Source organism: Scyliorhinus canicula, chromosome 27 (assembly GCF_902713615.1).
Source record: "Scyliorhinus canicula chromosome 27, sScyCan1.1, whole genome shotgun sequence".
Lineage (NCBI taxonomy): Eukaryota > Metazoa > Chordata > Chondrichthyes > Carcharhiniformes > Scyliorhinidae > Scyliorhinus > Scyliorhinus canicula.
The window spans coordinates 8,511,572-8,583,368 of NC_052172.1; the positions used below are offsets into that span (position 1 = coordinate 8,511,572).

Below are 71,797 nucleotides of genomic sequence, written 5' to 3' on the forward strand. Positions count from 1 at the left end.
CCAGTGTCCCAGGTTCAATTCCCGGCTCGGGTCACTGTCTGTGCGGCGCCTGCACGTTCTCCCCGTGTCTGCGTGGGTTTCCTCCGGGTGTTCCGGTTTCCTCCCACAAGTCCCGAAAGACATGCTTGTCAGGTGAATTGGGCATTCTGAAATCCCCCTCTTTTCCGTGACGTTTCGCACGAGAGTGAAGTCTTTGAATTTGAGAAGGAGAAACGAAGAGAAACCACCGCCTTGTCCTGGAGGTCGGTGAATAAAGGACACGGATTTAAGGTACGTCACATGACAAACATGATAATGCAACTTTATTCAGCGGGTTCCTGTGATCTGGAAGGCATTGTCTGAAAGGGGAATGGGAGAAGGTTCAATAGGTAATTTCAAAAAGGAATTGGGTCAATGTCTGGATGGGGAAATCACAGGGTTAGGGGCAAATGAGTGACACTAATGAAAAGGGGCTTAATGGCATGATAGTCCCAGTCTGTGCCGCCCGCTTTTATTGTTCCATAACATTCCTGATAAGTCAGAGACACTGAAAACACCGGCTCATTTTCCCATTACGTGGGGGTAGAATCCTGGCCAAGCATAAATCTGAAAGGAATATTGTAAAGTGTATTTGCTTGAGAACTGTCTCTATTGGTGTGGTAAACAACAGCAGCAGCGCCAAACGAGCAGCCAATTTGTTACCTGTAGTTTTAGGGGTGAAGGGTGAAGCGGACTGGAGGAGGGATATCAGCACTGGCGTAAGGGGCTGAATGGTCTCCTGCGGTGTAACCAATGGGAAGCGATGTTACCAGCTGCAGACAGGAATGGCGCAGTGTTATCAGCTCAGGGGAGGGGTGAAGGAGTGTTCCCAGTTAGGGGGTGGGGTGATGGAGGGTTACCAGTTTGGAGGGGGGGTGGGGGGGGGGCATGGTGAAGGAGGGTAACCAGTTAGGGGGGGGGTGTGTGAAGGAGGGTTGCCAGTTTGCGGGGGGTGGGGGTGGTGTGAAGGAGGGTAACCAGTTAGGGGGGGTGTGAAGGAGGGTTGCCAGTTTGCGGGGGGGGGGGGGGGGCATGGTGAGGGAGGGTAACCAGTTGGGGGGGGGGGTGTGAAGGAGGGTTGCCAGTTTGCGGGGGGGGGGGGTGGTGTGAAGGAGGGTAACCAGTTAGGGGGGGTGTGAAGGAGGGTTGCCAGTTTGCGGGGGGGGGGGGGGGGGGCATGGTGAAGGAGGGTAACCAGTTAGGGGGGGGGGGGTGTGAAGGAGGGTTGCCAGTTTGCGGGGGGGTGGGGGTGGTGTGAAGGAGGGTAACCAGTTAGGGGGAGGGGTGAAGAAGGGTTCCCCGTTTCAGGGAGGGATGAAGGAAAGTTACAATTTCAGGGATGGGTGAAGGGGGGTGGGGGGGGGGGGGGGGGGGTTGGGGGGTGTTTACCAGTTTGGGGGAGAGGGGAAGATGAGTTCCCAGTTCAGAGGAGGGGGGGCTGGGGTTTATGAGTTTGGGGGAGGGGGTGAAGATATCGACCAGCTCACGCCAGCGTTGAATTTGTGCTAATTTTGATTTCTATGTCCACAGAACGGTAACCGTGTCAATGGGTCAATTGACAGCGATGGAGTCTGTGTTTGCTCCGTGAATTGGCCTGATAATGTGTTCCCGGTGGAAAAGGTGGAATATTTGCAAACAATATACCAAACGCTCAGTATCAATGTCCAACGTGAAATCAGCAAGGTACATTTATTACTGACACACACCATCCTCTTTCAGACTCTGCACTCATTAATTAACCACGGTTACTGTCTGAGAAACAGAGTGAGGGCAATAGTGAGGCATTCATTGTAGGATAGCACTGGTCCTACTTATGGTGTGGTGCACAGGATCATTCACAGTAACTCCAGGAGTAGTTTATGTGCAGCTGGCATTTTCCTTCTACCCTTTTGTAATCTAGTCCGCCAGAGAGAAATGTCATCATTCCATTGGATTGTTCGATTACTCTCTGTTCCTGTTAATGACCGAGAGGGAAAGAGTTCCATGATTTTGGCCCAGCCTCTGTGAAGGAAAGGCAATGTTGTTCCAATTGGACGGCACGTTAGCACACAGTGGTTAGCACTGTTGCTTCGCAGCGCCAGGGCCACGGGTTCGATTCCCGGCTTGGGTCACTGCCTGTGCGGCGTTCTCCCTGTGTTTGCGTGGGGTTCCTTCGGGGGCTCCGGTTTCCTCCCACAAGTCCCGAAAGACGTGCTTGTTAAGTGAATTGGACATTCTGAATTCCCCCTCAGTGTACCCAAACAGGCGCCGGAATGTGGCGACTAGGGGCTTTTCACAGTAATTTCATTGCAGTGTTAATGTAAGCCTACCTGTGTCAATAATAAGATTACTATAAAAATTCACGATGCGGTTTGGATGGGAACTTGTCGGTGGAAGTTACAAATTAAAGTGGATTTTAATTGTTAGTATTGGAAAATTTTCATTTGACATTTTCAAAGAATATTTTCAGTGCACTTTTGGACTGTGGAGGTGGCTGTAACTGTGTGGGTTCCCTGTGATGCCCCGTTTAGGTGCAGGAATATACGAGGACTCTCTCTGTGCAAACGTACAAGCTGCAGAACCTGACACGACGCGTGCAGAGGATGGAGACTGGAGGCTCCTACACTGAACTGGACTTTGAGCTGCTGAAACTGGAGATCCGAGAGCTGTTGTCACTCACCGGTCAGCTGAAGATCTCCCTCAACGGCAGCAACAGCATGATCGACCAGCTTTACAGTGAGGTCAGACAGAGATAAATCATCCCGTTTGTCGCTTCGTGTTTTTCTGTCCTGTGTTGGTTGATTATTTTACAGCTTTTGGTCAGCAGTGATTCACCAGAGGAACCGGCTGGAGAGCATTCCTCTCCTGAGGGAGGGGACTTCGTTGCCACAAGAATGACTTGCATTGATAAAGCCCCGTTTAAGGAGTGGACCATCCCAAAGGGGCTCTCATAGGAGAGTTGTCCGCGGTTCAAGGCGACTCACCACTACCTTCTGAAGGGCAATTAGGGATGGGCAATAAATGCTGGCCCGGCCAGCGACACACACACCTGTAAGTCAGTCAAAAAGTATGTGATAGTGAGCGGAGAAATTTGGGAGGGGTGAGAGGTAGGATTTGAGGAGACGCTTACAGGTGAGATGGCGAGATTTGGGGAGGTACTTTGAAAGCTGCGGGTTGTCGATGGTGCAGCAATGTTAATTGGACATACCTAAGAGGCCAGGCTTAAAGGGACAAAGTAACAATAACCGTTAGCGACTCAGTCGGGTGGGGTGGGGGGGTGTTCTGCCAGCACTCGCCATGGGCAAAAATGGCGAAACCGGTGGAAAATATCACGAGACTACGGCAACGAGAATCTCAGTAGCGGGATCTCATTCCATGATTATCTCCACCCCGCGCCCGTGATGTGGGCAGCACGGTAGCATTGTGGATAGCACAATTGCTTCACAGCTCCAGGGTCCCAGGTTCGATTCCCGGCTTGGGTCACTGTCTGTGCGGAGTCTGCACATCCTCCCCCGTGTGTGCGTGGGTTTCCTCCGGGTGCTCCGGTTTCCTCCCACAGTCCAAAGATGTGCAGGTTAGGTGGATTGGCCATGATAAATTGCCCTTAGTGTCCAAAATTGCCCTTAGTGTTGGGTGGGGTTACTGGGTTATGGGGATAGGGTGGAGGTGTTGACCTTGGCTAGGGTGCTCTTTCCAAGAGCTGGCGCAGACTCGATGGGCCGAATGGCCTCCTTCTGCACTGTAAATTCGATGATCCTACGCAACGAGGGTGGGAACCGCATTTAAATGCATTTTAACACATTTACAGGCCCTTAAGGCCTTCCCTGCCACACCTCCACCCTCCCCCACATCAAGAATCCCTCCCTTAGTGACGTGACGTTTTCAACAGTTATTTGAAAACGTGAAGCAAGCGAGGAGAAGCTGCTTGAGTCACAAAGGTAATCCCTGGGGGGAGGGGGGGTGGGTGACATGCTCTGCCAATGTCCTGGCACTGCTGCCTGGCAAGGGTTGTGATGCCAGGGCGGCACTTCCCCCTGCCAAGGATGACACTTCCAGGGGGTGGGGCCTCTCGATAATCTCATCCCCGCAGTGCCGCTTTCAGCCACCAGGGTGCCAATCTCTGGAATTTCCAAACTCCCCTCCCCCTCCCTTGATTCGAGCTCCACCTTGAGCTGAGACTTTTCCATCAAATGGCACGGGATTATCTGATATGTTTAAGATGATCAATAGAATTGAGAAGTTAGACAGGGCACAAACTGTAAGTGTGGCAGGGGGGGGAGTCCGGAATAAGGGGGAACAACCTCAAATGACACCTGTTCTGTTCAGGAATAATGCCAGGCAGCATTTCACCGAGATGGGAATGCAAATCTCGGAACGTCTCATTGAACAAGCTGGCAAGGCGGAGGATCAATGAAAACTTCAGAACCGACGGCGATAGGTTTTTATTATTTAACGGTATTATGGGTTGTGGAAACAAGGCGGGGAAGAAGGGAGTTAGTTTACTGATCGACACTGATCTCATTGAATGGCAGAACATGCTTGAGGGGCTGAATGGCCTCCCCCCCCCCCCCCCCCCCCCCCCCCCCCCCCGTCCCTGTGAACCCAAACACGATTCTCTTTAAACGCCGCGTGTATTTCAGATTCTGAACATGTCCCAAGCTGTCAGCCAGCTGGAGTCGCACGATAAGCACAACGTGCTGGCAATCCGCCGAGAGATTGCGACGCTGAAGAAACGCCTACAGGACTGTGAGGAACATCGGCATTCACAAACCCCTACCTCCATTGACTACGGTGAGTTAATCACAGTTAATGGTGACTGAGGAACACAAGTCTGCTCGGTAAAGAGGGAGGGATGTCACTCACTTGGGATCATTAATCCGCTAATAAACACACGCATTCTAATGACATCACTCTGAATGTGCAGATGCGAATTCATTAATCTATAACCAGGGGCTGGTTTAGCACAGTGGGCCAAATAGCTGGGTTGTAATGGAGAACACTACCAGCAGTACGGGTTCAATTCCCATACCAGCCTCCCTGAACAGGCACCGGAATGTGGCGACTAGGGGCTTTTCACAGTAGCTACATTGAATCCTACTTGTGACAATAAACAATTATTATGGCCGGCACGGTAGCATTGTGGATAGCACAATTGCTTCACAGCTCCAGGGTCCCAGGTTCAATTCCGGCTTGGGTCACTGTCTGTGCAGAGCCTGCACATCCTCCCCGTGTGTGCGTGGGTTTCCTCCGGGTGCTCCGGTTTCCTCCCACATTCCAAGGATGTGCAGGTTAGATGGATTGGCCATGATAAATTGCCCTTAGTGTCCAAAATTGCCCTTAGTGTTGGGTGGGGTTACTGGGTTATGGGGATTGGGTGGAGGTGTTGACCTTGGGGAGGGTGCTCTTTCCAGGAGCCTGTGCAGACTCGATGGGCCGAATGGCCTCCTTCTGCACTGTAAATTCTGTGACAAAGAATTAAAAAAGTATTAGAAATGTTACACAAACTAAAATAGTTACAATTGACATTTTAAAAAATACTTTACAGACATTGTCGTGGTCCTGAGTTGTACTATAATCACTGTAATGTCACAATAATTACAACAGCTCATTATTGGGAATTGAAACATTGAATTTGAAAAAATGTGTACACCCAACGTTGAACTCGAGTTTACTATTTTTCAAACAGGGAGCTGTGATCATAACGGCCTTCTTAATATATCCAATCCCGTCGTGGTACAGCTGAACTGGAGAGGATTTAGTTATAAATATGGAGGATGGGGCACAGATCCAGCTTCAAACTCCAGTGAAATGGAGTACTGGGTAGCACCGCTCGAGACAAATGCACGGATAATTTACTCCTTCAGACTCTATCATTCACACGATGATTTACTGCTTTACAAAAATCCAACAACAGAATCACTTTCTCCTTATTACGGGCAGGGAAGTGGAATGGTTTTGTACGACAAATACTTCTATTACAACCAGTACAATACTCGGTACATGTGCAGGCTTAACATAGACACAAACACAATACAGAGACAGATTCTTACAGGTGCAGCTTACAACAACAGGTTTTCCTATACGGGTGTCACATACCAAGACATGGACTTCGCTGTCGACGAGTCCGGCCTGTGGGTCATCTACAGCCCTGAAGCCAACGTTGGATATGTGGCTATTGGTAAAATCAATGTGACCTCCTTCACAGTGGAAAGGACTTGGGTGACTAGGCTCTTTAAACCTAGTGCGACCAACGCCTTTATGATCTGTGGGGTGCTGTATGCAATACGGCCAGTGGACCTACGGTCTGAGGAAATTTTCCACATGTTTGACACCAGAACTGGGGAAGAGGGTGCGGTTTCTATAAAGTTGGGTAAAGTCTTGGAGAAACTACAAAATGTTAACTACAATCCATCTGATCACAAACTCTATGTGTACAACGATGGCTACCAGATTACTTACGATGTGATATTTAAACCTAAGTAACAACCAGGTAACATCCCACAGTAAAATCAACAGATCAATTTTAACAATTAGCAAACTGATCAACTGGGTTTACAAATCACTGGGGGAATCTGGGTGCATAGGGGAATTTCTGGCCTTGAATCTCGGGTTAGATTTAGATGCCATGTTATACTTTTGTTACCACCACAGTTTAACCGCTGTGTTATCGCTGGTGGGTGGCGAAGCTGATGTTACAATGTACGGCTTTGGAACATCAACTAAACCCAGAATGGGTGAAATTCGAAACAGCAATAAAGCTGGTAGAACGGTTATAGAAATACAGGAGATTGACATGTGTTTTCTGAGGTGTATTTGGACTGAGCTCTCATGTAATCAATGCTCTCAAGTATTGGACAAGTGATACAGTGACTGTGAATAGGTTTGCGTCCAGAATGCTTGTAACATCCTGTCTGTGAGAATAATTCTGGATGCGACGGTCCGTTTGATATCTGGACAATTATCCAGCTGGATGGACAGAATGTAAAAACCTCACTCGAGGGAGAAAGTGGTTTAATACAAGACTCATTCCTGTCTGTTGCGTTAATTCTTTTTCTGTCTCTGTCATGAATTATTATCCCTGATAATGAACTTCAATAATTGGACCAGATTCTGTTTGATGATTTATATTGGAATTCTTTAAAAATGTAATAATAAAATGCAGCATCTACAAAGTGGTGGGTTGTGTGAATCATTTTATTCTCTTATTCTAAGCATCGCTTTTTTATCCCTTTCTTCCCAACGTAGTGGAGTCCATTGGAATAATCAAGTCCAGAGGTAATGAATAGGTGAGAGTTCAGCTGCAAACGAGAGCAGGTGGATGGGAGTCATGTGGTGCTTTGGAGATGGAAATAGGTGGTCTTGGTGGTGGAGTGGGTCCCCAAGCCCCTCCCTACCCCCCACCTCGCCCAATGCTGGGTCCCTCAATCAAGCACCGAGTTCCTTATGACCCACTGGGTGCGGCAATCAAATATACCGGTGTTCAGTTCTCATGCTCGTATCTGCGTTAATAACAGCTGCACCATGATGAGGACCTTTAAGTGGGCATTAATTCGCCATTTAAGACCCTCAGTTATTGGGCAGGGTGGGCAGGCCATCCACCATAACTTCTCGCCAAGGACTTAACCAAGGTGCAGGCAGGAAGGCATTGGGGGTCCCTGCCCACCAACATCCCCCCCCCCCCCCCCCCCCCCCCACCATCGTCGCCCTCGGGTTGGGCACCAAACTCCACCCAAATGACTTTGTCTTTCCAATATTTATCTGCCACAGTTCACTGCACATCCAGTTGGTGGAAGTTGGACGATAATTTACAGGTAGTGGAGAAGGTGGTCAATTCGAGCTGGGTGCTGTCCATGTGCATGTGAAAAGTGACGCCGTGTTTTTGGATAATGTGACCAAGGTGCATCAGATCGATGTGAAATAGGAACGGGACTGAGTCAGTTAATTGGGGTTAACTTGCACCTCTTAAATAGGTGGTGACTATTCATTGGGTCTATTTTGTGAAACACATTGATACCATGGGTGGGATTCTCTAATCCCGCGACAGAGTGTCCACGCCATCATAAAAGGGGGGGGCCAGCATGGCACTGGAGTGGTTCACGCCGATCCATCTGCTGATCCCGGTGCGAACAGGGTTGCCACGGGATCCGCGCATGCGCAGTGGCTTCCTTCAACGTGCCGGCCCCGATGAAACATGGCACAGTGGGGCCGGTGCATAGGAAAGGAGGCCCCCAGCCAGAGAGGCCAACCCGCCGATCGGTGGGCCCCGTTCGCGGGCCAGGCCATCTCCACCCATCCCACCCGTCCCCCCCTCCACCCCTCCCACAGGCCGCCCCCCCCCCCCCGACCCTTCCACGCCGAGTTCCCGCTGGTTGGGAGCAGGTGTGTACGGCGGCGGTTTCACGACGGCCGCTCGGCCCATCCCGGGCCGAGAATCTTCGGGGGGGGGGGGCGCCGTAGAGTGGCCCCCGACCGACGCCGCACCAACCACGCCAGCGCTAATGGCGCCGATTCTCCGCTCTGCAGAGAATCGCGCGCCAGCATCGGGCGGGGATTCTCCGGCCCGGCCCCGGGCTGAGACAATATCGCCCCATGTTGCTGCAGTGTTGCTGTTGAGATTGTTACAATCCCAACTGCTGTTAATACTGGAGAAGCCAGATCCCAGAGTGAAACCTAACTTGATAGATCCTAACTTGATAGAAATCCTGAAGGAAAGTTACTGAACAAATTCACAGGAGGCCGCTGGGGAACATTTAAGACAAAGAATAAAACATTTATTCAACAAGAAAAATTAACTCTATTGCACCAGATACAGTACATTGCACCAGAAAATGATTCAAATTATCACTTTATATAGTTATTTCTTTACACAAACATACAAAGATAAAACAATTTATGTTATCAATCCTGTACTCTAATATTCATGCGAAATAACAGGTGAACTATGGTCACATATTGCACAATCCAAATTAAATGGCAGATCTGACCAAGCAGATTCTACTCAGGCGGTTTCAACAAGGATCCACCTCCAGGGTTTCATACTCACCTTCTGAGATTCCTTTCATCTGGATCTCCAAGGATCATCACCCTCCAGCCATAATTTGAGTTCTTCGGCCATGTCAAGCAGAATTGTACTGCTCCAAAGGGTGCATTTACCCCGACAGCCCACAGCATCTCACACTTTCAGCTGACCTCGCAGATCTTTCGGGCCTTTTGTGAGACCACTTGACTTCAAGTCTGCCCCCGACATGTCTACCTCTAACCTGGAGCCCCTTTCTCTGCTTCATTCTCCCAGCTTTATCAGATCTGTTTTGGGTCTGCAACCTTGCACCTTACCTGAGACTGTGTCCTGTGACATCTTTCTGCCGCCTGTATTTGCCGCTGCCTGGGAATGCCTTCTCAGATCTCTCTCTGTCCCACTCTTTGTTTTGGACCTTCTTCCTGTCTTCCTTTTCATATCCTGCTTGCTGGGACACCTTCCTGCGAGTGGCACTCTGGTTCAGGTCACCTGACTTGCAGGGTGCGATGTGACAGAAAAGTTGCTAAGTGTCATTTGTAGCGAGGTTTGCTGGGAGCTTCACTCCGGCTCTGCCGGCGGGTTCCCCACCGCTATCTAACCACACTTGGTCACTTTTCTGGGCCTGTTAGATCCTGACCCCCACCTTCCCCCCAAGTGATGCCACCCTGGTATGGGGTGGCTGAGGGCACACCATTTTCAGGCCATCCGACGCACCCTTTCAGAACCCCCTCTTCCAGGACCCCAACCGTTCACCCCCCCCCCCCCCCCCCCCAACCTTCCAGAGGCCTTGTCATACTTGCCGTGAACTCCTCACCCTTCATAGCCCCCCTCAACCCTTCTTTCAACCGCATGGCATCCGCAGGCCCTGACCCTTGGAGGTGCCACCCTGCCTGCCATCCTAGCAGTGCTCCTGCCACCTCTGCAGTGCCTCTAGGACCCCTTGGCAATGTATGAAAATAAAATAAAAACAGGACGGCACGGTGGCAAAATGGTTAGCACTGTTGGCTACGGGACTGAGGTCCGGGTTCGCTCCCGGCTCTGGGTCACTGTCCGTGTGGAATTTGCACATTCTCCCCGTGTCTGCGTGGGTTTCGCCCCCACAACCCAAAGATGTGCAGGGTAGGTGGATTGTCCACAATAAATTGCCCCTTAATCGGAAAGACAACGAACGAAAAATGCAAATTCTTTCCATCAAAGCAAGTGAAACAAAATCTTTTCCTGGCCAATCACAAAATGGCACCAAAACACTACATTCAGGACTGGATTGGATTGGATTTGTTTATTGTCACGTGTAACGAGCTATAGTGAAAAGCATTTTTCTGCGAGCAGCTCAACAGATCATTAAGTACATGGGAAGAAAAGGAAATAAAAGAAAATAGGGCAACACAAGGTATACAATGTAACTACATAAGCACCGGCATCGGATGAAGCTTACAGGGTGTAGTGTTAATGAGGTCAGTCCATAAGAGGGTCATTTAGGACCCTGGTAACAGCGGGGAAGAAACTCATTTTGAGTTTGTTCGTGCGTGTTCTCAGACTTCTGTATCTCCTGCCCGATGGAAGAAGTTGGAAGAGTGAGTAAGCCGGGTGGGAGGGGTCTTTGATTATACTGCCTGCTTTCCCCAGGCAGCGGGAGGTGTAGATGGAGTCCATGGATGGGAGGCAGGTTCGTGTGAACTGGGTGGTGTTCACGACTCTCTGAAATTTCTTGCAGTCCTGGTCCGAGCAGTTGCCATACCAGGCTGTGATGCAGCCAGGTAGGATGTTTTCTGTGGTGATTATCTATGGTGATTATCTATTATTTCTATGGTGATGAGGGATTAGCTTGCATTACAAATTTACAGACTGGGGCTTGACAGACACTGGGCTCCACTGGAACATGAGGAGTCCATTCAGCCCCTCAACCCTGTCAGTGAAATCATGGCATATCTGACCAAGTTCCGTATACATCACTTTGCCTCATGCTCCTTCACATATTCAATAAACAACAATCAATCAAGCTCAGGTTTAAGATTTGTTGGGGTGGCGTTGATTCTGGGTGTTAACAGAAAGCCTTTATTAATCAATTGTAGCTATATGCAAAAAAACAGTAAAAGGTAAACAAACTTTGTATGAACAAACTTTATTAAAACAAAAGAGAGAATTTTTTTTTAAACATTTACTTCACAGTTCTAACACCAACAGATTACATGCAGTTTCTTAACCTTAACATGAGTTATTCCCCATTAAACATAATCTTTCATAAAAATACGGCTATCATTCCACTTATACATTCATGCAAAGGCATCACTTGCATTTAGGAAGTAATCTTTCTTCTGTTAGGGACATTCGTTCAGAACACTTTTTCAAAGCTTTCTCTCTGTGGCTTCTGTTATGACCCCTTAGTCGGCTGTTTCCAGTGTAGAAGATTTCATGACCAGTCTCATGGATGCTCACATCCTCCCGTGTTCCAGATTGATTATCTCTCTCTCTAAGCTCCTCCCAACCCTTCAAACAAAGGACCGCCTTTGGAATGTCCACAATGGAACAGACTTAATTGGGATGCTTGATTGCCCTTCCTGTTTACACTAAAGGCCAGGGCTATTCAACTACCTCTCATTGACAGACAAATGGATGATCCAGTTCTGTAATTGGCTGGCCTTGCAGGAATGTCCAGAAAGATAATGGATGTTGGGTGAATCATCTCATGCATTCTCTAATGAGTTTAAGTCTGAAAGGGACCATGTGACTCAGCCTTGTGTGGGCCTATCCCTTTGAGTCCCGGTTAACAGTATTTTCCTTCAGTCCGTTAAACCCTCAAATTGCCTTCCACATTTTGGACCCCATTTCTGGACCCAATTTCCTAATATCTCCCTACCATGACAATTGCTCCGACAGTATTAGCAAGAATACCATTCTCCCTACACTATATATCCTCATTAAACCTTTGAGGTTAGAGGTTCATCTGGTCTGGAGGTCTTATAACCTTTCATTCACCAATCTTTAAGGAGAGTGGAAGGCTCTGTTGGTTCTCGTTCTTGTCGTCCGTTTATAGGTTGGACGGGCATTTTGGCTTTGCCTTCATTCTTTGTTTCCTTTGCTTTATGTTGAACACATTTGGTTGGTGTGGGTCTTGTTTCGCTGCATGGTTGCTGTTACATTTTTTGCAAGGTTGAAAAAGATGGCATTTGCCTCCTCGGTGTTGCCTTTTTGTCTATGTCCATGTGGGGCATCTGGAATCTCGCTGAGCCTCAGGAACAGCGTTGCTGTGTGGAGAAGAAGGTGGAGTGGTACACTTACCGCCGCTTTTCATCAGAGATAGCGACAGACTTGGTTACTTGGTTGCAGCATCCCATGTGGTCGTGGCATACTGGTTGGAAGTTGCAGAGTCTGTACAGCGGTTGCTGTGTCAATCAGCTATAACACCATCGTCGTTGGAGGTTCAGGCTCCTCAGACTGCTGATCAATCCCTGGCAACACTTCCACTGGAGGCAGCATGATAAGCTCAAGTGCAGGAGGTCGGTCTGATGCCGGGGATTTTCCAGGACCTGGAATGTTAATGGGCAAACCTGCTCCACAATGACAGAAGAGAGATTGTGGTGATCTTTATGTTGCTTATTTCAGGCTGGTTGTCATAGTGTTTACAAAGACCACAAAATAGCTTTAACTTAAACAAAGCTACGATTTTATTTACACTACTAAACTGGGATTCGACACTTAGTCCTTAAGATGATTGATCAATAACATCTAACCACACTCATCTACTGCTAATCTCACTAACTGGTATAAACTATAATCTAACCTTACTCACACTATCTGCTCTGATCACCTTCCCTAGCTGTCTCCTGCACCCATACCACCTCTAAGGTCTAGCATCACTGCCTTATATAGTTGAGGGCAGCACGGTAGCATGGTGGTTAGCACAATTGCTTCACAGCTCCAGGGTCACAGGTCCGATTCCCGGTTTGGGTCACTGTCTGTGCGGAGTCTGCACATCCTCCCCGTGTGTGTGCGTGGGTTTCCTCCGGGTGCTCCGGTTTCCTCCCACAGTCCAAAGATGTGCAGGTTAGGTGGATTGGCCGTGCTAAATTTCCCCTTAGTGTCCAAAATTGCCCTTAGTGTTGGGTGGGGTTACTGGGTTATGGGGATAGGGTGGCAGTGTGGGCTTGGGGAGGGTGCTCTTTCCAAGAGCCGGTGCAGACTCGATGGGCCGAATGGCCTCCTTCTGCACTGTAAATTCTATGATTCTATGTTGTATCTGCAGCTCCCTCTAGTGGCTACTCTCAACACTACATTAATCCTTGCAATGCTGACAGTTCTGATGATACCACAAGATTGAAGGTAGAAAGGTTGGGCTGGATTCGCCGCTGGCGGGATGCTCCGTTTTGCCGGCAGCCCGGAGGTTTCCCGACGGCGCGGGGATGCCCCACAATGGGAAATCCTATTGACCGGCCGGCGGGGTGAAACATAAATGTGGCGCGGCGGGACGTAGAATCCAGCCCGTTGTATTTGCTTCAATGGTCACTATTTCCTTGGCACAGTTAAATTCTCCTGTGCGAGCTTACTTTGGGCACCCCGAACCTTATTAGAAGCATGTTTCCTGTATGCTCCGACAAGAATTTGACTTCTTTGGCATTACTAACCAGCTGCCTAGCCCACTGAGCTAAACCAGCCCACTATCATGTTACCTCCTTTGGGGACCCAATTCAATCCCAATCCTAGTTAGAGGTTTAGACTGATCAATCCCTGGCAACACTTCCGCTGGAGGTAACATGGTAGTGGGCTGGTTTAGCTCTGTGGGCTAGACAGCTGGTTTGTAATGCAGAACAAGGCCAGCAGCGCAGGTTCAATTCCTGGACCAGCTTTCCCGAACAGGAATAGAACATAGAACATAGAACAGTACAGCACAGAACAGGCCCTTCGGCCCTCAATGTTGTGCCGAGCCATGATCACCCTACTCAAACCCACGTATCCACCCCATACCCGTAACCCAACAACCCCCCCCCCCCCTTAACCTTACTTTTATTAGGACACTACGGGCAATTTAGCATGGCCAATCCACCCAACCTGCACATCTTTGGACTGTGGGAGGAAACCGGAGCACCCGGAGGAAACCCACGCAGACACGGGGAGGACGTGCAGACTCCACACAGACGGTGACCCAGCCGGGAATCGAACCTGGGACCCTGGAGCTGTGAAGCATTTATGCTAACCACCATGCTACCCTGCTGCCCTAATGTGCTGGAATGTGACGACTGGGGGATTTTCACAGTAATTTCATTGCAGTGTTAATGTAAACCTACTTGTGGCAATAAAGGTTGTTATTATTATTATTATCTCAAGTGCAGTCTGACCCCCGTGGACCTTCCGGGGCCTGGAAAGTTAATGGAAAAACCTGCTCCGCAATGACAGAAGAGAGATTGAAGGTAAAAAATGTTGTATTCCGTTCAATGATCAGTTTTTAATTGGTAGAGTATAATTCTTCTGTGCGAACCTTTGGGTTCTATCACTGTTAATGACATTTTAATGATCAATGTGCACCAAGTCTCTTCCATTGTTTCTAACTATTCACCATTTCCAAAATGGTCACATTAAAGTCGGAACACTCGGGAACACGCTTTTAATCAGGCTCAGGGAGTCCAAAGTAAGTCAAAGATATTTTAAAGCACTGATATTTATGTGTGCCGATAGAATCTCACCGGGTACTCTCTCCTGTCGATTGGTTCCATGCTGGATGACCCTTTTTATACAAATATGGGGGAGCTGTCCTCCTCCTAGTGGGGGAGCTCGTACTTCTCAAAGAGCACGGGGAAAACAATCATCCTCACACTGTATGTCCCGTGCTGATTATTACAATGCTGTTCTGACTTGTTAACTACACGAGTCATCTTTACATCATCTGCCCTCTAGAGGTGATCCAGAGCTATGCAGGCATCCCTGCTCAGGAGAGAGAATAGCTGGTTGCTGATGACGTACATCAGCTCAAAGCTGTATTCGCTGCTCCATGTTGCATTCTCCCCACTCGTCAGTTTTACACTGGCAGAATATAATCCCCCTGTGCAAACGTTAAGGTTCTGTAATTGTGCTTCTGCCAATTGTTTTTGAAAGTCCATACATCAGTTCATCACTGATTTAAAGTTAAAAGCTAAAACCTGTACTTTTTCTGCGGCGGAATATTCCATGATTCGGGACCAGATTGTGTTTTATTGGCGTGAAAATCAGCTGAGGGAACGGTTGCTGAGGGAATGGGAGCTGTCTTTGGAAGAAACAGTTAAGATTTGTCAGGCTCCCGATCCAGCAGCAGAGCATTCTGAAATGTTTCTCAGTAACGGCGGCGTTTTCTTGGAGGAAAGCGCTCTGGTTGTCGCCCTTTTTCCAAAAAGGCGGGAAACTTCCAAAGAAAGACGGGGAAGTTCCTCGTGCACCAGCAGGTTAAAGATCAGGACAAAGTGTTTCTGTGTTAAAGATGTGGTCCAAGGCACAAATTAAGGCAGTGTCCAGCCTTTGGCAAGTTTTGTTTCAGATGCAAAGGAACGGCACAGTGGTCCGATTGAAGTTAGACACTGGCGCCAAAGCCAATTTAATCAGCATGCGGATTTAAAAACTCTAAAAATTCAGCCGATTAGAAGAAATCGCAAAATATCTCTGAGAGATATGTTTCAAGCATTAAATGTTATGGTGCTTGTCATCTGTGTGCAGTGGTGAAGAACACAGTTTATTCTGTCCCATTCTGTATTTTATCCTAGGGCTTGGATTCATTGCTAGGTGATCATTAGGTCTAGTGCAGTGGGTATATAGTTTCCACAACAGATTGGATCAACGCTCCAACCATTCTGAGAACATTATCAGAAAATTCAGAGATATGTTCACAGGTTTTGGTACGCTACCATTCACCTGCAAGATGCAACTCACAGTGGATGCAAAACCTGCGATACAGGCACCCAGAAGAGTACTGCACCTCTTCAGGATCATAAAGAAGCTAGAGAGAATGACAAAATTAAAAGTGATCAGAAAAATAGTAGAACCTACCGATTGGATAAACTCCATGGTTTGCATAAAGAAAAAGAATGGTGATACTGGAATATGCATGGAACCTAAAGATCTTAACGAGAATATCAAAAGAGAATATTACCAAATACCAAAGCGCGAGGAATTCACATCTGAGATGACTGGCGCACAATTCTTTACGAAACTTGATGCATCTCAGGGTTCCTGGCAACTCACGCTAGAGGAACAAAGTACAAAGTAGCGCACTTTGAATGCACCATTTGGACTGCTTTCTGAGAATGCCGTTTGGCATAATTTCGGCATCGGAAAGTTTTCACTGTGCCATGGAGCACATAATCGAAAGCATCGAAGGTGTACGTGCGTACGTGGATGTACATCATTTGGGGCTCAACCATAGAAGAGCCCAATACGAGCTTGCTTAAAGATCTAACGAGCGTCAGGAGGAATGGGCTGAAGCTCAACAAGCAAATATGCCAATTTGGAGTAACTGAGGTCACATAGCTGAGGTAGAGATGGTGAGCAGCTTCAAATTCCTAGGGGTGCACATCACCAAAAATCTATCCTGGTCCACTCATGTCGACGCTATCACCAAGAAAGCACAACAGCGCCTTTACTTCCTCAGGAAACTAAGGAAATTTGGCATGTCCACATTAACCCTTACCAACTTTTACAGATGCACTATAGAGAGCATCCTCTCGGGCTGCATCACAGCCTGGTATGGCAACTGCTCGGCCCAGGACCGCAAGGAACTTCAGAGAGTCGTGAATACCGCCCAGTCCATCACACGAACCTGCCTCCCATCCATCGATTCCATCTACACCTCCCGCTGCCGGGGGAAAGCAGGCAGCATAATCAAGGATCCCTCCCACCCGGCTTACTCACTTTTCCAACTTCTTCCATCGGGCAGGAGATTCAGAAGTCTGAGAACACGGACGAACAGACTCAAAAACAGCTTCTTCCCCACTGTCACCAGACTCCTAAACGACCCTTTTATGGACTGTCCTCATTAATACTGCACCCTGTCTGCTTCATCCGATGCCAATGCTTATGTAGTTACATTGTATATATTGTGTAGCCCTATTATGTATTCTCATGTACTTTCTTGAATTCTGTTCAATTCCCTTTCTTCCAATGTACTGAATGATCTGTTGAGCTGCTTGCAGAAAAATACTTTTCACTGTACCTCGGTACACGTGACAATAAACAAATCCAATCCAATCTAATTCCGAGGTAACAAGCTCTCATCGCATGGCATTGAACCCGACAAGGACAAACTCCAAGCAATTCTCAACATGCCAAAACACATCTTAAGAATGATGGGTATGATCAGTTTTGTAGGGAAATTCATTCCAAACCTGTCAGCAAAAACACATCTATGTGATACAGGCACCCAGAAGAGTACCTGCACCTCTTCGGGATCATAAAGGAACTAGACTCTTGCACAAGACAATGGATTTCACTTGGACTGAGCAACATGAGCAAGCGTGGAAGACTTCACTAACCACCACGCCAGTTCTCACATTTTTTGACCCATCTAAGCAGTTTAAAGTGTCAACAGAAGCATCCAAAGGTGGTCTGGGAGCAGTTCTTCTGCAACTCCAGCATGACGATTGGAAACGAGTCACGTATGCATCACAATCCATGATGACAACAGAGCCGAGCTACGCTCAAATCGAAAAAGAATGCATGGGTTTACATAGAACATAGAACAGTACAGCACAGAACAGGCCCTTCGGCCCTCAATGTTGTGCCAAGCAATGATCACCCTACTCAAGCCAACGTATCCACCCTATACCAGTAACCCCCCCCCCCCCTATTTTTAGGACACTAAGGGCAATTTAGCATGGCCAATCCACCTAACCCGCACATCTTTGGACTGTGGGAGGAAACCGGAGCACCCGGAGGAAACCCACGCACACACGGGGAGGACATGCAGACTCCGCACAGACAGTGACCCAGCCGGGAATCGAACCTGGGACCCTGGAGCTGTGATGCATTCATGCTAACCACCATGCTACCGTGCTGCCCTTTAGTTGTAGGCTTGGAGACATTCCACGACTGCGTCTATGGGCTTCCAACTTTCACAGTTGAGGCAGATCATCGTCCTTTGGTCAACATCATCAAAACAAATCTCAACAGATGCCTCCGCGCATTCAGAGGTTGATGATGAAGTTACAACGCTATGATTTCAATCTCATCTACACGCCCGGCAAATATTTGTTCTGAGCAGATGCATTATTGAGAGCGCCGATGCAAAGTATTGGTGGTGAGGTTACTGAGGATGTAGATCTGCATGTCAATCTTATTTCCACACTACTGCCAGTATCAGATGCGGAACCATGTGAGATCCAAGAAGAGACCAGGAAGGATCAAACTCTTCAAGAGATGATGAGGAACATCAACTCACAGTGGCCCAGACGTCAATGTATGAAGATCTACAATATAAGATCTGAACTCAGTATCCTTCATGCAATGGTGCTGAGGAAATGCAAAACATTAAAGAGCAACAAAAGGAGTCCTATAATAAAGTGTCTAGAACTTTACTACCTCTGAGTAGTGATGACATTGTGGGAATAGAAGATTCAGGTAATGGGTCTAAAAAGGGCATTGTACTTGAAGAAGTAGCACCTCGTTCTGACAATGTACATTCACCTGAAGAAGGAGCCGTGCTCCGAAAGCTCGTGTTTGAAACAAACCTGTTGGACTTTAACCTGGTGTTGTAAGACTTCTTACTGTGACAATGTACAGACAGAGGATGGGTTGGTTTTAAGAAGAAATCATCACACACTCTTGAAAACCAGAGACGACTTGCACAACAATGTGGTGGATGACGAATCTACCTCAGGACCAACGTCAGCTGCAGTGTCAGATAGTTCAGCAGCTCCTGAGCATGAGAATGTCACGGAGAACATTGAATCTACAGGTTCTGAGCAGCAAGATCAAACTTTGAGAAGATCAACCAGAGTACATATGTATACATAGTTGTTAAAAATGTAAAAAATTAATATTGTCAGACAAACAGGCTAATGATATCACATGATACACTGATGATAAGGTATTAATTTATTCTTTCAAAGGAAAGGGGATGTAGTGATATCATGGTTGTGTTGTAATTCACCGACTGACCACTAGGAGTCTCACTGGTATATAAGTGAATTTTAGTCAGCTGACCCCTCAGACTGACTGGAGGAAGTCAAAGAGAGAGGCATGCATGTGCATGATTTTACTGTTTTTTAAAAAACTGTTCTCTTGTATATCTCTTGTAGTTGTAGTTCTCTTGTATATGGTTTACCCATATCTAGGGGCTGTTTAGCACAGGGCTAAATCGCTGGCTTTGAAAGCAGACCAAGCAGGCCAGCAGCACGGTTCGATTCCCGTAACAGCCTCCCCGAACAGGCGCCGGAATGAGGCGACTAGGGGCTTTTCACAGTAACTTCATTGAAGCCTACTCGTGACAATAAGCGATTTTCATTTCATTTTTCATATCATTTATAACTTCGACAAGAGCATGTCCCAGTGACTGAGAAGCATTACCGAGGCATCAACACCATGGTGCAAACATTGGGGAGTTGCCAGAGCTGGCAGAGCCAGTTGACGCAGGGGCAGCCGGGGCTCAGACCAGCTGTCCCTCCATCCTGAGGTGAACACCAGGGCCAAAGAGCACCAAGCGGGAGGAGGGCATGCTGGTGCCAACCCAGACCGTCCTATGCAGTGGCGATGGTGGCCACCTGCTCCTCCGAGTTCCACCCCACTGACGGCATGGCGTCTCGCGGTCAGCACCCGGGACAGAGCATGTGCCACCGTCAAATGCGCAGGCCCCAGAGGGCACCCGCTAGGGGCATTGAAAGCCACGGGACGAGGTAAGCAGCTGGATGCCTCCACCTCTGATGGCATACCTTCTTTACCGTCTGCTACACCTGCCTGCTCACCTTCAGTTACTGGTGTACGAGGACACCCAGGTCTCGTTGCACATCCCCCCCCCCCTCCTAATTTATAGCCATTCAGATAATGGACTGCCTTCTCGTCTTTGCTACCAAAGTGGACAAGGATATATCGTAAGGACATAAGAAAAAGGAGGAACGGGAGGCCCAATGGTCCCTCGAGCCTGCCCATCATTTGCCCAGTGAGTGCAAGGCGACATGCGTGCAGTCTATCAGCCCCTGGACCTGGGGCCTCCCAGAGATGGTGGAGAGTCCGGTTGCCAGGGCATTGTGTTGGACTTGGTCTGTGTCAATGTTTATCTAATTTTCTTCCCGGTCAAACAGGGAATCCTTGGCCTGCCGGATGTACCTATGGGCTGCCGCCAAAGAGAAGCCACACAAGTTCCCGCTCAAGACCAGGAATGATCCTGAGACGTAAACGTTCAGGGCAGCGACAACCTTGACGGCCACGGGGAGCTGGTGTCCTCCTCCTGCACCTGGTGCCAAGTCCGTGAGGACATGGAGCAGATGGTGCACCGCCTCCTTGTTGAGGCGGTGTAGAGAGTGATCGCGACGCCATTTAATAGGTCATCCTCAAAGCGACGCTCGAATCCTCCAGACTGAATGCAGTATGGGAGGGTCTCCGGCCACTCCCCGTTTGCCCCCCCCCCCCAACACCCATGCAGTGCCAGGATGTCCAAGAGGCACCAGCAGAGCCAGGGCACTCCCCCTGCCCAAAGATTGGGGGCGACCAATACCCTGGGAGACCCCCCATGTGTGCTGTTCTGTCTCCGTTTGTGGAAACCAGTGCTGAACGACGCTCGCCCGAGGTCTCTGGGCGAACGGAATGAATCCCAAAGCCTCAGGTACCTCGGGATTAGTGCGAGACTAGCTGTCTCGCTGTAGCACGTAGATTTGCCAAAAAGTGACGGTCAGGATTTGCATTGGATGGTCTCGCGAGATTGCATTGAGTCTCGCAAGGTATTGAGAGCCCGGTACATCCTGGGAGCGGGGTCTCCCGGCTTTTATCGGCCACGTTGCGCCGCAGCAAGCTGCTTTTCAGGCGCAGCGTGGCCATTGGATCGCGCCCAATGTTTTTCCAAGGTTCCTTCCAAATGTGCAACTGTTTCCTGCAGCACTGCCGTCTCATTCTTGTGCCTTTCGGCTCCCTCCCAGGATAGTGAACATTCCTGTAAACAAATGATCCCGTATCAATTGCTGTTTTTAGAAAACCGTTTGAGCTTTCTGTGGTAGTACGACTAGAGATACTACGGTACCTGGGAGTGTGAGCTGCTATTGGTGGAGAAGGGTCGCTGCCCATTGGCCCAAGTGTTGTCTTCCCATTGGTCGAGAGGAAGGTAGCTCCCCCTATGAGGCGGAGTATAAGAACCCGTGTCTCCCAGCAGCCATCGTTCTTTCTGTACTCCTGCTGCTGGGCACACTTCTTGTAGATTAAAGCCTTCGATTCGGACTACTCCTTCGTTTCTGTGCTTATTGATCGCGCATCACTTTCTGCCACCCGTTGAGTGAACAAAGAACAAAGAACAAAGTAAAGTATAGCACAGGAACAGGCCCTTCGGCCCGTCAAGCCTGCGCTGGTCATGATACCCGTCTAAATTAAAACCTACTGCACTTCCGGGGTCCGTATCTCTCTATTCCCATCCTATTCCTGTATTTGTCAAGATGCCTCTTAAACATGGCTGCCGTACCTGCTTCCATCACGTCCTCTGGTAGTGCGTTCGAGGCACCTCTGAGTAAACAGATTGCCTCGTACAGCTCTTCTAAACCTTCCAACTCGCACCTTAAACCTGTCCCCGAGTCCGTGACTCTTCCACTCTGGGAAAATGTGTCTGACTATCCACTCTGTCCCGTGCCACTGGTAATTTTGTAAACCTTGATCAGGTCACCCTTCAAACCTCCAGCAGATGTGCTATGGCAATCTCAAGGGCGGTAGATTGATCTGCCCACTGGGGATCTTCCAGGACCTGGAATGATAATGGGCAAACCTGCTCCGCAATGACAGAAGAGAGATTGAAGGTGAAATATGTGTCGGAGTACACTTCTGATGTCTGGCACTCTGGACTGTATGGTTCTGGCTACAATCACACTGGTTGCATTTATATCTTCCCAACATTTGGAAAAGATCCAGAGCTACGCATGCATTCCTCCTCAGGAGAGGGAACGGCTGCTTATGGATGACATACATCAGCTCAAAGCTTTGTTTGCAGCTCCCTGTTGTATTCCCCCACTCAGCAGCTTTTCCTTATGTATGATTCCTCTGTGCTAACTTCTGAAAAATAAATTTGGAGCACCCAATTACTTTGTGCCAATTAAAGGGCAATTTATCGTGACCAATCCACCTGCACATCTTTGGGTTGTGGGGGTGAGACCCACGCAAACACGGGGAGGATGTGCAAACTCCACCCGGACACTGACCCCGGGGCCGGGATCAAACCTGGGACCTTGGCGCTGTGAGGCAGCAGTGCTAACCACTGCGCCGCTGTGCCACCCTCTGCGCTAACCTTTAAGGGCGCATTCCACAATCGCGCTTCTGCCAATTGTTTTTGAAAGACCTCACGGCCTTTAGTCAGAAAATTGTACCGTCAATTGCCACTCAATATTCTTGATCTCCATCTCTTCTGTAATTGATAATATGGAAAGATGTTTCATTTGAAACATGGAAGTCTGGCAATATCTGGTCTGAGATAAACATGAGAGGATACAGGGGAAGATCCCACAAAGAGTTACAGCAGCTGCAAAGAGCAGGATTATAAAGTGCAGATTCCTTCTCCCAAACAGGATTTTTGTATGAAGCTAAAAACAATGGTTCAACCTTCATTGAAAGTAACTATCTTAGGAAGCATCTGGAAAAGCATGGATGAAGGTTTCAATTGAATTAAGTGACGAATGTTTAAAACAGGCAGGACTTTCAAGTCATAACCGAGTGGATTTGAGCATATAGCTAAAAGCAATGTTTCACACTTTCATTGAAATTAACTATCTTAGTAAGCAGCTGGAAAGGATGAGGTTCAGTTGAATTTGGTGACAATTCTAGGTGTGAAGTTTTGCTTCACACCAAGGAGGAGGGGGGGAGGAGGGGAGGGGGGGGAGGGGAGGGGAGGGGAGTGGGGGGAGGGGAGGGGAGTGGGGGGAGGGGAGGAGGGGAGGGGGGAGGGGAGAAGGGGAGGGGGGGAGGAGGGGAGGGGGAGGGGGAGGAGGGGAGGGGGGAGGAGGGGAGGGGGAGGGCAGGGGGAGGGGAGGGGGAGGGGAGGGGGGAGGAGGGGAGGAGGGGAGGGGGGGAGGAGGGGAGGGGGGAGGAGGGGAGGGGGGAGGAGGGGAGGGGGGAGGGGGAGGAGGGGAGGGGGAGGAGGGGAGGGGGAGGGGGAGGAGGGGAGGGGGAGGGGGGAGGAGGGGAGGGAGGAGGGGGGGAGGAGGGGAGGGGGGAGGGGGGAGGAGGGGAGGGAGGAGGGGAGGGGAGGGGGGAGGAGGGTAGGGGGGAGGAGGGGAGAGGGAGGAGGGGAGGGAGGAGGGGAGGGGGGAGGAGGGGAGGGGGAGGGGGAGGAGGGGAGGAAAAGAAGGGGGTAGGGGGGGAGGAGGGGAGGGGGGAGGAGGGGGGAGGGGAGGAGGGGGGGAGGGGGTGGAGGAGGGGGGAGGGGGGAGGGGGGAGGAGGGGAGGGTACCTTTCAGTCTTGGGGCTGGGGGGGGGTGATGGCGAATAGGGTGTCATAATCCCCACAAACTCCACAGGTGAACCACAATCAATCTCCCCATGGGGCGCGTGGAATACGAGCTTCCCAGGTAGGGCGTGGAGGCCCACCCAACTGGGGCCTGTGAGAACCGAGCATAAAAGCCGGCCCGAGCAGGGACCAGCGGGTCGATTGTCCCAGTAGGGGCTGTGATTGTAGATTGTTGTGCAGTGGACGGCTTTATGGCAAAGGTATAAGAAATCTTTCCTTCCTCCCTCCTTCGCTTTGACAAAGAGTCATCGGACTCGGAACGTTAGCTCTTTTCTCTCCCTCCAGATGCTGCCAGACCTGCTGAGATTTTCCAGCATTTTCTCTGTCGTTTCCTTCCTCCCGTCGGCTTCCCTGGCCATGGAGGCCAGGTAGCCATAAAGGGGCCTTTTTGTGGTTGGCTGGACATAACGAGTGGTGAGCCACAGGGATCAATCAAGGACTGGCACCTCCAATTTTCACCACATTTTGGATGAAGGGGGCAAAAGAATGTTGGTAAATTTGCTGACGCTTATTGTCTAAACGGTCAGAGATTGCAGATCTCTGAAGTGCAGAGGGAACTGGGTGTCCTAGTGAATGAATCACTAAGGCCTGGTATGCAGATACAGCGAGTGATTAGGAAAGCGAATTTGATTGTTTATCATGAGGAGTATTAATTAAAACAGGAGAGAGGGTTATCCTTCAGTTATACAGGGCATGGGTGAGACCACGTCGGGAGTATCGTGCTCTCCTTATTTAAGAAAACATTCGAGAAGCAGTTGAGAAAGGTTTTACTGGACCAATACCAGGAATAGGTGTGTTGTCTTATGAGGAAAGTTTTGACAGCTTAGGGTTGTATCGCTGGGGTTTAGAAGTGTAAGAGGCAACTTGATCGAAACCTTTAGGGGGCAGCACGGTAGCACGGTGGTTAGCACAGTTGCTTCACAGCTCCAGGGTCCCAGGTTCGAATCCCCGCTTGGGTCACTGTCTGTGCGGAGTCTGCGCGTTCTCCCCGTGTCTGCGTGGGTTTCCTCCGGGTGATCCGGTTTCCTCTCACAGTCCAAAGATGCGCAGCTGAGGTGGATTGGCCATGATAAATTGCCCTGAGTGTCCAAAAAAGGTTCGGTGGGGTTCCGTGGTGGGATTCGAACCCGGGTCCCCAGAGCATGACTCCGGGTCTCTGGATTGCTAGTCCAGTGACAATACAACCTTGCCGCAGCCCACTCGAATACATTCATCAAACCGCCCTCCAAAACCCCCTCAGAACATTTGGCCCAGGTTCCTCGCATCACTATTACCCTTTTGCTAATTGTTTTGAATCTGTTCCTCTTGCGTGGAAATAGTTTCTCACTTTTTATCCTGGGAATCATTCTTGTGGATCTCCTCTATACTCTCTCCAAGGCCTTCACATCCTTCCTCGAGTACGGCATCCAGATGGGGCCGAACTAGTTTCTTACACAAGTTCAACAGGATCTCTATACTCAATGCCCTATTAATAAAACCGAGGGAATTCTCCGTCCCAGCGGCTAAGTGCCGGCTCGAATGGAGAATCCACGGGAGGTTTACGTGAAAATAATCAGTGGGAACCCCTCACCGATTCTGGTACCGGTGAGGGGCTAGCACCGGCGCAGGCCAAAACCTCCACCTCCCGTGCCGAAAATGGCCGGGCCCCGGGCCGCGCATGCGCACGGCTGATTACCTGCAGCGGCCGCGCCGTACAACATGGCGGCAGCCGTCACGGACCCAACACGCCATCCGTGACCCCACAGCCCACCCCCCTGGCCACCCCCCCACCAGTACCCCCAGCCCTCGCAGAAGCCCCCCCCTCTCCCGGCCAGCGGCACGGATCCCGGATGAGTGTGGTGGCGCTGGTCACAGTCCGCAGCCGCCAAGCCGGGGGGGGGGGAGGGGAGTCCCAGCAGAGTCTGCCACTAAATGTTGCTCGTTCTGGGTGAGTGTGCTTTACACTCAATTTGGCTCTGTTTCGTTCCTTAGCTCTAGAGTCGCCAGGTATCGTTAAGATACCGCCACAAGTTTCAAGTTCAAGTTCAGACCAATAACTCCATACACCAGTTAGTAAGTTCAAACAAGACACGTTTATTATAATACAGTTATCTACTAATTATGGATATAAAACTACAGGACTAGGCTAATCCTACCACTAACAGGCCAATACTTATCTGGAATAAGGGAACTGCCGGATCAGGGAACAACGGCCTCTAGCTTTGTCCTGGATCCGCAGGCTTCCAGTCGGTGTGGACTAAAGGGGTCAGGAGTGTCTACTCTCGTAGCGTGCGTTGTATGACACTTACTTGATGGCGGCTGCTGACCAGGCCTCCCCTTCTCAAGGTTTTCTGCTCCAACGGTGGTCAAGGAGAGCGCTGGCTAAGAGGAGCTAGTCCCTTTCCCAATCGATTGATTTGAATTTCCCCAATAACGGGGCAGTCCCTCGATCACTGGGCGGCTCTTGGGGCTTATTGTTTTGGACTTCTCTTGGCGCCGAGAAGTCTGGCCTTCTATTCACTGCAGCGATTAGAGATAACTTGTTTCCATTGTACCTGGGAATGACCGGGTATCGCCTCATTAGTATGCTAACTTGTTTAGTTTCACAGTGCTGTCTGGTTTCTGCAGCAGTCAGAATACACAAGTGTTTTTGCAAGCTGCTTGCTTTTGCAACATGTCCATTTTCCCTGCATTCTTTGTAATCTTCCATTTTGTGTTGGGCAGTGGCCACCCCAGGTGGCTACTACCTGAAACAACCGTCAACACTATCTACAACTCCACCAACCTTTGTGTCATCTGGAAGACTTACTAACCCACCCTTCCACTTCCTCATCCAAGTCATTTATAAAAACTACAAAGATTGGGCAGCACTGTAGCATGGTGGTTAGCATAAATGCTTCACAGCTCCAGGGTCCCAGGTTCAGTTCCCGGCTGGGTCACTGTCTGTGCGGAGTCTGCACGTCCTCCCCGTGTGTGCGTGGGTTTCCTCCGGGTGCTCCGGTTTCCTCCCACAGTCCAAAGATGTGCGAGTTAGGTGGATTGGCCATGCTAAATTGCCCGTAGTGTCCTAAAAAGTAAGGTTAAGGGGGGGGGGGGTTGTTGGGTTACGGGTATAGGGTGGATACGTGGGTTTGAGTAGGGTGATCATTGCTCGGCACAACATCGAGGGCTGAAGGGCCTGTTCTGTGCTGTACTGTTCTATGTTCTATGTTCTATTTCTACCCATAACCTTCTAACTGATTGCGCGACTGCTTCAACAAAGCGAGACCCAAAATAGAGAGATCTTGACGTGATTAAAGTTTCTATCAAATTAGAAGTAAACTTACAGACAGCAGGACAGTAGCTGAGATCAACAGAAGGAATAACTTCTTCATCCCTGGGGAGTGTCTGGAATGAGCTGCCAGATGCAGTAGCAGAGGTGGGCACAATTTTGTCTTTTCAAAAGCATTTAGGCAGTTATATGGGAAAGATGAGTATAGAATGCAGGCAATTGGGACTAGCTTAGTGGTTAAAAACTGGGCGGCAGGAACAAGTTGGGCTGAAGGGTCTGTTTCATGCTGTAAACTTCTACAACTCAATGGCTACATTATAAATCTGATCCTGTTGCCAGTTATCATAGAATTTACAGTGCAGAAGGAGGCCATTCAGCCCATCGAGTCTGCACCGGCTCTTGGAAAGAGCACCCGACCCAAGGTCAACAACTCCACCCTATCCCCATAACCCAGTAACCCCACCCGACACTAAGGGCAATTTTGGACACGAGGGCCAATTTATCATGGCCAATCCACCTAACCTGCACATCTTTGGACTGCGGGAGGAAACCGGAGCACCCGGAGGAAACCCACGCACACACGGGGAGGATGTGCAGACTCCGCACAGACAGTGACCCCAAGCTGGAATCGAACCTGGGACCCTGGAGCTCAGAGAGAGCCAACAGAGCCAGCTCTCATAGCTCGGTACATGGGAAAGATAGGACATAGCAACCAAGCTCACCAGCGAATATATCTAAAGAAGACCAGGCTTTAAAGAAGACTGATTTTCAAGGTGGGCCTGAAGGTCCCTTCAACCAACCAGAAGAATCCAGAAGCAAGATCTTTTTACCTTTCTGTAAAGACAGTGATTGCAGTTTTTAAAAGGAAAATATAATAATAAAATAACTTAAAAGTTTTAACCTGAAACAGTGGTTATTCCTAAGTCTACTTTACTTACTTAGCACCATGGTACCGTGCTGCCCAATCTTTGTAGTTTTTATAAATGACTTGGATGAGGAAGTGGAAGGGTGGGTTAGTAAGTCTTCCGATGGCACAGAGGTTGGTGGAGTTGTAGATAGTGTTGACGGTTGTTTCAGGTAGTAGCCACCTGGGGGGGCCACTGCCCAACACAAAATGGAAGATTACAAAGAATGCAGGGAAAATGGACATGTTGCAAAAGCAAGCAGCTTGCAAAAACACTTGTGTATTCTGACTGCTGCAGAAACCAGACAGCACTGTGAAAGAAAACAAGTTAGCATACTAATGAGGCGATACCCGGTGATTCCCAGGTACAATGGAAAAAAGTTAACTCAAATCACTACAGTGAATAGGAGGCCAGACTTCTCGGCGCCAAGAGAAGTCCAAAATAATAAGACCCAAGAACCGCCCAGTGATCGAGGGACTGCCCCGTTATTGGGGAAATGCAAATCAATCGATTGGGAAAGGGACTAGCTCCTCTTAGCCAGCGCTCTCCTTGACCACCGTTGCAACAGAAAACCTTGAGAAGGAGAGGCCTGGTCAGCAGCCGCCATCAAGTAAGTGTCATACAACGCACGCTACGAGAGTAGACACTCCTGACCCCTTTAGTCCACACCAACTGGAAGCCTGCGGATCCAGGACAAAGCTAGAGGCCGTTGTTCCCTGATCCGGCAGTTCCCTTATTCCAGATAAGTATTGGCCTGTTAGTGGTAGGATTAGCCTAGTCTTGTAGTTTTATATCCATAATTAGTAGATAACTGTATTATAATAAACATAAGTTCTTATTTGAACTTACTAACTGGTGTATGGAGTTATTGGTCTGAACTTGAACTTGAAACTTGTGGCGGTATCTTAACGATACCTGACGACTCTAGAGCTAAGGAACGAAACAGAGCCAAATTGAGTGTAAAGCACACTCACCCAGAACGAGCAACATTTAGTGGCAGACTCTGCTGGGACTCCCCCCCCGCCCCGGACTGTGTCCAGCGCCACCACACTCATCCGGGATCCGTGCCGCTGGCCGGGAGGGGGGGGGGGCTTCTGCGAGGGCTGGGGGTACTGGTGGGGGGGTGGCCAGGGGGGTGGGCTGTGGCATCACGGATGGCGGGTTGGGTCCATGCACGGCTGCCGCCATGTTGTACGGCGCGACCGCTGCAGGTAATCAGCCGTGCGCATGCGCGGCCCGGGGCCCGGCCATTTTCGGCACAGGAGGTGGCGGTTTTGGCCGGCACCGGTGCTAGCCCCTCACCGGTACCGGAATCGGTGAGGGGTTCCCACTGATTATTTTCACGTAAACCTCCCGTGGATTCTCCATTCGAGCCGGCACTTAGCCGCTGGGACGGAGAATTCCCTCGGTTTTATTAATAGGGCATTGAGTAAAGAGATCCTGTTGAACTTGTGTAAGAAACTAGTTCGGCCCCATCTGGATGCCGTACCCGAGGAAGGGTGTGAAGGCCTTGGAGAGAGTATAGAGGAGATCCACAAGAATGATTCCCGGGATAAAGAACTGTGGCCATGAGGATGGATTGGAGAGGTTGGGACTGTTTTCCTTGGAGAAAGGAAGTCTGAGGGGAGGCTTGATAGAGGTATCCACGTCCTCCCCGTGTGTGCGTGGGTTTCCTCCGGGTGCTCCGGTTTCCTCCCACAGTCCAAAGATGTGCGGGTTAGGTGGATTGGCCATGCTAAATTGTCCGTAGTGTCCTAAAATGTAAGGTTAAGGGGGGCGGGGGTTGTTGGGTTACGGGTATAGGGTGGATACGTGGGTTTGAGTAGGGGGATCATTGCTCGGCACAACATCGAGGGCCGAAGGGCCTGTTCTGTGCTGTACTGTTCTATTCTATCCTCAGGGGTATGGACAGGGTAAAAAGTGAGAAACTATTTCCACGCAAGAGGAACAGATTCAAAACAATTAGCAAAAGGGTAATAGTGATGCGAGGAACCTGGGCCAAATGTTCTGAGGGGGTTTTGGAGGGCGGTTTGATGAATGTATTCGAGTGGGCTGCGGCAAGGTTGTATTGTCACTGGACTAGCAATCCAGAGACCGGAGTCATGCTCTGGGGACCCGGGTTTGAATCCCACCACGGAACCCCACCAAACCTTTTTTGGACACTCAGGGCAATTTAGCATGGCCAATCCACCTCAGCTGGATCTTTGGACTGTGAGAGGAAACCGGATCACCCGGAGGAAACCCACGCGGACACGGGGAGAACGCGCAGACTCCGCACAGACAGTGACCCAAGCGGGGATTCGAACCTGGGACCCTGGAGCTGTGAAGCAACTGTGCTAACCACCGTGCTACCGTGCTGCCCCCTAAAGGTTTCGATCAAGTTGCCTCTTACTCTTCTAAACCCCAGCGATACGACCCTAAGCTGTCAAAACTTTCCTCATTAGACAACACACCTATTCCTGGTATTTGTCCAGTAAAACCTTTCTCAACTGCTTCTCGAATGTTTTCTTAAATAAGGAGAGCACGATACTCCCGACGTGGTCTCACCCATGCCCTGTATAACTGAAGGATAACCCTCTCTCCTGTTTTAATTAATACTCCTCATGATAAACAATCACATTCGCTTTCCTAATGACTCGCTGTATCTGCATACCAGGCCTTAGTGATTCATTCACTAGGACACCCAGTTCCCTCTGCACCTCAGAGATCTGCAATCTCTGACCGTTTAGACAATAAGCGTCAGCAAATTTACCAACATTCTTTTGGCCCCTTCATCCAAAATGTGGTGAAAATTGGAGGTGCCAGTCCTTGATTGATCCCTGTGGCTCACCACTCGTTATGTCCAGCCAACCACAAAAAGGCCCCTTTATGGCTACCTGGCCTCCATGGCCAGGGAAGCCGACGGGAGGAAGGAAACGACAGAGAAAATGCTGGAAAATCTCAGCAGGTCTGGCAGCATCTGGAGGGAGAGAAAAGAGCCAACGTTCCGAGTCCGATGACTCTTTGTCAAAGCGAAGGAGGGAGGAAGGAAAGATTTCTTATACCTTTGCCATAAAGCCGTCCACTGCACAACAATCTACAATCACAGCCCCTACTGGGACAATCGACACGCTGGTCCCTGCTCGGGCCGGCTTTTATGCTCGGTTCTCACAGGCCCCAGCTGGGTGGGCCTCCACGTCCTACCTGGGAAGCTCGTACTCCACGCGCCCCACGGGGAGATTGATTGTGGTTCACCTGTGGGGTTTGTGGGGGTTATGACACCCTATTCGCCATCACGCCCCCCCCCCGCCAGCCCCAAGACTGAAAGGTTACCCTCCCCTCCTCCCCCCCCTCTCCCCCCCCTCCCCCCCCTCCCCCCCCCTCTCCCCCCCCTCTCCCCCCCCCCCCTCTCCCCCCCCCCGCCATCACCTGAGGAGATGTTCTGCGCCGTTTCGCCGGCGGCTGAGCTTGAAATGAAAATCGCTTATTGTCACGAGTAGGCTTCAATGAAGTTACTGTGAAAAGCCCCTAGTCACCACATTCCGGAGCCTGTTCGGGGAGGCTGGTCCGGGAATCGAACCGTGCTGCTGGCCTGCCTTGGTCTGCTTTAAAAGCCAGCGATTTAGCCCAGTGTGCTAAACCAGCGACTGCGGCGGCAAACCTGGGTCAGGCATCTGTTTCCCAGTTGGTCAGCCATCTTTTGCTGGCCGATCTCCAGATGGCAATTGCTGGAACCTCGGCCCTGGGTACGCCATCGTCGGTCTACGCGGGCATTTTGTGTCCATGTCCAAGCCGGGGTCATCTTCATCTTGCTGGTCCAATCGATGGGCCTCGGGTTCCCCGGCTGAGGGGTTGGTTCTTGGGAAGGTGGAGGCAGCAACGCCTCTGGTTGGGCATCATGTAGCGCAGGCTCCCGCTTCTGAAGGTCAACCCCTGTTGTCACACGTGGCGTAGTCCTGTAATTAAAAATTAATCTTGCCAGTGGCGTGCCTATGGAGGCCCGTGGTTTGCTTCTTCATGCCCCTTTTGAATGTCTGAACCACCCTTTCGGCCAGGACGTTTGATGAAGGGTGGTAGGGAGCGGTTCTGATGTGCCGGATTCCATTCAGCTGAGTGAATGTGACAAACTCTTCGCTCATGGGTGACGTTCCATTGCCCGTCAGGAGGACCTCAGGGAGACCTTGAGCACAGAACCAGGATCTCAGCCTCTCGCCGGAGGCTGTTGATGGCGCGAGGCCATTTTATAAACGTCGAGTCATTTCGAGTGGGCGCCCACAATGCTGAGAAACATGAGCCCTATAATCGGCATGCAGTCGCACCCAGGGACACCCTGGCCACTCCTGGTGGGAACGTTTGGTGCTCCTGAGATGCCGGGCAATTGCGCACAACCCGTTCCATGGCCCCCTCAATGCCAGGCCACCTGACATAGATCCGAGCCAGCGTCTTCATCTTCGAGGCACCCGGGTGACCACTGTGTAGATCCTTCAGGAGGGACTCCTGACCCTGCGGTGGGATGATCATGTGACTCCCCCATAGTATGACACCATCCTCCATGCTTGGGCCTTGGAGTTTCTGGGCATGGGGCTGTAGGGCTGCTGTGGGAGGTCCTCTGTAATCCGCCACATAACAGCATGAGGAGGAGCTTCGCCAACTTAGAATCTCTTTGTGAACCATGCTCGAACCCGAACCGCCGTCACCGTCAGACACCCATAAAATTCAGGGTCGCCACAACTTCATCCACCCCCGGTGGTGCAAACCAGGGACTCGCGGGCGGCGGGAGACAGCGCAGGGCACGAGCGAGGGCTACCTGTGTACCTGGACAATGTTGGAACGAGCACTCATTTGCTGAATCCAGGCCGATGAATTGGGGGGGAATCCCCTTGTCCTCTTTAAAGAGGCCCAGCGGAGGCTTGCGATTGGTCACAATGTAGACTTACCGATGGAACGCCTTGACCCTAAATATTACTGCAAGCCTAGCGGTGTTCCGGGTCTGCAGGAATTCCCAATGCAAAAGGAATAGGGTGCACCGTACCCACGTACCATCTGTGGGCCAGCACCGCCCCGATGCCATAGGGGAGGGCATTACAAGCCAGGACTAGCGGTCGAGATTGGTCATAATGGATGTCGAGTTGCAAGGTTGATAGACACCTCTTCACCCCGACCAATGCTTCATCCTGTAAGGGACCCCAAGCCACTTTTGGTTCTTTTTTTTTTGGAAAAGATTTTTATTGGTATTTCAAGTAGCAGTTAAAGAATATACAAGAGAAGGAACAAAGGCTGGGTTTCACCCATAGAGCATCATACTAGGACAAAGGAGAAAACTGTACATAGGTGTGAACAGCCAGCCTCGTTGTGACCACAACTGTGACTGGGACTGAAATGGAGTCATCGATGCTGGATAATATTTACATTTGGCCAACAATGTTTGATTTTCAGAATGGTCAGTTGGGTTCCACTGGGGCTTCTGCCCCTCGGCGGTAGGCGTTGTTTCTCATTTCCCTCCTTCTGTATCCTGGTGTGTCAGTGGTTTCCCCCCCTTTACTCGTCTGTAGCCTTCATTCCGCTGGTGGTGATGGTGGGGGTGGATGTCCCAATTCCCCCCTTGGTCTTTCGGCCCTCGAGAGGGGGAGTGTGTCTGCTTGTTACCCCGGTTTCCCCCTGTATAGGGGAGGCCTCTGCTCCCTCCAGTAGGTGGCACTCCTCCCCATTCCTTCCCTGTTCCTCTCAAGCTCTCCTCTCTCTCTGGGCAGCTATCCCTATCTCACCCTTTCGTGTGTCCTCCCCCCCCTCTCCCTCCCTCTCTCCCCCCTTGCTAGCCCCCCCCCCTCAAACCGGCTGACAAGTGAACCTCGCCGTCGGGAATTCGGCCCATCGGAGGTGGACAATCGCGGAGGCCCACTAATGATATGTCAACGACGGTTACTGTACATGCGGAGTGGAATGCATTGACGGCGCTGTCGAGGCATCAGAGAATTGTATTTTGGCGGGAAATCGGCGCCCGCCACGGTTTTGCCGTCGGAAACGATTCTCCGCCCAATCGCGTTTCCTGATTCCGGTTGATGGAGAATCCCAGCCACAATGTTTGCAGAGAGACCCATAGATCCTTGTAATATACGGGTAGCTCTAACTTGGCCAACAAACTATTTTATAGGCCATGTAGGAAAAGGCAATCGCTCTCAGTCATTGTCCTCGGGGGACAAGACCCAGAATAAATGCCTGTGTGAAGTTGCCGCCTGGAACTCAGGTGAGGGAGATTGTTGAGGGAATGCTCCCAATCTAGAGTGTCTATAGTTGGGACTCGAGTTACCATCCACTTCATCCAGTGCCTGCAGCCGTACCCCATCGGTACCCCATGGAATGAATTAAATTAGCTGAAATCTGGTATCTGCAATTCTGGGGCCCTCCGGAGGAGGCCGAGATGGATCGTCCACTCGGCACTTCTGCCTGAAGGTAGTGGCAAGTGCTTCAGCCTCATCTTTGCACTGGTATGCTGGGCTCCCCCATCATTGAGATGAGGCTAGGTGTGGAACCTTCTCCTCTGTGAATTATCCGCCACCAGTCACGAACGGGAGTGATAGTGCTGCGGAGTTTATACCTAATCCGTTGGTTGTGGAATCGGTTAGCTATGCCTATCACCTGCTCCCCCCCCGCAGTCATAGAACATAGAACATAGAACAGTACAGCACAGAACAGGCCCTTCGGCCCTCGATGTTGTGCCGAGCCATGATCACCCTACTCAAACCCACGTATCCACCCTATACCCGTAACCCAACAACCCCCCCCTTAACCTTACTTTTTAGGACACTACGGGCAATTTAGCATGGCCAATCCACCTAACCCGCACATCTTTGGACTGTGGGAGGAAACCGGAGCACCCGGAGGAAACCCACGCACACACGGTGAGGACGTGCAGACTCCGCACAGACAGTGACCCAGCCGGGAATCGAACCTGGGACCCTGGAGCTGTGAAGCATTTATGCTAACCACCATGCTACCGTGCTGCCCCGCATGCAGGTCGACATGCAGGTTGTCCTGTGTTGCAGCTTCACCAGGTTGCCGTCCCATTTTTCGGTCTCCCTGCCTGGCACGCCCTCCGGAATTCTTCATTGAACCAGGATTGTTCTCCTAGCTTGAGGACAATGGCAAAGGAGGGATATGCCAAGATCCTGAGGTGACATGGGGTTGAGTACAATTCTGCTGCTGCTGTTGGCTCACATCGCCTGGTTACTCAGTTGAGTTCCCAGGTCTGTTTGAAATCTATCCCGTTTAGCACGGTGTTAGTGCCACACAGCACCGTAGAGATTTTACAATTCTAAGAGAACAGGAAAGAAACCTTTGGTAATAAGACAGAGCGTGCCCCAAACATTGTTTTGTGGAAAGCCTTAAATTGACATTTGCATGTGAAAACATTTGGCTCAAAACCAATATAGGTTCAATCGCTCCAAATCGACAAGCAGATTTACCTGAATATCAATGGATTATAGGGGTGTGACCAGATAGATTCGCTTTAATGATTTAATCTCGGAAGAATGAGTCATTGAATGCGGGGGCGGGGTGTTAGTTTCTGCTGAGTTGATTATTTAAGCCACTTCCTTATTCGTGCATCCCAGAGGTGAGCTCAGGGGCAGGACGAAGATGTTGTTCCTTCTGTTGATCGTAGATGCTATCTTCCTGTCTGTAAGTTTACTCCAAATTTTATATCAACTTTCACTGCGTCAAGATATTTCTGTTTTGGGGCTTTGAGCTGTGGCTGGATGAGTTGGAACGGTGTGGGTGTTTCAAACCCCACTCTGGATGTTTCAGAGTGCAGTATTGAAGGAGTGCTTTCTGTTAAATCAAGACTTCGTCCCTTCTCTCAGGTCGTCAGGCTATTCCAAAGGCGAGAAGGTGAGTTTGCTCCTGGTGTCCTGGCCAAGATTTGTCCTTGAACCAACATCATTAAAACCATTTATCCTGCTGCGCGTGTGGGATCTCGCTGGTTTCAAAATTGGCCAATCCATAAGTAAATAAATCACCTTTATTGTCACAAGTCGGCTTACATTCACACATGCAATGAAGTTGCTGTGAAAAGCCTCTAGGCACCTGTTCGGCTACACAGAGGGAGAATTCAGAATTCTCAGCCGGTACGGGAATTGAACCCACGTTGCTGGCCTTAGAACATAGAACAGTGCAGCACAGAACAGGCCCTTCGGCCCTCCATGTTGTGCCGAGCATTGTCCGAAACCAACATCAAGCTATCCCACTCCCTGTCATTCTGGTGTTCTCCATGTGCCTATCCAATAACCGCTTGAAAGTTCCTAAAGTGTCTTGTTCTGCATCACAAACCAGCTGTCTAGCCCACTGAGCTAAACCAGCCCTGTCCTTGACCCAGAACTGCGTCGGGAGGTTCTGTACATCATTATATAAACGGACGTTAATGTTCAAGTCAAGGTAACACTGTGGGAACACTCGACTCTCGGCACAATTAAACTGACCACACTAGCTTCGTGCGAATCAAATACCCTCACCCTGTATCGGGCCTGGCCCTGAGGGAACGCTCAACGCTGACACTATTTGGTGGAAGTGGGATGAAACTCGGCGGACGGAATTTTCCCAAACCTTTTCGGAATTCCTCTCCAGACACACAGCTGAGTTTTCGGACCAGATCTTCTGCCCCTGAGTTCACAGAAAGTTTGAGGATGTGGTTAACGCCGTCACTCTGGCGGGCTGGGACCTGCTCGAGCCGGCAAGGTTGGCTCCACCGAGAGCGGGGCGCCATCTTTACACTGCGCCCCTAATTACATTTTTTTAAAAAAATTTTTTAATTTACAGCACCCAATTTTTTTTTCCAATTAAGGGGCAATTTAGCGCGGCCAACCCACCTACCCTGCACATCTTTTGGGTTGTGGGCAGACACGGGGAGAATGTGCAAACTCCACACGGACAGTGACCCAAGGCCGGGATTCGAACCTGGGACCTCGGCACCGTGAGGCAACAATGCTAACCACTGTGCCACCCCGCTGCCCATTACATTTAAAAAATAGTTTCCTCAACTCTGCATCCCTGGCCCTCCCCCTGTGTGCACGGAGGACCACCTCCTCGAGCATCAAGGTGACCCCCCCTCCACCATGGAAGTATCGGGGGTGGGTGGGGGGGGGATCTCTTCTCGTTTCCCAGCCATTGCCATCCTGGTTAATGCCCCAGGGTGCCAGTGGGCAATGCCCAGCCTTGTCCCTCGACCCTCAGGGCCCCCAGGTACCTCAGCGCCACTGGCGCAGTCATTATTGTCTTATGCTTCTTCATGTAGCATAAGCTGCTTCCTTGATGTACACTCTGACAAAGGAAGGTTCAGACTTGGAGATAGCTTTAACACATTTATTGAACAGTTAACAATTCTCCTACTTGAGTTCGACTCTCCTGCTAATCTTGCTGTAGTAACTCAGCCAAATGCACTGTATGCTCTATGTTCAAGTTCTATGAAACCATTGCGTCCTGGAAGTCAGTGAATAAAGGACACGGATTTAAGGTACGTCACACAAGAAAGAGGTGGAAACGAGGCAAATTTTACTTTACGGGGCGAGTTATTGTGATCTGGGACCCATTGCCTGAAAGGGCACTGGGAGGAAACTCAATATTAACGTTCAAAAAGGAATTGGAAAGGTAGGTCTGTGGGGAAAGCGCAGGTGAGTGAGATGCATTCAAATGAGCATTGTGACTCAAATGGACTTCTGTATCATCTGCTTATATAATTCCATAGAATTCCCAATAACACAGAGGCTCCGAAAACACAGACTAATTGTTTCATTAGTTGGGGGCAGAAACAGCTTGTCTGCCCATCATAAAGCTGAAAGGTAAACTGGTCAGGGTGTGTAAAGTTGCTTGGCTGCAGAGGAATGCTGTCAAACGATTTGCTGTAAGGCTTCCAGGTCTTACACGCCTTGGCTGTAACCATGTGAGTAACAACTGCCACCCTACTGTCACATCATTTTCCGTGCGCGGGTGTGGCAGTACATGCGGGCAGCATGGTGACGCAGTGGTTAGCACTGCTGCCTCTCAGCGCCAGGGGCCCGGGCTTGATACCAGCCTCGGGCGTTTGCCTGTGTGGAGTTTGTACGTTCTCCCCGTGTCTGCGTGGGTTTCCTCCGGGTACTCCGGTTTCCTCCCACAGTCCAAAGGTGGGCAGGTTAGTTGGATTGGCCATGCTAAATAGCCCCTTAGTGCCCAAGGATCGGGTTACAAGGTTGCTGGGATAGGGCGGGGGCCGAGGCAGGGTGCTCTTTCAGGGGGTCGGTGCCGACGCGATGGGCCAAATGGCCTCCTTCTGCACTGCAGGGATCCTATGATTTCAATGTTTAACATTGTGAATATTTTCCCATGATAAAATCGACACTTTCACAGTGGAATGGTTTAAGGGGTTCAATGCTCTGGTCATTTTGATTTACCTCCAGGTATTTCACTCTGTTTATGTAATAATAATCTTTATTCACGTCACAAGTAGGCTTACATTATCACTGCAACGATGCTACCTTAAAGGGGTAGCCGGCTACAATGTGACTTGTGGTGATAGCAAGTTGCTGTGGCTATGACCAGCAACACTTGACAAAGTGATTCCATTTGCCGCAGTTATTGCAACGCTTATGAAATGCGAGCTCATGCCTTTTTTCCCGGTAAGAAGTCTTACAGCACCAGGTTAAAGTCCAACAGGTTTGTTTCAAACACGAGCTTTCGGAGCACTGCTCCTTCCCCGGGTGAATTCAAGGGGTGCTCCGAAAGCTCGTGTTTGAAGCTGGTGCTGTAAGACTTCTAACTGTGCTCACCCCAGTCCAACGCCGGCATCTCCACATCATGGCTTTTTGTTCCGGGTGATGGCCTCTGCAATTCAGGCGGGGTGCGTTCTGAACTCTTTCTCAATTCTCTCTTTCATTCCTTGGTCCGTTTTTCGGACTGCTCCTGCAGATAACCATGCCAATTCGAACATGTGGTTATTTTCACAAAGCATGCGCACAGCATTACTGTATAACATACCAGGCGGCCGCTTACGCATTCATCGGTGAAACTACAGAATATTTGTATCGGAATTGAGGCACATGATTTTACCGATTCATTGAGTTTCTGATTAGTGGTGTTAAAAACGAGTCGGTCGCTGATGCCATTTTTACGGGCAAATTTTTTTTAATAGTACCTCTTGTCCTTCCCCCTCTTGGATGGTGAAGGATGAGGACTTGTCGACCGCCTCCCGGCCCGCTCGGTTCAAAAGCATGAATGCTGCTGCTTTCTTCCATTCATTGGAGAGAATGGCATGGCAACGTATATACCATTCCTTTTCGAACATTTCCCAATTGTCGGTGATCTTCTCATCGAAGATGAGCGGATCGATGCGTCAATGTCCTTGTGCCATCTTGGCGCGCTCCTGATACCATGTAAAGTTGCTGGGTTGTTTATGAATGACGGCAAAATAATACAACTTAAACGGTTTGTTTTGAGATCTTGGCCGGAATTCTCCGGCCTTTGGGAATCTCTGTTCCCGCGGGTTTCCTGGCGGCATGGGGTGGTTTCAATGGGAAATACCATTGACGAGCGACGGGAAGATGGAGTCCCTCCGTCAGCCAAAGGCGCACCGCCGAGAAACGGGTGGCTGGAGAACCTCCCCCTAGCAGCGCTTACATGCCACCCTCTAGCTACACTGGTGCAAACTCCCACCCTACCAACATGTCATTTTCTGTATACAGGTTTTGGCAATATATACATGAACACACCTTCTACAGGAGGTTTAACTGGGTACTGTATATAATGTCTGAAGTGAACATTAAAACACATAACGAAAAGCCAATCCACTCCCCGTTTTCGGTGTGAAGGATGAAACAATGTTGCCGGATTAAGGAAGGGGTGTTGGCACAGACATGATGGGCTGAATGGTCGCCTTCTGTGCTGTCGCCAGCCTATGATTCGAGGGGGAAGCTGCGTTACCAGCTGCGGGCAGGGAGGGAACTCCGATCTCAGCTCGGGGGAAGGGGTAAATCGGTGTCACCAGCTTGGGGAATGGTGAGGGTGTGTTTCCGGTTCGGGGGAGGGGTGAAGGAGGGTTACCAGTTTGGGGGAGGGGTGATGGGGTTTATGAGTTTGGGGGAGGGATGAAGGAGGGTTACCAGTTTGGGGGACGTGTGATGAGGTTTATAACTTTTGGGAGGGGGGGTGAATTTATCACCCAGCTCACACCAGTGTTGAATTTGTGCTTTTTCAGCATAATAGCTCATTTTTGATTTCTATGTCAACAGAACGGTAACCATGTCAATGGGTCAATTAACAGCGATGGAGTCTGTGTTTGCTCCGTGGTTTTTCCTAATATCTCATTCCCGGTGGAAAAGGTGGAATATTTGGAAACAGCGTACCAGGAGATCAGTATCAATGTCCAACGTGAAATCAGCAAGGTACATTTATTACTGATATACACCATCCTCTTTTAGACTCTGTACTCATTAATTACCACAGTTACTGCCTGAGAAATAGAGTGAGGGCAATAGTGAGGCATTCGTTGTCGGACAGCACCAGTCCCAGGGTATTAATGGAATGATGCTGATGGATGAGCTTTCTGGGATGTACATCAATGGGGGATATTGCTCAGTGTCAAGGATTTGTCAATGGGGTATTGATGGGTGAAAGGATGGGGATACAATATTCTGTATAAGCTGCGGACCTCTCACAAGTCACTCCAGGCGTAGTTTTTGTATTGCTGAAGTAGGACTTCTACCCCATCTTATTCTAGTCCGCTGGATATAAATGCCCTCATTCCATTAGCCTGTTTGATAAATTCTGTAACTGTTAATGACTGTTTGGGAAGGTGTTGTAGGGTTTTGACCCAGCCCCAGCGAAGGAAGGGCAACACTGTTCCAATTCAGCATGAGGCTTGCACGAGAACATACACGCAGAACTTACAAATTAAAACGGGGTTTGATTATTCATACTGGAAAATTTCCATTTAACATTTTCAAAGAACGTTTTTCAGTACTGTGGTGAATGTAATATAGATGTATATATGTTAATTCACACTGTCTTTGTAAGCGCAGTGGCGCTATCCTACCACTAGGGGGAGTAGCGCTGGGAGCACTCAGGAACTTGTACTGGGCTCCACCCTTGGCTCCGCCCATGACTCCTCCCCCTAGTGCAGCTGTGTCAATACCCTTGTCCAGAGTCAGCCTGAGTTCACGACGAGTTCATCGACAGGTAACAGGCTGGCTCTGAAGTAAGTCGATTAAAGCCTAGATTCACATCGGAAACACGTGTCTGGTGAATTGATGGTTCACCAAGCTTTACATGCTTGTCCACTCACCAACCTATTTTGCTACCCTTAGTTTGTCCCTGCAGTGGGTGAGGGAAACAAGATTTATATTTGTGGATCGGGTGGCAAGGTGAGAATGTGATGATGTGACTACAAAACAGGTCACAAGGCAGGATTGCGGGAGTTAGTGCCAGGAGCAAGGGCAGAGCATGTGTGTTGCGTGTAGCTGTTGAGCTCAGGAATAAGCGACCTTTATTGTAAGCCCTTGATGTTGACAATTTAAAGGACCCAGAACATTCGACATGGTGTCTGGAGTTGGCAGTGTGGCACAAAGACTTTGCCGCTTCAACGCACGTGTCTTTTTAAAAATAAATTTAGAGTACCCAATTATTTTTTTCCAATTAAGGGGCAATTTAACATGGCCAATCCACTTAACCTGCACATCTTTAGATTGTGGGGGGCGAAACCCACGCAGACACGGGGAGAATGTGCAAACTCCTCACGGACAGTGACCCAGGGCCGGGATTCGAACCCAGGTCCTCAGCGCCGTAGGCAGCAATGCTAACCACTGTGCCATCGTGCTGCCCAACCCACGTGTCTTTGATGAAAATATTGCGGTCAGTTGGGAAAGGTTTCAGAAGGAATGGCGCATTTACTGCGGTGCTGCACTCTCTGACAAGTCATAAACGGGATAGGCTTATACCCATTTAAATCTCACGGGCCCCAAGGCTATTGAAAAATTCAAATTGTTTGTTTTCCAGACAGAGGAGGAAAATTCAATAAAACCAAAGAGCAGGTGGGTCAACAAAGTCTGACAAGGCTACCCTAAAAATATTGGCAAAGAAATGTGCATTCGGAACTCTCACTGAAGACCTGATCAGTGATCGAGTAGCTTGTGAAATGTGTAACGATTTAGTTCGCAAGCAACTTCTGCGAGGAAAAGACTTAACATTACTGGCAGCCGTCAATATCTGTATGTTAAAAGGACAACCAGAGAAAAGTAACAGAAACATGAGGCAGGAAACCAAGGTATTCGCAACATGGGGGCACCGTGCTCCGACTGCCATGGCCAGCACCCGCTGAGCAGAACAGCTCATTTTGCGTACGGTAAAAGAACCACTTTGATAAGAGCTGCAGATCCAAACCACAGCGGCCCTCCTCTGCCATCAGCAAAAAGGCAGCAGTTCGGTCCTCCAGCCGTGGGAGTGTCAGCAAGGTCAAGGAATTGGAGTTCAACCAAATCACTGAAGCGACAGAGTCGCCAACAACGCTCGATTGCAAAAGTGTCACTGGAAAGGGTGAGATCTTCACCACTCTCAACATAACTGACAGTGATGCCAGACTTAAAACCAAGATTGACATTGGAGGGAAGAATATGTACTATCCAGCCAAAGGTCGTTGGAAATAAACCATATGCAGCATCAGATCCCAGCACCCAGATGCACCTTATGGCTTATGGTGGACTGAGAAGGTGTAGCAACCCTTCACTGCACAGGGAAATTTCAACTTCCATACAGTTGACCAGAATCTAAAGCCATTACTAAGGCTTCAGGACAGCATTCAACCTGGTCCAGAAGTACACGCTCTACAACTTTAAGCCTCAGAGATGACAACGTGTAGAGACCTCGTCAACTGTGGCATCATTGATAAGCTACCAGTTGTTCAGGGTCACCAACAGTCCGTGCTCCGACCAGTAGTCATGAAGCGAAAAGTCGTTCACGTCATAACTCTCCCAGACGAGGCGGAATGGGTTTCAGCAATGGTGGCCGCAGTAATGAAAGACAGTCAGTTAGGATGTGTATTGATGTTAGTCGTATTAGATGCTGTGGTATGAAGAGACAAAAGTTCTGCTCCTTTTTTCACCAACACCCTTTTATTTCTTCCAACTGACTCTGCGCAAATCTCAACACATCACCAGACTCAGAGGCCACCTGAAGCCCCTTTACATATCAGTGCCAATCATTGGACACTTAACATAAATGAGACAACTAATTGCAATGTCTCTTAACCCATTACTTAACAATTGACCCAGTGAATGTGAATAAGGCGCTGCTCAGACCAGATTGCCCTGTGAAGATGGTGGAATAGGTGCTAACAGACATGTAAAATGCCGAAAGTGTTCAGCAATCTTGATGCGAAATGTTGGTTCTGTCAAATCCCGTTGGATGAGGAATCCTAAAAACTAACCGCACTCTCCAATAGGCAGATATAGTTTCCTTCCTTTGCCCCTGTGGGATGTCCACGACGAATGGGATTTTCCAGCGGTGAATGGAGCAACTCCCTGCAGGTCAACCGTGCGAGATCATTGTTGATGACATCCTGGTTTCGGGTCGTACAATGCAAGGACATGATGCACATCTCCATCTCGTCCTCGACAGAATCAGGACCATCCAATTAAAGCTTAACCTTCCAAATGCAGCTTCAGAGTCAAGCAGGTTCCTTAAGGGGCCATTTGCTCACAGTCGATGGTGTTAAGCTCGAGATAAATAAGGCAGGGGCTACACGACGGTTGGCCATTCCCGCCGACAAGCACTTTCTTGGTATGACGAATTATCTTGCTAGGTTATGGTCTTATGGTGAAGTCACTGGACTTTTTCATCAACTTCTCGGCCAGGATGTCGAACGGTGTTGTCAGGAGCACCACACAGCGGGCCTTCAACAGGCTTAAACAGGGAGTCTCAGCACCACCACAACACGTTGACATTGGAGCACCCGTACTCATATCAGCAGACGCCTCCCAGCACAGACCTGGTGCAGTCGACACCCAGAATAGCAGACTTTGCTTCAAGGATCTGTCTTTGCGGAGTCTGCACACCCCCCCGGTGCCTGTGTGGGTTTCCTCCGGGTGCTCCGGTTTCCTCCCACAGTCCAAAGATGTGCGGGTTAGGTGGATTGGCCGTGCTAAATTTCCCCTTAGTGTTCAAAAAGGTCAGGTTACTGGGTTACGGGAATAGGGTGGAGGTGTGAGCTTAAAGAGGGTGCTCTTTCCAAGAGCCGGAGCAGACCCGATGGGCCGAATGGCCTCCTTCTGCATTGTAAATTCTATGGTCTCAAACCAGTTATGCACAGATCGAGCAGGAACTTCTTGCTCAAGTATCCGCCTGTCAGAAATTTAAAGGCTCTTGATATGGCCATTCTGTAACTGTTGAAACACATCATCAGACGCTCACAGCTGTCTTAAAGAAGCCTCTCCATGTTGTTCCTGTACAGCTGCAACACAAGATGCTGAAGTTACAGCAGATGCATTCTGGCAATAGAGGTGCAAATAAGCCTTACAGGCAGACATCACATGGGGCTGGCCAGAACCCTTGAGGGAGCTCCCCCACAGACTCCGCACATTCTTCGCCACCAGCGGTGAGCTGGCCATACAGGATGGACTAATACAGCGTGGCCAGCGATTAGTCATCCCTACTGCCTTCCAGAGGTTCTACACGCAAGAACTGCACTAGGGGATCCCGGTTTGGAAGCAACAAGGCACAGGGCCAAGAGATCACTGTGCTGACCCTCCGTGTACGCGGACATGGAAAGGGAAGTCTCCAGACGTGCGCCGTGCAATGCACTCAGGCTGCATCAAGCAAAGGAACCGCTGCATTTACGCGAGGTCCCCGACCTCCCATGGTTACTCACAGCGGCCGACATCTTCAGATGGAATGGTAAACAACATCTGGTTTTAGACGATTCTGGGTGCTTTGAACTCGGCCTGCCAGTAAAACGTCCAGCTTAAGAGACGCTTCACCACACAGGGCATCCCTCAGAGACTCCTGACGGACAACGTTCGATGATTCGTCTCCACTGAATTTCGCGACTTTGCATGCACTCCGCTGCAACTCTTCAGCTTGCGAAAGCGACCACCACAGGGCCGGCCCTCGTCAGCACAACAACTTTTTTCCCCAGGGGAATCAGGGCCACGATTCACACTGTCCAGGCCCCAACCCCAAATCAAGGCGAATGATACCATCCTGCAATGCAGATTGAAAACCAACACGCAGTCTGCTCCAGATGCCCTCTCACGCCAGGTCAAATGGACCCCATTCAAACCGCACGTGGCCTTGACCAGTTGGCGGTGATACATGGTAATGCCCTGCAACCAAAAAATTACGTGGTAGCCTCAATTATTCACAATTTACACAGATGATTTGGAGTTGGGGACCAAGGGCAATGTGTCCACGTTTGCAGATGACACTAAGATAAGTGGTAAAACGAAAAGTGCAGAGGATACTGGAAGTCTGCAGAGGGATTTGGATAGGTTAAGTGAATGGGCTCGGGTCTGGCAGATGGAATACAATGTTGACAAATATGAGGTTATCCATTTTGGTAGGAATACCAGCAAAAGGGATTATTATTTAAATGATAAAATATTAAAGCATGCTGCTGTGCAGAGAGACCTGGGTGTGCTAGTGCATGAGTCACAGAAAGTTGGTTTACAAGTGCAACAGGTGATTAAGAAGGCAAATGGAATTTTGTCCTTCATTGCTAGAGGGATGGAGTTTAAGACTAGGGAGGTTATGTTGCAATTGTATAAGGTGTTAGTGAGGCCACACCTGGAGTATTGTGTTCAGTTTTGGTCTCCTTACTTGAGAAAGGACATACTGGCACTGGAGGGTGTGCAGAGGAGATTCACTAGGTTAATCCCAGAGCTGAAGGGGTTGGATTACGAGGAGAGGTTGAGTAGATTGGGACTGTACTCGTTGGAATTTAGAAGGATGAGGTGGGATCTTATAGAAACATATAAAATTATGGAGGGAATAGATAGGATAGATGCGGGCAGGTTGTTTCCACTGGCGGGTGACAGCAGAACTAGGGGGCATAGCCTCAAAATAAGGGGAAGTAGATTTAGGACTGAATTTAGGAGGAATTTAGGAGGAGTATAGGGTTTCCTCCGGGTGCTCCGGTTTCCTCCCACAGTCCAAAGATGTGCGGGTTAGGTGGATTGGCCATGCTAAATTGCCCGTAGTGTCCTAAAAAGTAAGGTTAAGGGGGGGTGGGGTTGTTGGGTTACGGGTATAGGGTGGATACGTGGGTTTGAGTAGGGTGATCATGGCTCGGCACAACATCGAGGGCCGAAGGGCCTGTTCTGTGCTGTTCTATGTTCTATGTTCTACACCCAAAGGGTTGTGAATCTATGGAATTCCTTGCCCAGTGAAGCAGTTGAGTCTCCTTCATTAAATGTTTTAAGGTAAAGATAGATAGTTTTTGGAAAAATAAAGGGATTAAGGGTTATGGTGTTCGGGCCGGAAAAGTAGAGCTGAGTCCACAAAAGATCAGCCATGATCTAATTGAATGGCGGAGCAGGCTCAAGGGGCCAGATGGCCTACTCCTGCTCCTAGTTCTTATGTTCTTATGCACTACGTCCGTAATCACCATCACCTTCTGCAAGTAGCGAATCGGGCGCCAACAAATAACACAGCACCTCGGCCTTCTGGCCTCTGGCACAGGCCTCACCGGGCAGCAGCGGACATGCAGCGTCCCACAGAAGCCAACAAAAGCGAATCCTGTACCTGACAAACATGAACTGAAACGTCCCGTGTTGCTAACCGTGAGGACACTGGCCACAGAAAGTCTACAACACCACCGACCGGTGTAATCACAGGCTCAGGGCGCCTGAGCAGGCCGAACACAAGATTCCAGGACTTTATTCCCACTTAGCCCAGGGTCGGATCTCGGATTTCCGGTTTCCATCTAACAGAAAAGTGGGTGGGAGAAGGAGAAGCGATGGGCTACGCTTCTGATGCCCCACTTGCTACAGCCTAATTCATGGCTCAATGTATACATGTGAGTAGTTACACATTGTCAGTTTGCTCCATTGTATGTTTCACATTCGGGCAGCACGGTAACATAGTGGTTAGCACAAATGCTTCACAGCCCCAGGGTCCCAGGTTCGAATCCCGGCTTGGGTCACTGTCTGTGCGGAGTCTGCACGTCCTCCCCGTGTGTGCGTGGGTTTCCTCCGGGTGCTCCGGTTTCCTCCCACAGTCCAAAGATGTGCAGGTTAGGTGGATTGGCCACGCTGAATTGCCCTTAGTGTCCAAATTGCCCTTAGTGTTGGGTGGGGTTACTGGATTATGGGGGTAGGGTGGAGGTATGGGCTTGGGTAGGGTGCTCTTTCCAGGAGCCGGTGCAGACTCGATGGGCCGAATGGCCTCCTTCTGAACTGTAAATTCTATGTAAATTGGCCTGTACATAGCTTTCCACACGGTTACGTCTCATGCCACCGTATGTCCCAACTAAAATGGGAAGATGTAGTCACCTGAGAACTTGTTGATGTGACCACAAAAGAGATCAAACGGTATCCTGGCAACGCCCCAAACCGCCCCTCGATCAGCCTCGCCCCTCCAATAACTCCGACGCACTGAAAAGTTAGCGTATTGGAGACTATCCTACCCAAATGTCTGGCTGTGTTGAGCTGAATTATCTTGGTTGGGAGTTGTTGATGTCGGTTATTCAAGGAAACCACAACATTCTCCAATATGCATTTAAAATCCTTAAAGTGTCAGTGTGATCATATCACATCGAACCAGGGTTGTGAACTGTGCAGTGAGGTGCAGTTTGGTTCACTGACTGTGGAGGTGGCTGTAACTGTGTGGGTTCCCTCTGATGCTCCATTTAGGTGCAGGAATACACGAGGACTCTCGCTGTGAACACGGCCAAGCTGCAGAACCTGACACGGCGGGTGGAGAGCCTGGAGAGTGGAGGCTTCTACACCCAACTCGAATTCGACCTGCTGAAACTGGAGATCCGAGAGCTGATGTCACTCACCGGGCAGCTGGCGGCCTTTCTCAACGGCAGCAACAGCATGATCGACCAGCTTTACAATGAGGTCAGAAAGAGATAAATCATTCCGTTTATTGCTTCGTGTTTTTCTCTCCTGTGTTATGTTTGAGTATTTTACAGCTTTTGGGCACTGATCAATCACCAGAGGAACCAACGCGAGAGAGTTCCTGTCCTGAGGGAGGGGTGTTATTGGCCACAAACAAGACCAACTTGCACTGGGGCCCCAAGTGGGGTTGATCAGGCGTGTAAGCAGTGATTTGTTACCATATTGAGGGTACTGCATGAAAGGAGGGTGCGAAGAGATTCAATAATATTCTCAAAGGATAATTAAATACACACTTGAAATGATACGAATTGCAGGTTATGGGGAAATGACCAATGGAATAGGATTAATTAAGAAGCTCATTCAAAGGGCTGGCACAGAAATAATTGGTCTCCTTCTGTTCTGTGCGACTCTTCGATTGCAGGGTTCTCTCAGGCCCTATCAAGCCTTCAACAGCTTCAGAATCCCGTTCGCCCACGAGGCAGATTTCCACCCCTGCAATCTTCAACTTTACAAAGTCTATCTATCTCAAACATCGCCCTGCTCCACCCCGACCTCTACCTAACCTCACATTTACACCTTCATCATCTCCAACCCAAACCGCCCCTCGATCACCCTTCACCTCCAATAACTCCGACGCACTGAAAAGTTAGCGTCTTGGAGACTATCCTACCCAAATGTCCTTTCACCCCGTCCCATCACGAGCCTTCACTGGCTCTTCATTCTGTATTTCAACGACTCCATGGCCTGTCACGTCCTTCCCTGTCTGTCTAATGAGTTCCAGCATTAAAAGTGACTCCGCACTCTCAGTTCGGATGATTTCAAGCTCTTGAACATCTCCCTCCGCAGTGACTTTTTCCCGTTACCTGGGCCCTACTGCTTGGAATCCCCAAATCCCTTTCTCTCCTTATTCCTGTTCCTACTTGAGGATAATCTTTCCAATCAAAATGAAGGAAGGATCTAACTGATGTGTTCAGGGGCAGCAATGTTGCACAGTGGCTTCACAGCTCCAGGGTCCCAGGTTCGATTCCCGGCTGGGTCACTGTCTGTACGGAGTCTGCACGTTCTCCCCGTGTCTGCATGGGTTTCCTCTGGGTGCTCCGGTTTCCTCCCACATTCCAAAGATGTGCTGGTTAGGTGGGTTGGCCATTCGAAATTGCCCTTAGTGTCCAAAAAGGTTAGGTGGGGTTACTGGGTTTCCGAGGATAAAGGGGGATAGGGTGGAGGTGTTGACCTTGGGTAGGGTGCTCTTTCAAAGAGCCGGTGCAGACTCAATGGGCTGAAAATTCTATGAATCTATGATAAGGGGAGTAGGTGGAAGTTAGAATACAGAATCATAGAATCTACAGTGCAGAAGGAGGCCATTCGGCCCATTGAGTTTGCACCGGCTCTTTGAAAGAGCACCGTACCCAAGCCCACATCTCCACCCTATCCCCATAACCCAGTAACCCCACTCAACACTAAGGGCAATTTTTGACACTGAGGGCAATTTAGCACGGCCAATCCACCTAACCTGCACAATTTTGGACTGTGGGAGGAAACCGGAGCACCCGGAAGAAACCCACGCAGACACGGGGAGAACGTGCGGACTCCGCACAGGCAGTGACCCAAGCCGGGAATCGAACCTGTGACCCTGGAGCTGTGAAGCAATTGTGCTAACCACCATGCTGCCCTATAAAGATACGGATTGACTCTGATCTCATTGAATGGCAGAAAATGCTCGAGGGGCTGAATGGCCCCTGTGAACCCAAACACGATTCCCTTTAAACGCCGCGTGTATTTCAGATTCTGAACATGTCCCAAGCTGTCGACCAGCTGGAGTCGCTCGATAAGCACAACCTGCTGGCAATCCGCCGAGAGATTGCGACGCTGAAGAAACGCCTACAGGACTGTGAGGAACATCGGGAGTCACAAACCCCTACCTCAGTTGACTACGGTGAGTTAATCACGGCTAATGGTGACTGAGGGACACAGGTCTGCTCGGTAAGGAGGGAGGGATGTCACTCACATTGGATCATTAATCCGCTATAACACACATTCTAATGACATCAGGAGATGAAAATCGATAGATGAACATGAATCAGTAAAGAATTTCAAACCTGTGCAAAATATTTCACAAACCAACGTAGTTGCTGTTGCAATATTTTTAATATTTTTACAGATGCCGCAATACCTGAGTTATACTTTATTCATGTCAAAATAAGTTCATTAGCATCTTGCTGTAAATTGTAAACATTGAATTTGAAAAATGTGGATACCCAATGCTGAATTTGAGTTTACTATTTTTCAAACAGGGAGCTGTGATCATAACGGCCTTCTTAATGTATCCAACCCCATGGTGATACAGCTGAACTGGAGAGGATTTAGTTATAAATCTGGAGGATGGGGCAGAGGTTCTGCTCCGAACTCCAGTGAAGGCGAAGTGTACTGGGTGGCTCCACTGAATACCGACTGGCGAACATTTGACTCATTCAGATTCTATTATTCGCACGATGATTTACTGCTCTACAGAAATGCAACAACCAAAACACTGTCATATTCTTATTATTATTCTTCTTACTATACATACAGAGGACAGGGAAGCGGAATGGTTCTGTACGAAGGCTTCCTGTATTACAACTGTTACAATTCTCGGTACATGTGCAGATTTAACATAGACACCGACAGTAAAGAGAGACAGTTTCTTACAGGTGCAGCTTACAACAACAGGTTTTCCTATGCGGGTGTCACGTACCAAGACATGGACTTCGCTGTCGACGAGTTCGGCCTGTGGGTCATTTACAGTCTTGAAGCTAATGTCGGATATGCTGCGATCAGTAAAATCAATGTGACCTCCTTCACAGTGGAAAGGACTTGGGTGACTAGGCTCTTTAAACCTAGTGTTACCAACGCCTTTGTGATCTGTGGGGTGCTGTATGCAATACGGCCAGTGGACCTACGGTCTGAGGAAATTTTCTACACGTTTGACACCAGAACTGGGGAAGAGGGTGCGGTTTCTATAAAGATGGGTAAAGTCATGGATAAACTACAAAATGTTAACTACAATCCATCTGATCACAAACTCTATGTGTACAACAATGGCTACCAGATTACTTACGATGTGATATTTAAACCTGAGTAACAACCAGGTAACATCCCACAGTAAAATCAACAGATCCATTTTAACAATTAGAAAACTGATCAACTTTGTTTACAAATCACTGGGGGAATCTGGGTGAATAGGGGAATTTCTGGCCTTGAATCTCGGGTTATTTAGATGCCATATTTCACTTTTATTACCACCACAGTTTAACCGCTGTGTTATCGCTGGTGGGTGGTGAAGCTGATGTTACAATGTACGGCTTGGGAACACCAACTAAACCCAGAATGGGTGAAATTTGAAACAGCAATAGAGCTGGTAGAACGGTTATAGAAATAGAGGAGATTGACATGTGTTTTCTGAGGTGTATTTGGACTGAGCTCTCATGTAATCAATGCTCTCAAGTATTGGACAAGTGATACAGTGACTGTGAAGAGGTTTGCGTCCAGAATGATGGTAACATCCTGTCTGTGAGAATAATTCTGGATGTGACGGTCCGTTTAATATCTGGACAATTATCCAGCTGGATGGACAGAATGTAAAAACCTCACTCGAGGGAGAAAGTGGTTTAATACGAGACTCATTCCTGTCTGAAGCGTTAATTGTTTTTCTGTCTCAGTCATGAATTATCATCCCTGATAATGAACTTCAATAACTGGTTAAGATTCTGTTTGATGATTTATATTGGAATTCTTTAAAATTGTAACAATAAACAGCAGCATCTACAAAGAGGTGGGTTGTGTGAATCGTTTCTTTCTGATTCTCAATGTCATCACTTCTTTGTCCCTTTCTTCCCAACGTAATGGAGACCATTTGATTAATGAAGTCCAGAGGTGAGAGTTCAGCTGCAAACGAGAGCAGGTGGATGGGAGTCATGTGGTGCTTTGGAGCTGGAAATAGGTGGTCTTGGTGGTGGAGTGGGTCCCCAAGCCCTTCCCTACCCCCCACCTGGGTCCCTCAAGCAGAGCCTTATAACTCACCGGGCGCATCATATGCCCGTGTCTGCCAGTTGACGTGCCTCATGCCTGTGTCAATAACAGCAACGGCAGGAGCCATTAACTAGCCACTCAAGAACTTCAAGCCGTCCACCCACCTTTCCGCGATCAGAAAGGCGATGGGGTCCCCACCCACCAACATCCCAACTGATCAGAAGCCCCTTCCCCCACCCCACAATCTCGCCAGACGTGTTTGTCTTCCAATATTTATTTGGATGAGATTTTTGAACATCCAGTTGGTGGATAACTGACTGGCAGTGGAGGTGACAGAGTTGGTGGTGAATTAGAGCTGGGTGCTGACCATGTGCATGTGAAACCTTTTTCAAAATAAATTTAGAGTACCCAATTCTTTTTCCCCCCCCCCCCAATTAAGGGGCAATTTTAGCATGGCCTATTCACCTACCCTACACATCTTTGGGTTGTGGGGGTGAGACCCACGCAGACAGGGGGAGAATGTGCAAACTCCTCACGGACAGTGACCCGGGGGCCGGCATCGAACCCGGCTCCTCGGCCGCGTGAGGCAGCAATGCTAACCCACTGCGCCACCTTGCTGCCCATGCATGTGAAAACTGATGCTGTGTTTTTGGATAATGTGACCAAGGTGCAACAGATGGATATGAAATAGGAGGGAGAGCTGATGTTAGCTCATTGGGGTTAACATGCACCTCTTAAATGGATGGTGACTATTCACAGGGTCTGTTTTGTGAAATGTGTTTGCACCATGTTTTTGCATTGTTGCAATTGAGAATGTTATAATCCCAACTGCTGTTAAGACTGGACAAGCCAGATCCCAGAGTGAAACCTGGCTTGATAGATCCTAATTGTTTGTTTTCACAGCATGGAGGAAAGTTACTGAACTAATTCAAGGAAGTCTACTGATGAACTTCTAAGACAAAGAATAAGCAAATTATTAATCTAGAAAAATTAACCATATCACACCAGATACCATGCAATACACAAGAAATCGATTCAACTAATCACTATTCCTTTTCACCATCTATATTTCTGCAGGCATATACAAATTTTGGAAGATAAATCAATTTATAATATCAATCCTATACTCTCGTATTCCTGTGAAGTAACAGGTTATCTGTGGTCACACACAACACACTCCAAACTAAATGACAGATGCGACCAAACCGATTCCATGGATTCCTCAACAACCCAGCCAGATCTTTGCAACACTGAGAGGCAATTTGTTAACTCGGACAGCTTTAACAAGATCCACCTCCAGGGTTTCAAACTCACCCCCTGAGATTCCTTTTCTCTGGATCTCTGAATACAATCATGCATCACAATTTCAGTTCTCCGGCCATTTCAAATTTACCAGCGTTGCTCCAAAGGGTGCCTGGAGACCTACATCCCACAGCACAGAGTCACAAACCTTCAGCTGCCCTCTGGGATATTTTCGGCCTCTTTCAAGCCCCCTTTGCTTCAAGTCTGCTCCCTGCAGCTCCCGTCTAATTTAGAGCCCGTTTCTCTGCTCTTTCTCCCCAACTTTATAAGAGCTGTGTCTGATCTCTATCCTTGAACCCTTCCCCGAGATTGTTATAATCCCAGCTGCTGTTAATACTGGACAAGTCAGATCCCAGAGTGATCTGGGATCCTCTTTCTGACCCCCCCGTCTTTGTCCCTGCCTGGGACAGTCTACTCGGAGATCTTTCTGTCCCACTCTTTGGTTTGGGAACTTGTTTTCTGTCCCCCTTTTCAGGTCCTGCTCACTGGGACGCCTTCCTGCGAGTGACGCTCTGGCTCACGTCACCTGATGTACAGTTTTTACGTCATCCACTATCTGGAAATGATCCAGGGCTACTCGGGCATCCATGCTCCGGAGAGAGAATGGCTCCTTATGGATGACATACGTCAGCTCAAGGCATTGTTTCCTGCTCTATGTTGTATTCTCCTACAGATTCCTACAGATCTTTGGGGCCTCACGGTAGCATGGTGGTTAGCATCAATGCTTCACAGCTCCAGGGTCCCAGGTTCGATTCCCGGCTGGGTCACTATCTGTGTGGAGTCTGCACGTCCTCCCCGTGTGTGCGTGGGTTTCCTCCGGGTGCTCCGGTTTCCTCCCACAGTCCAAAGATGTGCGGGTTAGGTGGATTGGCCTTGCTAAATTGCCCGTAGTGTAAGGTTAATGGGGGGATTGTTGGGTTACGGGTATACGGGTTGCGTGGGTTTGAGTGGGGTGATCATTGCTCGGCACAACGTCGAGGGCCGAGAGGCCTGTTCTGTTCTATGTTCTATGATCCTTGTGTATAGAACATAGAACAGCACCGAACAGGCCCTTCGGCCCTCGATGTTGTGCCGAGCAATGATCACCCTACTCAAACCCACATATCCACCCTGTACCCGTAACCCAACAACCCCCCCCCCCCCCCCCCCCCCCCACACAGACAGTGGTCAGAAAACTGTACCGTCAATCGCCATTCAATGTTCTTGATCTCCATCTCTTCGTACAGCTGTTGGGAACGTAGTTTTTCCAAGTTTCCTTCACTGCTGCAGTCTCCTTCTTGGGCCTCTCTCCTTCTTCCCGGAACAGTGGACATTCCCGAGTCTTCCCTGAAAACTGGGCTACCAGTCCCGTCAGAGTGTTTTAGCTTCGCAATATTCGCGAGAGGGCAAACTCAGACCCGAGGGATCCCTCTCGTATGTGACTTGCGAAACCCGTTGCCTGGCCCATCCATTGAAGCCTGCGTCACTTGCATTGAAGAGAGCAGAGAGGAAGGCTGCACTGGGGAAGCAGACAGGGCGAGAGTGTGCCACGGTTTTTTAATGGGGGTTTAGGCATTCACATGGAGGGGAGGTTCTGATTGAGTAGATTAGTAGCTGCAGAAATGTTACCTAAATAGAAATGTTATTAATTATATCGAGACAACGATTTTTGGGGTTGGGGTGGAGCCGGGAGTGCAGGAGGCGAAAGAGGCCGGTGTGCTGGCCTTTGCGTCCCTAGTAGCCCGGCGAAGGATCTTGCTACAATGGAAGGATGCGAGGCCCCCAAGCGTGGAGACCTGGATCAATGACATGGCGGGTTTCATTAAGCTAGAGAAGGTCAAATTCGCCCTGAGAGGGTCGGTACAAGGGTTCTTTAGGCGGTGGCAACCTTTTCTCGACTTTCTGGCTCAACGATAGGGTACAGGGACAGTAGCAGCAGCAACCCGGGGGGGGAGGAGGGAAGGGGGAGGGAAAAGGGGGGGGGGGGGCGGACAATGACTATGTTTGTTTATTTAATTTTAAGTTCTTTTGTTGTTCATTGGGGTTGGGGGGGTGGGGGGATGTGATACATGCGTCGATACGGTCTGGGGGTGTTACAGCTATTGTGGATTATTTTGTTGCATTTCATTGTTTGTCATTATGTTTTATATTTTCTGTAAAGAATTCCAATGGGGATTATATTTGGAAAAAAAATAAAAAATAAAAAATTATATCGAGACAAATTCTCCGTCAGTGAGATCTGCTGACAGGGCTGATGTGACCATCAATTCACTCGGAGACTCGAGTCGAAGTAAACTGTGGCTTTAATCAGCTTACAACTTTGCCTGCCTGCGACTGGTACATTACTGAAGGCGGTCCCGCAGGTCAGCTGCTCTTATACTTCCTATAAGGGGCGGAGCCATGGGCGGAGCCCGTACATGCTCCACATCGCCCCCTGTGGGTGAAGCCACACAGTGGCCCATAGATGGAGCCCACAGGGTTAATAGCATGGTATAATGCAACACAGTATACTGGTGAGTTAATAGTACTTATACATTCACCACAAGTGCACCCGATGATGTTCGGTGGCTACACTGGGAAACCCCATTGGCTGGCTGCGGGAACGGAGAATCGTACTGCCGGCAGGAGCGCGCTGTCCCGGAAGATGCGTCTGGTGGACCAGAGAATCTCGCCCATAATCTTTATTCCAGCAGCTTTTAAATGAAGAGAATCCATAGAACTGTAGAATCTCTACAGTGCAGAAGGAGACCATTTGGCCCATCAAGTCTGCACCTACCCCCTTAAAGAATATCCTATCTGGACCCCTCCCCGCCCTATCTCCATAACCCCATGTAAAACATTTGGACACTAAGGGACAATTTAGCATGGCCAATGCACCTAACCTGCACATCTTTGGACTGTGGGGGGAAACCGGAGCACCCGGAGGAAACCCACGCACACACGGGGAGAACGTGCAAACTCCACACAGACAGTGACCCCAAGGCCAGAACCCAATCCGGGTTCCTGATGTCGCAAGGCAACAGTGCTAACCATTGTGCCGAAGCCTGTAAGTTCGCTTCTAATTTTCTACACACTTCAATCCTGTCAGAATCTTCCTGTTTTGGGTTTTTCGGTGTTGGAATCAGCAGTCGCTCGATGAGTTAAGTTATGGGTAGAAATCCCATTCTAGATGTTTGAGAATGTCATTGCAGGCAGGAACTCCAGTACATTATTGAAAGAGTGCCGCACTGTTGGAGGTCACCTTCTTTCATTTGAGACCAGGGACAAAGAACGATAACGGCAATAACCATTACAGACTCAATATCAGTCACAGGTCTGATCTCTCTGTCGTGGCCCCAATATTATGCAACACAGGCACTGCACCATTTAAATTGTAACTATAACTAGTCCAAAGATGTGCAGGTTAGGTGGATTGGCCATGATAAATTGCCCCTTAGTGTCCAAAATTGCCCTCAGTGTTGGGTGTGGTCACTGGGTTATGGGGATAGGGTGGAGTTTAGACTTAGACTTAGAACAGTACAGCACAGAACAGGCCCTTCGGCCCTCGATGTTGTGCCGAGCAATGATCACCCTACTTAAACCCACGTAACCCAACAATCCCCCCCATTAACCTTTCACTACGGGCAATTTAGCATGGCCAATCCACCTAACCCGCACATCTTTGGACTGTGGGAGGAAACCGGAGCACCCGGAGGAAACCCACGCACAGACAGGGAGGACGTGCAGACTCCGCACAGACAGTGACCCAGCCGGGAATCGAACCTGGGACCCTGGAGCTGTGAAGCATTGATGCTAACCACCATGCTACCGTGAGGCCCATAGGTGTTGACCTTGGGTAGGGTGCTCTTTCCAAGAGCCGGTGCAGACTCGATGGGCCGAATGGCCTCCTTCTGCATATGATAATCTATGATTAATCTAGGACAAAGGTTCGGCACAACATAGTGGGCCGAAGGGCCTGTTCTGTGCTGTATTTTTCTACGTTCTATGTATAGTTTTAATCCGGCTGCTCAAAATGTTGGGATCCATAATTTCAGCCAGTTCATTTCTTTGTAATTTCAGTCAAAGTCACTATTAGCATGCAATTCTCACTGAGAATTACAAATAAACGGTGAAAATAATGTTCCTCCATGGTTTATTCTTTCAGGAATGGGCCTTGATATTTAGATTTTCTCTTTGATTGATATTTTGATCGGGTGGAACTAAACTGTGATCCTGTGGATGAGACGGGGACCGGAACCTTCCCAAAAGTTGGCACGTAAACCGGAGTGAATCCCGTCAGCCATGTCCGTGCGGTCTACACCGGAATTGTTAGAAAATTGGGAAAAAAGAATTTTCATGGGAATAATAATAATGATTTTTTATTAGTGTCACAAGTAGGCTTACATTAACACTGCAATGAAGTTACTGTGAAAAGCCCCTAGTCGCCACATTCCGCCGCCTGTTCGGGTACACGGAGGGAGAATTCAGAGTGTCTAAATTACCTCACAGCACGTTTTTCGGGACTTGTGGGAGGAAACCGGAGCACCCGGAGGGAACCCACGCAGACACGGGGAGAACGTGCAGACTCCACGCAGCCAGCGACCCAAGCGGGAAATCGAACATGGGACCCTGGTGCTGTGAAGCAACAGTGCGAACCACTGTGCCACCGTGCTGCGACCTCGGTACACAGAGGGTGCACTGCCATCGATGTTGCACCTGAATAAGAAATTGGCTGAGTGACAGGAAACGGAGAGTAGTGGTAAATAGTTGTTGTTCAGATTGGAGGAAGGTTTGCAATGGGGTTCCCCAGGGGTCAGTGTTGGGACTCTTGCTCTTCCTGATACATATTAATGACCTCGACTGTAGTGTGCAGGATTTTAAATTTGCAGATGATATGAAGACGGGAAATGTCAACGGTGATGAGGATAGTCTTGTACTCCAGAAGCACAGAGACACATTGGTGGATTGGGCAGACAAGTGCAAGATAAAGTTCAATGCAGAAAATGTGAGGTGATTCATTTTGGCAGGAGGAATATGGAGAGACAGAATAGGATAAAGGGAGAAACTCTAAAGGAGGTGCAGGAACAGAGGGACCCCAGTGTATATGTACATAAGTCATTGAGGATGACAGGACATGTTGAGAGAGCTGTTAGTAAAGCTTATGTTATCTTGGGTTTTATTAATAGGCCATCGAGAACAAGAGTAAGGAAGTCAAAGATAAAATGCTGGAAAATTTCAGCAGGTCTGGCAGCATCTGTAGGGGGAGAAAAGAGCTAAAGTAAGGAAGTCATGTTGAACTTGTACGAGACATCAGTTAGGCCCCATTTGGAGCCTGCGTCCTGCTCTGGGTACCATACTTGAGGTAGAATGGGAAGGCAATGGAGAGAGTACAGAGGAGATTCACAACAATGATTCCAGGGATAAAGAACTAGATAGGAGGATGGATTGGAGAGATCGGGAATGTTTTCTTCGGAGAAAAGAAGGGAGAGAGCAAGCCTGATTGAGGCATTCAAGATCCTGAGGGGTATGGACAGGGTAAATAGGGAGAAACTGTTCCCACTCAGGAGAGCATCAAGAATTAGAGGGTGCAGATTCAAAATCATTGGCAAAGGGAGTAACAGTGAGGAAAACGTTTTTCACCCAAGGGTGTTTCGACTCTGGAACAAAAGTCCTGAGGGGGCGAGGAGGCCGGTTTGATCCAGTTGTCTGAAAGGGAAATCGGATTGGTGTCTGCAAAGAGGGAATGTTACGGGGATAAGGCAGGGTGTGTGGGATGTGGCACATGCTCTATCAGAGGGCCAGTGGGAACCCGATGGAGCGAATGGCCTCCTTCTGCACAGTAAAGATTCTGCGATTCCTGCCTTAATCCGCGATCACGCCATGGCCTCGATGAGAGTTTGACGCCGGCTCTCGCTCCTGGGCATCCGTCAATGTGGGCCCCCCCATCTCACCTGGAGGCAGGTAACAGGAACACCCTGGGCTCCCTAATCCAGGCAATCCTCTGTCCTCTGCCAATCACGTACCTCCTGCCGTGGGAACGGTTCCCAACTGGCAGCAAACGTGGCAAAAAAACAACTTCAGCAACATGTATTTAGATCAGTGGTTCTCAACCGGGGTCCAGTAATGTAACATTACTGGGGGTCCACACAAAAAAATACCAAATTGGGGATCCACGGTGATATTTTAGTGGTCCATAGAGCAATTCTACTTCAGAACAATTGTTATTACTGAGAATCAAGTAGAAGAAAAAAATGTTTGTTTTCATGATGAATATTCACCTTTCTCTCTCTCTCTCTCTCTCTCTCTCGCACTGACAAAGGTCAAAGAGAGATTATAATCTATCTAATTTACCTTGAGGTAAATACCCACGGTTGACCTGACGCTTATGTCACGTTTCTCCTAGACAAGTTTAATGAATGATTTAACACAGTAATCACTAGAAACTGTGTATATTTGATATGAATTGGTTATTTTTAGAGTAATTTAATTCAATTTAGTCAGTAAAAGTTTTTTTCATTACTTTTCATGTTAGAATAAGTTTGGCAACGTACGAAAATACCGCTAATCCGTTTCCAACCCTCACGGTAAGGTAGATGGACTTTAGAATTAGTTTACCACGCATATAAGAAGCTTTTTTTCTGTTGAATGGCTATGGGGGTCCACAAAAAAAATTAAGAGGAAAAGGGGTCCATGGGTTAAAAAAGGTTGAGAACTCCTGATTTAGATCATAGAATTTCCAGTGCAGAAGGAGGCCATTCGGCCCATCGAGTCTGCACCAGCTCCTGGAAAGAGCACCCTACCCAAGGTTAACACCGCCACCCTATCCCCATAACCCCATAACCCAGTAACCCCACCCAACACTAAGGGCAATTTATCATGGCCAATCCACCTAACCCGCACATCTTTGGACTGTGGGAGGAAACCGGAGCACCCGGAGGAAACCCACGCACACACGGGGAGGATGTGCAGACTCCGCACAGACAGTGACCCAAGCCGGGAATCGAACCTGGGACCCTGGAGCTGTGAAGCGATTGCGCTATCCACAATGCTACCGTGCTGCCCCTGATGACACCTTTAAATCAGTAAAATATCCCGAGACCTTTCGCAAGAGCATTCCACAATAGGTTTAAAACCAAGACACAAAGAGGTATTCAAGGACCATTTCTTGGCCACGGAGCTGAGTTGTAAGGAATGTTTTAAAGTGGGAGAGAGAGCGTGAGAGACAAAGAGATGGAGATATTTAAGGGGGGGGGGGGTTATAAAAGTCAGGGACTTGGTAGGGGTGGGGTTTAAGGAGATTACAGATAAATGGAGGAGCGAGGTCACAATGAGGGTCTCAGCAGTGAATGAGCGGCAGTGGAGTGGAGTCATGTGATGTTTTGGAGCTGGGAATAGGTGGTCTGGGTGTTGGCACCGGTTTTTTGGTCGGAAGCTCGATTTGAGGTTAAATACAGCACCAGGACCGTGAACAATCTGTGCCAGCCTCAGTCTATTGCCAGGCAAATGTGTTGGCAAGGGAGGGAGTTGACTATGTTCGCGACCGAGGACTCTCATGCCAGCGAGTGGGATCTCGGCCACCAGCTCCCGAGTCCGACAGACCCCTGCTACCTATCTTTCCGGGACAGCCCACCGGCCGTACCTGTCAATCAGACAGCGGACAGGCCTTTCGCCGAGATCAGGAGCCCTGGAGACAGGGGCCCCACCTACTCAGTTGCCAGCTTACCAGGGGCTGGCAGCTCTTGTGAACGGCAGTGCCAATGGGAGACAGTGGCTGCTGCTGGAATGTCACCCACCCGAGGCCCAGGATAATAATGGCAAACCCATCCTTTGTGAGCACGTGATCCCCCCCCCCCATCAACCTTGCCGCGGGGGGGGGGGGCAAAGATTCCACCTCGATCTTTGGCCTTCCCGATATTTAGCTGGAAGACATTTCTGTTCATCCGTTGCCAAACGTAGTACAGACCGTCTGATAACTTACAGGCAGTGGAGTTAATGGTGAGTCAGAGCTGGGTGCTGTCCACGTTCATGTTCCCCGGTGCTCACAATGGGGAAACTCCATTGACAGCGGCGGGGCTGGAAGATGCCGCCATCAGCCAATGGCGGGCCCCCTCTGCCACCTTGAAACATGCCATGGTAGGGAAATTCTGCCCCAGGCCTTTGCGTACTGACAGCATGACTTCTGCACCCTTGTATTCTAGTCCTCGAGGTATAAGGACCAGTCTTTTGATTAATTTCAGGACCTCAAAAAACAAGGATAATTACAGCACAGGAACAGGCCCTTCAAGCCTGTGCCAACCATGCTGCCCGTCTAACCGAAAACCTTCCACACTTCCGGGCTCTGTATCCCTCTATTCCCATCCTATTCATCTATTTGTCAAGATGCCCTTTAAACGTCTCTATCGTCCCTGCTTCTACCACCTCCTCCAGCAGCGAGTTCCAGGCACCCACTAGCCTCTGTGTAAAAACCTTCCCTCACACATCTCCTCTAAACCTTGCCCCTCGCTCCTTAAACCTATGCCCCCTAGTAATTGACCCCTCCACCCTGGGGAAAAAACCCCGCTCTGTCCATGCCCCTCATAATCTTGTAGATGTTTATCAGGTCGCCCCCTCACCCTCCGTCGTACCAGTGAGAACAAACCGAGTTTATCCAACCTCTCCTCATAGCTAACGCCCTCCATACCAGGCAACATCCTGGTAAACCCTTTGTGTACCGTTTCCAAAGCCTCCACGCCCTCCTGATGGTATGGCGACCAGAATTGAACACTACATTCCAAGTGTGGCCTAACTGAGGTTCTACACAGTTGCAACATAACTTGCCGATTTTCATACTCGCTCTTACACTCCATCCCATATCTTTCGAACACTGTTTTTATTTACATGCGGAAAGAATTAAATGTTTCAATGCACAGGATCATCCCACGGCAGTGCTCCAGTTCGCCACGAAGATGGGTTCTCCATTTTCTTGTATTTGAGGAGGCAGCACTCTGGTTTCAATCCTTGTGCGGTTCAGCATCATCGTCATCCATGACCACCAGCATCAGATTTTCAAAGGGATAGCTGGGGAAGAGCAGGTAGATGTTTAATGATTGCGAGTGCCTCAAGTTCGGGACCTCCCCAAACAATCCACGGAAAACATTGAAGCGTCGCGACGATTGTGTGTCAGGGAACATAGCAACCAACCTGCCCATAGAAAAGCTCACAAGCAACAAAGAGGTAAGTGACCCGGTAATGGGTTTCAGTGACGGAGGCTGAGGAAGAAATGTTGTTGTGGTGAATGTAATATGATAATTCACACACTGTCTTTGTAAGCGCAGTAGCGTTATCCGACCACTAGGGGGGAGTAGCTCTGGGAATGGTCAGGAGCTTGTACAGGGCTCCAGCCTTGGCTCCGCCCACGACTCCTCCCCCTAGTGCAGCTGTATAAATACCCTTGTCCAGAGTCAGCCTGCAGTTCACTGAGAGTTCATCAACGGGTAACAGGCTGGCTCTGTAGTAAGTCGATTAAAGCCTAGATTCATATCGGAAACACGTGTCTGGTGAATTGATGGTTCCATCAGTTAGGCCGGACTCCACCACCCCCTTCCTCAGATAGTGTTGAAGGATCTTATATAACCACCAGAGAGAACAGATGGGGCCTCAGTTTAACTCCTCAGGCACAAAATGGCGCCTCTGTCAACGTGGCCCTCCTCTGCAATATTACACTTTGGTCGCAACCTAGAATTTGTGTTCAAAACTCTGGAGTGGGACTTGAACTCACGACCACAAGAACACAACACAGGGGTTGGGATCCGGAGTGGGCCATTCGGCCCCTCGGGCCTGCTGCTCTGCCACATAAGACTGCTGATCTGATTGGTGTCTCAACTCCACTCTCCTGCCCACCATAACCCTTAACTCCTTTGAGGCTCAGTGCAGACTCAATGGGCCGAATGGCCTCCTTCAAAAACAGCTTCTTCCCCACTGTCACCAGAATCCTAAATGACCCTCTTATTGACTGACCTCATTAACACTACACCCTGTATGCTTCAACCGATGCCAATGCTTATGTAGTTACATTGTATATCTTGTGTTGCCCTATTATGTATTCTCATGTATTTTCTTGAATTTTGTTTAATTCCCTTTTCTTCCATGTACTGAATGATCTGTTGAGCTGCTTGCAGAAAAATACTTTTCACTGTACCTCGGTACACGTGACAATAAACAAATCCAATCCAATCCAATCCTTCTGTACTGTAGGAATTCTATGAGTCTATGAAATGGGACCCCCCTCTTTTCTAACGTGTCCTCTGTTTCTAGTTGCTCTCACAAGGGGAAACAGTCTCCCTGGGATCCTGCAGGTTTCAAAAAGGTCTCAGTCTTTTAAGTTCCAATGGATTTGGGCGCAATCTGCCCAACACCCCCACCCCATAAGACAAACCCCTTCATCTCAGGAATCAGTCGAGTGAACCCTCTCTGAACTGCTTCCCTTCTTTTATACGCGATTCTCTTGCAAATTAACTCCAACAGTCCATTTATCCTCAAATTCACTTGCTGTAGCTGGGTACTAACTTCGAGTGATTTGTCGACAAGGACACCCGGATCCCTCAGCAACTACTCTCTATCCTTCCTGTCAAATATCCCTTTGTAGATAAGTCATCTTCACAACTTACTTTCCTATCCACCTTTGCGTCTCCAGCAAATCTACCCACCGTACATCCAGTCCCTTCATCCAAGTTATTGATGTCGATTGTGAATGGTTGAGACCTCATGACTCATCCCTGTGTCACTCCACTGGCTTCTCGAGCTGAAAATGACCCATTTACCCCCACTCCCTGCTCCCTCTGAGAGTCATAGTCACAGAGGGTCATAGACAGGCCCATCGCGTCTGCGCCTGTCAAAACATCCGCCTAACCATTCTAATCCCATTTTCCAGCATTTGTCTGCTTTAACATCGCAAGCGCACATCTAAATACTTCTTAAATGTTATGGGGGTCTCTGCCTCCACCTCCCTTTCAGGCAGCGAGTTCCAAACTCCCACCACCCTCTGGGTGAAAAGGATTTTCCTCATATTCCCTCTAAACCTCCTGCCCCTTACCTTAAATCCATTCCCCCTGGTCATTGATCCCTCGGTGCTTCCTGACATTTATCCTGTATTCCCTTTCCTTGTTTTTCAAACCCAAGTGCATCACCTCACGCTTATCCGGATTGAATTCCATTTACCACTGATCAGCCCATCTGACCAGCCCGTCCATAACCTCCTGAAGCGAAGACCATATCCTCCTCGCTATTTACCACTCCGCCAATTTTCGGACCAGCGCAAACTTACTGATCAACCCTCTTACATTCATGTCTAAGAAATTTATATAAACCACAAACAGCAAGGGCCCCAACACCGACAAAGCCAGGCATAACCCTGCATTGCAGTAGGTAGGAATGTACCACACCTGAGAGTGTCATCTTCCAGGAGGTCCTCAGGTATTCCAGAATCATCTGTGCCAAGACGAATGTGGATCTGGGCACTGTGGAAGAAAAGGAGAACATTGCAGGCACGGGCGAGCCATTGATATTTAGAGGCAGGTGGATGCTAAATAGCAGACACGGTCCACTCAAATGTTTGGAGTAAAGGTTACCCTCCAATTTAATACTGGTCCTCTTTATGACACTGACCTTCTGGTCCGCCCCCTCCGACCCCGCTCCGCCCCCGCCGACCCCGCTCCGCCCCCGCCGACCCCGCTCCGCCCCCGCCGACCCCGCTCCGCCCCCGCCGACCCCGCCCCGCTCCCGCCGACCCCGCTCCGCCCCCGCCCCGGCCGACCCCGCCCCGCCCCCGCCGACCCCGCCCCGCCCCCGCCGCCCCCGCCCCGCCCCCGCCGACCCCGCTCCGCCCCCGCCGACCCCGCTCCGCCCCCGCCGACCCCGCTCCGCCCCCGCCGACCCCGCTCCGCCCCCGCCGACCCGCTCCGCCCCCGCCGACCCCGCTCCGCCCCCGCCGACCCCGCTCCGCCCCCGCCGACCCAGCTCCGCCCTCGCCGACCCCGCTCCGCCCTCGCCGACCCCGCTCCGCCCCCGCCGACCCCGCTCCGCCCCCGCCGACCCCGCTCCGCCCCCGCCGACCCCGCTCCCGCTCCGCCCCCACCGACCCCGCTCCGCCCCCGCCGACCCAGCTCCGCCCCCGCCGACCCTGCTCCGCCCCCGCCGACCCCGCTCCGCCCGCCCTCGCCGACCCTGCTCCGCCCCCGCCGACCCTGCTCCGCCCGCCCTCGCCGACCCTGCTCCGCCCGCCCTCGCCGACCCTGCTCCGCCCGCCCTCGCCGACCCTGCTCCGCCCCCGCCGACCCTGCTCCTCCCCCGCCGACCCCGCTCCGCCCCCGCCGACCCCGCTCCGCCCCCGCCGACCCCGCTCCGCCCCCGCCGACCCCGCTCCGCCCCCGCCGACCCCGCTCCGCCCCCACCGACACTGCTCCGCCCCCACCGACCCTGCTCCGCCCCCACCGACCCTGCTCCGCCCCACCGACCCTGCTCCGCCCCCACCAGCCCTGCTCCGCCCCCACCGACCCTGCTCCGCCCCCACCGACACTGCTCCGCCCCCACCGACCCTGCTCCGCCCCCACCAACCCCGCTCCGCCCCCGCCGACCCCGCTCCGCCCCCGCCGACCCCGCTCCGCCCCCGCCGACCCCGCTCCGCCCCCGCCGACCCCGCTCCGCCCCCGCTCCGCCCCCGCCGACCCCGCTCCGCCCTCGCCGACCCCGCTCCGCCCCCGCCGACCCCGCTCCGCCCCCACCGACACTGCTCCGCCCCCACCAGCCCTGCTCCGCCCCCACCGACCCAGCTCCGCCCCCACCGACCCTGCTCCGCCCCCACCAACCCTGCTCCGCCCCCGCCGACCCTGCTCCGCCCGCCCTCGCCGACCCTGCTCCGCCCCTGCCGACAGTGCTCCTCCCCCACCGACCCTGCTCCGCCCCCACCGACCCTGCTCCGCCCCCACCGACCCTGCTCCGCCCTCACCGACCCTGCTCCGCCCCCGCCAACCCTGCTCCGCCCCCACCGACCCTGCTCCGCCCTCACCGACCCTGCTCCGCCCCCGCCAACCCTGCTCCGCCCCCGCCGACCCTGCTCCTCCCGCCCTCGCCGACCCTGCTCCGCCCCCACCGACCCTGCTCCGCCCCCACCGACCCTGCTCCGCCCTCACCGACCCTGCTCCGCCCTCACCGACCCTGCTCCGCCCTCACCGACCCTGCTCCGCCCCCGCCGACCCTGCTCCGCCCCCACCGACCCTGCTCCGCCCCCACCGACCCTGCTCCGCCCTCACCGACCCTGCTCCGCCCCCGCCAACCCTGCTCCGCCCCCACCGACCCTGCTCCGCCCTCACCGACCCTGCTCCGCCCCCACCGACCCTGCTCCGCCCCCACCGACCCTGCTCCGCCCTCACCGACCCTGCTCCGCCCTCACCGACCCTGCTCCGCCCTCACCGACCCTGCTCCGCCCCCGCCGACCCCGCTCCGCCCTCACCGACCCTGCTCCGCCCTCACCGACCCTGCTCCGCCCTCACCGACCCCGCTCCGCCCTCGCCGACCCCGCTCCGCCCTCGCCGACCCCGCTCCGCCCCCGCCGACCCCGCTCCGCCCCCACCGACACTGCTCCGCCCCCACCAGCCCTGCTCCGCCCCCACCGACCCAGCTCCGCCCCCACCGACCCTGCTCCGCCCCACCAACCCTGCTCCGCCCCCGCCGACCCTGCTCCGCCCTCACCGACCCTGCTCCGCCCTCGCCGACCCCGCTCCGCCCCCGCCGACCCTGCTCCTCCCGCCCTCGCCGACCCTGCTCCGCCCCCACCGACCCTGCTCCGCCCCCACCGACCCTGCTCCGCCCTCACCGACCCTGCTCCGCCCCCGCCGACCCCGCTCCGCCCCCGCCGACCCCGCTCCGCCCCCGCCGACCCCGCTCCGCCCCCGCCGACCCCGCTCCGCCCCCGCCGACCCCGCTCCGCCCTCGCCGACCCCGCTCCGCCCTCGCCGACCCCGCTCCGCCCCCGCCGACCCCGCTCCGCCCCCACCGACACTGCTCCGCCCCCACCAGCCCTGCTCCGCCCCCACCGACCCAGCTCCGCCCCCACCGACCCTGCTCCGCCCCCACCGACCCTGCTCCGCCCCCGCCGACCCCGCTCCGCCCCCGCCGACCCTGCTCCGCCCCCACCGACCCTGCTCCGCCCCCACCGACCCAGCTCCGCCCTCGCCGACCCCGCTCCGCCCCCGCCGACCCCGCTCCGCCCCCACCGACACTGCTCCGCCCCCACCAGCCCTGCTCCGCCCCCACCGACCCAGCTCCGCCCCCACCGACCCTGCTCCGCCCCCACCGACCCTGCTCCGCCCCCACCAACCCTGCTCCGCCCCCGCCGACCCTGCTCCGCCCGCCCTCGCCGACCCTGCTCCGCCCGCCCTCGCCGACCCTGCTCCGCCCGCCCTCGCCGACCCTGCTCCGCCCCTGCCGACAGTGCTCCGCCCCCACCGACCCTGCTCCGCCCCCACCGACCCTGCTCCGCCCTCACCGACCCTGCTCCGCCCCCGCCAACCCTGCTCCGCCCCCACCGACCCTGCTCCGCCCTCGCCGACCCTGCTCCGCCCCCGCCGACCCTGCTCCTCCCCCACCGACCCTGCTCCGCCCCCACCGACCCTGCTCCGCCCTCACCGACCCTGCTCCGCCCTCACCGACCCTGCTCCGCCCTCACCGACCCTGCTCCGCCCTCACCGACCCTGCTCCGCCCTCACCGACCCTGCTCCGCCCCCACCGACCCTGCTCCGCCCCCACCGACCCTGCTCCGCCCCCACCGACCCTACTCCGCCCCCACCGACCCTGCTCCGCCCCCACCGACCCTACTCCGCCCCCGGTCCGCCCCCTCCGACCCTACTCCACCCCCGGTCCGCCCCCTCCGACCCTACTCCGCCCCCTCCGACCCTACTCCGCCCCCGCTCCGCCCTCTCCGACCCTGTTCCGCCCCCTCCGACCCTGGGCCGCCCCCTCCGACCCTGGGCCGCCCCCTCCGACCCTGCTCCGCCCCCTCCGACCCTGGTCCCGCCCCTCCGACCCTGGGCCGACCCCTCCGACCCTGATACTCCACCTATTCTTGTGGTGCAGCTTGCTCTGAAGGTGTTGGATGGGCGTCTTTTGCAGTTTCTTTCTCATTGTGTCCGAGAGCAATATTTTCCGATGCTGAAAGAGAAAGAGATGAAGGCGGTGAACTGAAAGGCACCTTTGCTGAATAATGTACTTGTTCTTTTTCATGGGGCTGAATGTGGACAATGAGAACTTGGAACGTGGAAATTTGTGCAGCGTACAGAAGGGTGGAGAGGGTCAGTCGGACAGAAGCCACGAGCGATGAAGACATTCTCAGGCCAGTGGAGGTGGAAAGAGTGCTATTGAATATCAGCAAGTAACGTTCATGCCCTCTCCGACAAGAGAGGATCTAACCATCGCCCCTTGACATTCAATGGCATTACCCACAATCCCCCACTTCAACATCCTGCGGGTAAGCATTGAGACCAGAAAGTATACTGAACCATATAAATATGTGGTTACCAGAGCAGGTTAGAGGCTGGGAATCCTGCGGTGAGTAACTCAGCTCCTGACCCCCCAAAGCCTGTCCACCATCTTCAAGGCACAAGTCAGGAATGTGATGGAACACTCCCCACTTGCCTGGGTGAGCGCAGCTCCAACAACACTCAAGAAGCTCAACACCGTCCAGGATAAAGCAGCCCTGCTGGATTGGTACCCCATCCACCATCTTAAACATTCTAACCCCCCACCGCTGGAGGCTTGACCTTGGCTTCGGGGACAGGGATTGGCCGTGTTATCAGTTACCTGCATCTCATGGCTCTGGGTCGCTATTTTTTCCTGTGTCAAAACCACCATTTTATCAATGGACTTCCGAAAGCGGGAGAATCGAGGCTGTAAAATCTGAAGAGGAGAAACGGAATGGAAAAGCACGTCAAACGGAAAGGGCAAAAAACAACTTTTATATTCACGCTGAGACACAATACTGGAGGGGTGGAGGGACTAACAAAGGAGAAGAACTAACGGAGGGAAGGGACTGACAGAGGGAGGGACAGAGGGAGGGACAGAGAGAGGGGCAGAGGGAGGGGCAGAGGGAGGGGCAGAGGGAGGGACAGAGGGAGGGACAGAGGGAGGGACAGAGGGAGGGACAGAGGGAGGGAGGGACAGAGGGAGGGAGGGAGGGACAGAGGGAGGGAGGGAGGGACAGAGGGAGGGAGGGAGGGACAGAGGGAGGGACGGAGGGAGGGGCAGAGGGACTGACAGAGGGAGGGACAGAGGGAGGGAGGGAGGGACAGAGGGAGGGAGGGAGGGACAGAGGGAGGGAGGGAGGGACAGAGGCAGGGAGGGAGGGAGGGAGGGACAGAGGGAGGGACACAGGGAGGGAGGGACAGAGAGAGGACGGATGGAAGGGGGCAGACTGAGGGAGGGATGGCTGGAGGGAGGGACTGACGGAGGGAGGGATGGCTGGAGGGAGGGACTGGCGGAGGGAGGGACAGAGGGAGGGAGGGACAGAGGGAGAAAAAGCCAGACAAAGGGTGGGGCGGAGGGAGGGACAGACGGAGGGAGGGACAGGTGGAGGGGAGGGCAGACTGAGGGAGGGATGGACAAAGGGAATATGGATGATGGAAGGAGAGACGTACAGATGAATGGAGGGCTGGATAGACTGAGGAATGGACGGGTAGTGGGACGGAGGGAAGGATGAACAGAGATTGCGATAGATGGAGAGAGGGAGGGAGTGATGAAAGGATGGAGGGACTGCGGGAGAGTGAGAGTGAGGGAAGGAGGGAGGGATGATAAATTCAAATGTTGCCTTTGAAATATCTGCAAGAATGAAAAAGGCCAATCATTTTCTGCAGGCTCCTTCTGAGTGAGCTGTGGTTTAATAACCACAGCCCAAAGTACAACATTCCTTCATCAAATCCACCTCATCAAACGTTCTCCAGCTTTCTGGGCGTAAACTGGACTCTGGAGAAACATCCTCACATCCGATTCGGTCTCATTCCCGAGTGGGAAAGGGAAGGCCAGGAAAATCCCTCCCTATCACGTGAAATTATCTCGAGAGGAGCCTTGAAGATTTCAAGTGACGGGGCTGTGACTGGTGAACCCCAAGGACATCAGGAGGAGGAAGGATCTTACCTGTGTATATATGTCATGGTCAACAGCGGAATCCTGCTTCATGCTGTAAGGCATTTTAAGTTGGATTCTAAAAGAAGAAAATGTCACAACCGGTTTGAAATTAAGAAAGGTGATTGTAGAATCCCTACAGTGCAGGTGGAGGCCATTGGGCCCATCGAGTCTGCACCGGCCCTCCGAAAGAGCACCCCCCACCTAGGCCCACTCCCCCGCCCATTCCACGTAACCAAGCGAATCGGCCATGGCCAATTCACCTAACCTGCGCTTGTGGGAGGAAACCAGAGCACCCGGAGGAAACCCACGCAAACACTGGGACAGTGGGCAAATTCCACACAGGCAGTCACCAGAGGCCGGAATCAAACCCGGGTCCCTGGTGCTGTGAGGCAGCAGCGCTAACCATCCTACTGTCCTTTGAAGGTCATTATTTGCACAGCCCACCATGGTTGCAAGTTAATAGAATCACCCAACGTGGATCTCTGTTATACTTTGAAGATGTTGATAGGCAGAGAGGGTTTGACATCCTTAAAAGACAAAATTCTTGACATGGCAGTGCGGGAAAACGCTGAGGTGGATTACCAACCACGCTCGAGCTGCATTGCAGAGCAGGTTCGAGGGGAAGAATGGCCTCCACTTGCTCCTCTTTTCTGTGTTCCTTTGTCGATCATTCTGGAACTTTCTAAATCACTAGCTAGGCCTCAGTTGGAATTTTGTGGACAGTTCTGGACACCACGTCACGCACAGGAATTGTGCAGAGCGGGTTCACTGGGATGTTCCCAAGGATGAGGGGTTTCATCGTGAGGGAGACGTTGTCAATGTTAGTACCGTTCTCCTTGGGAAAAGGCCGAGAAGCGACTCCAGCAGAGATTTACAGGATGCTGTGAGGTTTGCACGGAATAGAAAGAGAAACTATATCCTCTGGCTAAGATCATTGGTGAACAACCTCGATAGGGGGTTGAGGAGAAATGTCTTCACTCGGGGAATTGTAGGGATCTGGAACGCTGAACCAGTAACGGCGGCGGAAGAAGGTTCCGGAAGTAATTTGAAAAGGGTGTTGGACAGGAACTCGAGGATGAGAAATCTACAGGGTTAGGACAAAATTCAAGGGCATGGGACTCAACAAGACGGCCCTTTCAAAGTCCAGCATTGGCTTGATGGACCAAATGGCCACCTTGTGTGCTGTAAGGTTTCTGAGTGAAGTTATTATTTTAAAAACAGATTATCCGGGTCATTGCCGTGTTGTTGATTTGCAGGGATCTTACGGTGTTTCAATTGGCTGCCGCGTTGTCTGTATTATGGCAGAGACCCCACACGCGCACAACATGTTTCACTGGCTTTGAGATGCCTTGCTGGGGGTGGGGTGGGGGGGAGGGGGGGGGGGGAGTGCAAAAAGGGGCTTGAGGAAGGCGAAAGAGTCTCTGTTATTGTGTCAACAACAAACTATCCAATTGGTTTCTTTCCCCACCGCCCTGCATTGTTTTGTTGGAGCAGAGGGCTCAGGAGCAGGACTCGGTC

General features: G+C 50.9%; 2 protein-coding genes across 2 annotated transcripts in view; both read left to right on the forward strand.

Moving 5' to 3' along the window:
* The window catches only part of LOC119957817 (olfactomedin-4-like), an 8,906-nt gene extending 1,737 nt beyond the window's left edge, over positions 1 to 7,169 (forward strand). The window contains exons 2-5 of the mRNA XM_038785947.1: positions 1,549 to 1,701; positions 2,529 to 2,738; positions 4,638 to 4,788; positions 5,684 to 7,169. Coding sequence (XP_038641875.1) covers positions 1,549 to 1,701; positions 2,529 to 2,738; positions 4,638 to 4,788; positions 5,684 to 6,480 — 1,311 coding nt within the window. The 3' untranslated portion in view covers positions 6,481 to 7,169. The remainder of the gene's footprint in view (positions 1 to 1,548; positions 1,702 to 2,528; positions 2,739 to 4,637; positions 4,789 to 5,683) is intronic.
* A 28,162-nt stretch (positions 7,170 to 35,331) lies between these two features.
* Positions 35,332 to 51,671, forward strand: LOC119957816 (olfactomedin-4-like). The gene is made up of 5 exons (XM_038785946.1): positions 35,332 to 35,468; positions 40,046 to 40,198; positions 47,654 to 47,863; positions 49,646 to 49,796; positions 50,155 to 51,671. Exons 1-5 carry the CDS (start codon positions 35,427 to 35,429, stop codon positions 50,979 to 50,981), a joined length of 1,383 nt encoding a protein of 460 aa, XP_038641874.1. The 5' UTR covers positions 35,332 to 35,426; the 3' UTR covers positions 50,982 to 51,671.
* Positions 51,672 to 71,797: the final 20,126 nt, after the last annotated feature.

Bases quoted from the DNA above. Each gene is read 5' to 3' on its own strand.
- LOC119957816 (XM_038785946.1), top strand. From the start codon at position 35,427: ATGTTGTTCCTTCTGTTGATCGTAGATGCTATCTTCCTGTCT. The intron at 47,864-49,645 runs GTCAGAAAGAGA...CGTGTATTTCAG, and splicing joins TCGACCAGCTTTACAATGAG to ATTCTGAACATGTCCCAAGC. The intron at 49,797-50,154 runs GTGAGTTAATCA...TTTTTCAAACAG, and splicing joins CCCTACCTCAGTTGACTACG to GGAGCTGTGATCATAACGGC.